Source organism: Myripristis murdjan, chromosome 24 (assembly GCF_902150065.1).
Source record: "Myripristis murdjan chromosome 24, fMyrMur1.1, whole genome shotgun sequence".
NCBI lineage: Eukaryota > Metazoa > Chordata > Actinopteri > Holocentriformes > Holocentridae > Myripristis > Myripristis murdjan.
Genome location: NC_044003.1, coordinates 17982372 through 18044655, shown reverse-complemented (window position 1 = coordinate 18044655; position 62284 = coordinate 17982372). Strand labels below are relative to the sequence as shown.

Below are 62284 nucleotides of genomic sequence, written 5' to 3'. Positions count from 1 at the left end.
GCTGTACAGTCATGAGGGGGCATCACTGCTGTTTGTTGCATGCTCCACAGTATTCACCTGTGGATAACTGCAAAGGGGTCGATGATGAGGATGATGATGCAGAGGAGGATTTGGAGGAGGAGGAAGATGGACCTCATCTGTCCAGGAGTGGCAGGTGCATGAGAGAGATAGGAGATTTTCTTTCTCCTGACTTTTTCATGGATGGCCTATTCACCATAAGGATGATTTCAAATCAAATCTACTGTAGGAAATCCTTGTTATCAGAGTATCTTTGAACAGTCCTCCAGGTTAAATTGCCACTCTATTCCTTTCTGCCTTCCTTAGTAAACCAGGGGGTTAGTGTTATTTTTGGATGGGTACCTCTACCCTTGGGAACTGATGGGGTTGGAGGTGGGGGGGTCTGTCCCACCTTGACAACGAGGCACCAGCTGCCACTTCTATATTCTATGCAAAACAGACCCATAACTCAATTTTCAATTCTAATCACCCAGACAGTTCTGACTGCAGTTTGGATTTTACATGGCTTATTCAAATCCACCTTCCTGAAAATCACAGTAATGAGGGTCCTGGCTTGTTCCCTCGCTCCAACAGCCGGGGGTCAGAACCTGCCACCGGAAAATTTTTGTCTGATTGGTCACTGGCCAGTAAGCGCTGAGATTCACGAGGGTGTATTGACGATTACACGGTGGGAGATGTGCAGAGGAGAGCGCTGTGTGGCCTGCAGCTGCCAGCCTCAGGGCTGCAGGCCTCTCACTCACACTAGTGTTGAGACTGATTTACAATTGATACACATAGAAAGGCAGAAAAATATACATAGCAGGGTACAAACCCCTTGCCCACTCACAGATTTCCATCCAAGCTGCCTATTTTAAGATGGTGAACCACATATTAAAATCTGTGTCTATTTCTTTTGGTCTGCCATAATGCCAGCCTTGTCAACTTACAATTATTTTCTTAGCACCACTGTGACCACCAACCCTAATGCCAATGATCATGTTGTAGGTTTAAAACAAAACTATGTGATACTTGATATTTACTTTGTCATGCATGAAAAAACCTTGTACCATCTCTGCCACAAATGCAACCTAATATTTCTGTGCAGTGCATTGGTTTAGCCAATACATGATCACGTTTTTGTATTCATGTCTCACATGATTTTTAATTTGACATCCTGTTCATACCTCTGCAGACCTGTGAAGAGAGACTCATACCATTGTGCTTGTCCTCTGTTTTGATTTATTGTAACTGACAGGGCATTAGGTGTTTTTTTTTTTTTTTTTAAGGGCATCTTTTTGATCAAAGTCTCGTGGATTAATTGACATATTGATCAGTATGAAGCTTGTGTCGCTTCAGTGTGTGAAGGGAGGATTTAGGCAGGCTTAGTCATGGTTCACTTGAATGACCTGGTTATTGAAGCTCGAGCTATTTTTGGCATGGCCCTCAGTGTGGAACTTAAGATTGTACAGGACCTATGATAGAACCAGTGAAGTGTAATGCCGATGTCATCATCTGTCACGCATATTGGAAAGGTTTCAGTTAGAGCTACATCTCAGACGTGATGCGTGTTGCAATTTTTATGTATTGAGTGGAGACCAAGAATGTGATGGAGGTACAATCCACCCAAACTGTCACAAGGCTTCCAGTCCTTTACCTACTATGCACATTTTATGTACCTGTCTTTTTGTTTGCGCAATATAGACCACTGTGACAAATAAACCAAAGTACATAGTAAGTATGATCACCACCTGGAAGTCATTATTTACATAGGGAAATATGAAGTCAGTGATGGCACATTACGGAAATGAAGACTACAGTAGATGCAAGGGAAGTTCATCTTCATGCCGAATAAAATTAAACACAACTAAAGCTCATGATATGATACAGATATTGTGTAACAGCTGATTGGGATCGGCTCAAGCTCTTCACAGTGGCCTCCCTCCTGGGGAACATCAGGGAACCACCATTTGGAAACCAGTGACACCAAAGGTCATTAAGTTTAGGCCCAGTTCAGCTGTCCCTTGTCACTTTGGCTCTCTGTGCAAAATTGTGATTGTCATGTGAAAATGAAGGGAATGTACAAAGCATTCCCCTGATATCGACTTGCAGCCCATTTTGCACAATGCACATCTCAGTTGTCTCAAAGGTTGGATATTTCGCTAAATTGCCTGTTAATCAAGAACGGAAGCTTATGCTGTATATGAGGTTTAATTTGTCATAAGTTTAAAAATGTTCTTCTAGAATGTATTTGGCATTGCTCAGGTCAAAAAGAGGACATTTGAGTTTTCAGAGGAGGAGGAGGAGCCAGAGGAACAGCTGGTCTGTGTAGAAAGTCTATGTTGAGTCTTAAGTCTCATGTCGAGCATCACTCATATATGAAGAAGTTTCCTTCCGGCTGGGAAGCTCTGAGAGGGGAATGTGAGTGACTAACTTCTTCCCTTGTCTAAACAACAGTCTCCATGGGGCCAGTGAGCACAGCACTTGACCCCCAACTCCTCTGATACAGCAGCTGAAGGGTCGACAGTAGAGGACCGCAGCAGCACTGGGCATCATCCAGCTGTGAATGTGTGTTTGTTTAAAATGTGCAGAATTGTTGGGTAAAAGCAGGTAACACTTCTTGTTCTAGTTTTGATCACTATTAAATGGTGGATTAATCATTTTTTATACCTCATATTTGAATAACTGAATCCTAAGTAACAGCAAATTGATGATAAGTTAATTTCCTACACAGTTTACCAAATTACCACACCACTATTGTGTTTCTGATGTTTCGGTCTTCTCCCATTTTTCAGGATGTTAAACAATTATGTAAACTCAATCATTAAACAATCTGCTTAGTCCAGATTTTTCTAAACATCTAAACAGTGTTCACCTCAACTGACCTTTGGTAATTTTGCATATAAGGAACCTGTAATCAATGGCCTGTGGCACTGTAAGTCAATTATCATTGATATATTGCTCTAAACTAATAAGATATTCAGTTATTGATTTTTGAGTGCCTAGCTTGACAACTCGGCCATTTGTTATTATCCCAGCAAATATTTAGCATTTAGTTTGGTTTGTAAGTGGTTAATAAAATATAAATAAGCATTTGCTTGCTGTTACTACACCATTATAACAATTTTTACAGTGGTTACTACAGCATATCAATGCTCAGCAAAACCATTCGCTTGGCATATATATTTATATATTTTATATATTATATATATATATATATATTTTTTTTAGACGACCCATTGGTTCTATTTCCTGGCATCTACTGTGGGGTGTAAATGTGTCACTGCCTTTTCCAGTATTTTGCTGTTTATTCTGACTCTACACCACTGTCATCGTAACAGTTTTGAGCCTCAAACGCCTGCTCATCTTCAGTGCCATAAAAGCCTCAAACTATCACATTCGGCTTGATGATTTCAGTGAGATAAAATCTGGTTGCAGACTCTGAGGCAATGTTCATGTAAATAGAGCTTTTTTTCCCCCCTGATGATAGGACATAATGTACTGTTGTGGCTGCCTCAACAGGATCTAAGAGACTGTGACACATGCACCCGAGTAAAATACACAAGTAAGTGTGCGTGGCATTTTGCATTGAGGCTTAGAGTGGTTCCTGGACATTTTCTTTGAGATGCCTTCAGACCTCATCAGTGTGCACGCCACTTTCTGTGATGCAGGGGGAAACATCATTATTAGCCTCTATTGTAGAGAGAGAGAGAGAGAGAGAGAGAGAGAGAGTGGGTCTAGTTAATCAAGGGTCTTAACTGCAGTGTATTCATCCACCCAGACCCCTCATTGCACAATGACTCATTTCTCATCACTTAGTGTAGCATCTCTGTCTTTCTCTCTGAACACGCACACACGCGCGCACACACACAGCCACACGGGCACGATATTCTATTTTTTTATGTTACATTTAGGTGCTTTGAAAATAATCCCTGACACCAACATGCCAGTGAGGCACACTGGAGAGAGAGAGAGAGAGAGAGAAAGAGAGAGAGAGAGAGAGAGAGAGAGAGAGAGAGAGAGAGAGAGAGAGAGGAGGGGGGATTCCTGCTGTCAGAGGGAGGGGAGGGGGTGGTGCTGAATGAACAGCTCCTCGGCTCATAAAGTAATCAGAGAGCTTCCCCCGGTCCGTAGAGCAGCACAGCCATGAGCCAGCCGAGCTCCCCGTCCTCCAGATCCGCGCTCAAACTTCGGGAGTCCCCCAGCGAGTCACCCTGACACCCACGATGAAGAGGCAAAACGTGCGGACCCTTGCCCTCATCATCTGCACCTTCACGTACCTGATCGTCGGCGCTGCTATTTTCGACGTGCTGGAATCCCAGAAGGAGACGACCCAGAGGAAGGAGCTGGACAAGAGGAAAGGGGAGCTGCTGAAAACGTACAACTTGTCCGCGGACAACTTCAACGAACTGGAAAAGGTGGTGCTGCAGCTGAAGCCGCACAAAGGCGGAGTGCAGTGGAAATTCGCCGGGTCGTTTTACTTCGCCATCACTGTGATCACCACCATAGGTAAGAAGAGCGTCACTGAGATAATCTGTGCATGGGAACTTTGAAATCTATTCATTCATTTGAAAAGAAAAAAAAAGTTATATGATGCGTCATAGCATGTCGGTTTGTATTAAATCTGAGCCGAGATCAAAGCTTTATTACAAAACTACTACTGTATTGTAATTGTATAGTGCCCTATGAAGGGTTACCGCAAATATCATAGCAAAACTATGGGAATATGATAGCGATACCATAGGCATGGGAGATAGACAATTGTATTAAGTATCATAAAGTCCTCACAAGTTCACCACTGACTAACTACAAAACCATACAACACTATTTTTGGACTATTATATAAATGGAATAGGAGGTTAAAAATGCCAGAAAATGAGATAATGTTACAATAAACTCACCGAGTAAGTTATAATAGAAGTTATAACTCCCTATAGGAATTATACAGGAATATAACTGAGATACCATAGGCATAGCAGATAAATGATTATAAGATACAGTGTTAATGTCTCCATGAACTCAATATGGAGAACCACAGATCAAGCAGAAGTGATAGTTTTAGGAGTGCTGTTGTTTATAACTAGGTAAATAAATAAATAAATAACTAATACCATAAGTCACTGTGTCACTGTTGAGTACCGCAGACACATTATTAGTCCTTAAAGTGATTTTTCATTAGATCATGCATAATTTGTCAGATAGGCCTTGTATTAATGAGCACTCACTCGAGGAATGGGACTGAAAGAAACAGTCTCTCTCTAAAACTCATTAATGCTACTCATCTTTAGTTTGGCTTTTGGGGGGCATTCAGCAGTCATCTTAATGCTGTATTTGTATGGAATCTTTGTATGGTTTTACAGTATAATGTCCCCTTGATTTAAGACAACAAAAATACTTCATAAGCACTTCATAAAAAGCAGTGCTGATGGCAGCTGGAAGCCTCAGCGCTGCAATATAAACTTTGGGTGTATTGCTTTAAACAGATTGGGCAGAAGAGCGCTTTTCAAATTCAACACAGTGAATATTGTATCACAAACAGGTTGTCATCATAATCCTCTTTATTGGAGCTTTTCTTTAAGAGCAGCATTGAAAAAAGGCTATCTCAGAGTTAGATCTCAGCTGCGAAGAGACACTTAGGCTGCCAAGCCTCTTGTCCGTAACTCTTCTGCTTATAACTAAAGAATGACATTAGAGAGGATGCTCCAGGAAACTAAAGCCGAGACTGGCATTTATCATCTATTTCCCCCTCTTATTTAACAAGGCTCTCAGCCCTTTACCCACTTTGCTCACTTCATTATGCAGCCTTAAAATTGAAACTATTTGTTCTGGTGATTTAATTCCAACATAATTTCACCCTGTGGTTTGCATATAACTCTGCATGCAACTACAATTATGTCAATTATAGATCTAATTTCGGCTTACATTTGAAAAACCAAAAAGGATGCAATGAATATTTCGTTCAATATAGTTAAGACTGTTGTTTATCTGCTGCCTGGCAAATTCAAGCACAAGCTGTTCAAATGAATAAAACAAGCTTAAATTTGATCTATGGTAAGGTTCACATGCTCCCTGTTCTATCGTCAACATCTCCCCTTCAGCCATGTCCTTATCACATCTTTCTACCTGAGCCTCCTCCTGTATTTTGTGACCGGGCCAGTTGTCAATAGCGACCTGATGTGTAACCTTATCTATCATATGCAGACGACTAATTGCACACCAACCCAACACGGGTGTCTGTAACCACATTCTGTAACTGTGAGTCCAGGGGCTCTTAGCATCCACAGTGATTGGTGGTTCTCGCTGCCATTAAGTATTAATGGCAACACCAGACCCTTGCTGTTCCATTGGCCTCCTGGCTCACACTGTTAACACTCTATATACAGAGCTGTATACACAATATCACACAGCCATGACCTGCTGTAGACTCTGTGCAGCAAGACACAAGACCAAGGCAAGATGTTTACAAAAATTTCTTACATGCAATGTTTGTGTTCAAAACTGGCCAATTTGAACCAATACTGCGGATCAAAAAAGTTTCTCAGATGTCAGTCAGTGGCTTGCATGTGTCCTCTCCAGCATTTGGTGTATATTAGAAGCTAAAACTAATATAATCAAGAACCAGGATGCTTGCAGCAAAAGAAAGAGAGGAATTAATAAATCTGGAGGTGCCCTGTTAGTTTATATAGAATACATATTCAGTTCAAGTCTACGACAGCAAGTCTTTGAAGCCTAATTCCTCTAATTTAAAACATCTTTGAAAATGCTTTTGATCTGTTACTTAAGTGCATAATCTAAACCAGTCATCCAGTGGAAACAGCCTGGACATAACAAGATCTGGCCCCAGCTTGCTCTGATAATTGACCATGGTGAAGAGGGAAGGAGAAGCTGCAGTCTCTTATCAGTCATCACTTTCCTGCACTAAGATGGCAGGGATGCATTTACTGACCAACTCTGTGGAAAGACTACTGTGATGCATTTAACGTCACGAATGGAAAACAAATGCGCTTTGAGTGAGAAAAGCACTCGCAGAGAGGCTGGACATCAGGGGGGCTCTTCGCACGGACACTTTAGATAAAGGCTGGGTGGACTTGAACATTGTACCAATCACAGTCACCCCTGAGTCATCCCCTCCACCGCCCCCATGTCCCCAAAAACCCCCAGGGAGTGACCAGCTTGTCATTGCCACATCAGTGTGCACTGCCTCTGCACTGCCTGTGCAGTGCAGAGGTTGAGGTTGAGGGTCATCCAGGCTGTGTAAGGAACAAACACACAGTACAGATGACATCAAAACACTACCTTCAAAATAAGACATAGCTCATAACCTCTGTTGGTGATATGCTGCGGTGTGTGACATGTGATGAGAGAAGACACAGGCTGCTTTCAGGACATATGAACCATTTTTGCTTGACTTGTTCTTTGAGGGCATCTGTCTTTGTTTACCCATTTGACACAGTGTCTCTGTAACATTCCATATTACAGTTCATTTGACTATTGATGGAGTGTTAACAGTCTCTTTTTCCCTTCGCAGCATGTTAATGTCTTAAAGTACACAGAATGAATCTTGTGAAAAAGGAAAAGAAATGCATTTTGACTTTCAACCTTTTATCAAATGTCTAATCTCTAAAGCCATTAACTTACAGAGCAAGTTCATTTTTAATGCCAAAAAACCCCAAAACAAAACAATCCTCTGCAGTTCTTTGCTGCGCAAACACCACCATATTAATTTGTCCTCATTATGATCCATTTAGACTTAAAAGCCAAACTTTTTTCTGAGGAAGACCCATTAAATTAAACATATATCAAAATAGAAAAACATGGTGACAGTGACATGATTTGCCTGAATTTCTGTTATTGGAATCACCTCCTATTATAGTGATTCATAGTAGTGGTTCAGAACTGCACACATACAGTGTTGTTGGTCCATGCAAGTGTAATACATCCACCAAGTTTGGATCATTAAGCCCTTTCCTAATGCTGGAATGAAAGAGTTTCTGTGAGTCTGCTGCTCCAATATGAATATAACAAACAAATCTATGAACAAGTAGACTTAAAAAATGGCTGAACTATTTTAAAGCAGAAACTAGTTCCGCCGTTTTGGGCACCAGGGTGCTGAAAGAGCACCAGAAGTGAAACCAAAACAAATATGTATTGTTGTGCATCCCTCAAAACATTTTTTTTTTCAATTCATGTCACCTCTCAAAATCGTGTTGTTTTCCAGTCTCTATCTACTCCATTCATTTTGGAGCAACACACTTGCAGTGAAGCTCTCATACTTGTGACAGGGAAGGAGTTACTGAGCCAAACTTGGTGGATGTATTACACTTATTATACATGTGAAATATGTGCAAAATTTTTAACTATCACCTTAAATTCGTTCAAAGATCATTTATTTGTCTGTTCTTAATTCAGTAAATTCCCAACTCCACCACTTACACCTTGCATTTGGCATTTTCTATGTGTGTGTTCCAATCAGAAAAGTTGAAAATATCTTAATTTGTGCTCAATCACCATGAAAATCAGTATATCATACTATAACAGTATTACTTTACCTCTACTTTCAACTAACAATGACACTTGCTTGTGTTATGACAGTTAAGCAACAAAATCTCTAATGTAGTTCATATAATATGAAAGACAGCACATGCAGCCAAAAGATAGATGAAGTTAGGGGCGCTAGGAATGCTAACATGAAATGACAGTGAAATATTAGCTCATGCATGTTATGTATGCATGAATTCCCCCCTCCCTGCTTGTTAGATAATATATCCTCATTTAAAAGCAAGGCAAGTGCCAGTAGCCTCTGTTGTTGTCCATCCCTCTTGACAGTTGACAGTGCTAATTGCATTGTGATCAGACAGTCTCTGGTCCTGCCTCTAAAAACACATGCCAGAAATCTGGACATGCCCTGCTGTTTTTAACATGCACACAAAATCTTCTGTCTGAATGCAGACTTAAACTGCCTGAGAAAATCCGAATAACCTCTCAGTGAGCAGAGTTGTAGTGCTCAGTCTTGTCTTGCCAGTCTCTTGGATGTATTTTTACTCGGTCTTGACTCAGTCTCCAACATTGAGGTCTCTACATTTCTTCCCAAAGACAAGACCAAACAAAATTTTGCTGTAAGTCAACTTCAAGTTCCCAGGCGTAACCATGGACAGAACTTTAGTTAGCAGAAATTGCCTGATTGATGCTGCACCCCCGTAAAGTTCACACTCATCATTCAGGATACAAGCATACACTCATATTCAGAACGTTCTCCAAGTCAGCTACAGTGGCTGGCACCACTTCCACTTTTGGCCAGCATGTTGTATTGAAATGATTAAATGATGCAATGTTTTTTTTTTTTGTTTGTTTTTTTTTCTTGTCTGTTTGATAGAATCATTTAAATAATTTATCTCACAGTTGCAAAAGTTAAAGCAAATCATTTTGAGTATTTGCTTTGTATTTTAAGCCTAATTCAAATTAAAGATGCCATTTATAAATGATTCACAGACAAGGTTACATTTGTTTCTTCAATATGACTTTTGTGATCAGATGCACCACATTGGAACTCAGTTGTGTCCACATATGTGTGTCCAGACATGACAATTCACTGTGACCTTCCTGATGGGATAGTGATACCTGTGCAGACATATTCCACTATATATAGTGATAAATTGTCTGGATTGTGTCCACATGCCGTCCACACCTCACTGAGATCTGAACTCAATGCCCGCCAGGCCACCTCCGCGTGTGGTCAGTCTCATCTCAATCTCGCTCAACTTTTGAACTCAGTTTTGACTCAGACTGAATTTGCTACGGTCTCGGTCTTGACTCAGTCTTGCCGTTGGTGGTCTCAAACACAACATTATTAGTGTGAGTGATGGTCTCCCAGCGCTCAGCTGCCATAAAAGTGGCTTCAAGCAAGTACTGGGCAGCTACCAAGTGTTTAAGTACATAACTGTATGAATGTGAAGCAGACTGTGAATGAAAAGAGTGCATACGCTCATTTAAAACCCCCAGGTAGCTCGATGTAATTTTTATTGATGTCAGCTGACAATGTGTAAAGCAATTGATCATTCTCTACATTCACAATTGGAAGTAATCATTGATTTGACTAACACTGTACGCACAAATCTATTTCTACCAGCGGCACAAGAAGAGAGTACATTCTGAATTATTAATGGTAATTACTTACATTAGTATCATCATTATTATTCAGTTCAGCTTAAGAGGTTAGTGCAGTAAGTGGTTGAGTGCACAGAGAATGTAACTCTCACCAGATGATGTATTTAACATGGGCAACAACACCTCACCTCATATATGGGAGCTTTTATCATCAGGCAGAGAAATGGATACTTTATCTATTCTCGCTGGGCTGTTTTTAGTGCTGAACTGATAAAAAGATGGCAAACAAAGCAAAAAAAAAAAAAAAAAAAAAGAAGCAATAAAAAAATCTGTATGAATGGGAATTTTGGCATAATGACAAATCTGTATTGTTTCAGTGGATAGATGATAGAGAATGTGTTTCTTATCAGGTTTTGGTGGGAAGGAGTGTGTTGAAGGTGCTCTTTGGTTTGGGGTTATGGACAAACAGAGTTTCATAGCACTCCTCAAAACTTTAAAAAAACCTTTATTTCACAGCTACTTCAAAAGAAGCTGTTAAAAACAACTCCAACACATTTTGTCATGCCGTGGCCTTTATCGGGAAGTAGCACACCAGCCTGCATGAAGAAACAAAGAGACGTAGGATGTCTAAGAGTGTTTTTTATGCAGTTTGGTTTGCTGAGTTGTTCCTAATGTGTTCTTTCGAACTAGTCATGAAAAAAAGCCTTTTAATCTTTTTTGCCTGAAGAGAGCCTTGGAACTCTGTCCATTTTTGTTTCAGTGGTGTGCCCTCAGCAAGGGTCCCCTTGCACACTGCCACTTCCCAAACCGGATCACACACACAGGCAAGGCAAAATCCAAAAAGTACAGTGTTGAATAAAATGTTAAATTCCAACCTCTTCAAGATGAGGATTGTCTTATTATGGCCCAAAAACTGAAAAGCGTCGTGACTGAGTCAGTTGAGAATGAATCATTAACTGCTGAAGAGCAGTTTCACTTTACAGTTTAATTAAATTAGATGTAAATTGATCTGAGGCATGCTGATGAGTTAGTGCTGCATTATAAGAGAATGTAGGGAACAATGTAGCTGTAGCTTTGCCTGGCTCTTACATAAAAGGACCCAAAAACACGGCAAATTACCTTGCATAACCCAGTGTTGGGCTCTGTGCTGAGAGGAGCTGCCCTCCCCACTCATCATGGAGACACACTTAGATGAAATGTGACATTGTGCTGTCTGCTAAAAGTCAGTTTTCCATCAAAGAATAATAGAATGCTTCTTTTTTCATAATTGACATGCAATAACTCAGTGGACTACAATGGGTTCCAAGATCCCACAGGTCACAAAACATAATCTTCACAGACAATGGACATGTAAACTTTAATTCATTTAAATTCAGCTGTGATGTTTGGTGTGTTTTCGTATGACAAGAGCAGTGGAATCAGCATGTGTGAGTCAGTGCTGCCACAGGGCTCCGAGTCTCTGACAGAGCTGAAGGGATGAGAAAGCCCTCTTTATGCTGTGGCAGTAACTTTAATCACTTTATTTGTATAGCTCTATGGCAGTAAGGTTACAAGAAGGTTAAAAGCAGCCAAAACAAAGACATAGCCATAAGTGTAGGGGTGAGATACAAGCCTCAGTTAGAGTACGGGGGTGGGGGAGGGGTACAGCTGTAAGGCTGTACCACCAGTCCAACATAGCACAACAACGATGGAAAGAGAAACATCATTACATAAAGTTCGTCTGTGCAAAATAGCTTCAGAGGTTATTTAAAGCTTCACTAGGCAACTTTGTGTGCTGGTGGCTCTAAATGGCAGTGAGAAGTAACTGTGTGAGAAGTGTCTGAACTTTAGTAACCAGAAATCCTTAACATGATATCAGTAAACAACACACAACATGCTTATATTCCCCTTATCTGATCAATATATGATGCTTTATACCAAAGGAAAACCAAGGAAACGAGAAGGCAAAGATTGAACACTGATGCAGCTGGTCACACCAGTGTTGGTCGCAATGGTTTGGTACTGGTTTATCTTCATACTTTGGAAAATACTAATTACTTAAGATTACTTTATACACTGTATGATAAAACATTAGCATGCACAATGAGCCAAACCATACTGTGGACATAGGGGTGATCTTGGTATTAAATCTCTCATCACATACATTCAGGTGACCCGCAGGCCTTATTGCCAACACTATAGCATCATTTGGACAAATGGGTCAAAACCTACAGGGTCTCAATTAGAGTGATTAGAGACAATTAGAGATGGCACGCTCTCCTCTGCTGCACCCCCACTTTGTGATTTAAATGGATAAAACTGGTGTATTTTTTTAACGTAAATCTTATCTAATACAGCTTTAAAGGACAACACTAATTTTGGTAATGTGAGCTGCTCAGAGAGGGCATTCCAACAGAAGTAGTCACATCGATTTGTATGTCAGAAGTCCAATATGTTTTCTGTATTTGGTGAGTGAGACCAAGCTAGAACACGAAGATGAACACGACAGCAGAAGTCTTCAAATTATTAGTGCAGCTTTGAATAACTTTTGTTTTGTTTCTGTTATTGTGGACGACTTAATGTCTTTAGAAGGAAATGTGCATTTCAGATATAGTTATTATAAAGCCAAAGAATCCTTGTCTTCGACGTGTGTAGGAGACTACACGTGATGAGTGTTTTATAGGCAACTGCTTTTCAGGAATGGAGCTCACAAAAAATGCTATTCCGTGACTTTTATTATTAGAAGCATCTTCCAGTAATGCACTCATTTGTAGTGTCAGTAGCTCCTACAGGAAGCAGTGCTGGGCCACCGCAGCTATTACTGTCTGAGACAGCTTGTTGGTGTACAGGATTTGACGAAGTAATGTCTGAGAATGTTGACAGAAGTGACTCTCATTCCTGGTAATGTTCAGTTCACATGCAAAGGGAATGTTTACCTATTGTACGTCTGCTGTACGCTCTGCTGCCTCAATGGAAAGTTGAGCGATTGCCTGACTCACTAAACAAAACATGGCTTTGTATTTATTACTGTAGGCATCATAATCCAGTGGGATCTGACTGGATTTAAACCAAATAAAATAGTACACAGTAGTGGGCTCTCTGAATCTCTTTCACTTGGTGATGCATACTCCAGTCTAGTTCCAAGGAATAAATAGACTCTGCGTGATTTGTACAGTATAAGCTATATAGTCTGGCAAACCAACTCCTAGTTTTCTACTCTGTTAGTTGTTTTTTTTTTTGTTTTTTTTTCCACACTGAGTGAAAGAATGTGCATAATCTGGCCTGGAATACTGAATTATGTGCCTCTCCATGATCCAGAGCTTTTAGTGAGTGCTGGACAGGTAGAGCTGTTTGATTAATGTCCTAATCCTGCCAGTGGAAATTTGAGATTAACTCAGTCATGTCCCTGCCTTCTAGAAACTAGATAAGTCTACAATTCCAACAGCACTACAACTGTAAAGAAGCTGAATACAAGTGTAAAATTTGCAAAAAGTAAGCTCAGATCAAAAGCTTTTCCCCCTGTGGACTGTAATCAGTAAAATAAAACATCAGATCTCATTGATTGAGACACAGGAAAATAAGACGTAATGTGAACCAGCCCTGGACTGACTGGTTGTAAAATTGTCACGGGGCCGTCTCGTGAACAAGGCTGGGTCACTGGATGGAGTTTCTCCTCTCGTGACCTGAAAAGGAAAGGTATTGGAAACTTGTACAGTGCAGGCAGTTGGAGTATGATTCCAGGAACCTGGTAATGAGGCTGAGGCTACTGTGGCTCAGTGCTGTTGCAATCGAGTGCGCAATGGAGAGGCTTTACAGGAAAAGGTCAACATTTGTGGAAACCTTCCCCACTGGTCACTAATCAAACCCGCAATTTGCCTTTCAACAAAATTTCTTTTTGGTGAATTTGTCTCTTAGAAATTAACATGAACCCTGGCATTTGTTGGCCATTGTGTTCAGCTTATTGTGTAGAGCTGTGGCTCAAGCTGGTGAAAAAACACAGTATTAGCATTTAGACATTTTCATCAGCGATGCATTAGAGACAATATAACACCCACATTGAGTTGCAAATTGTCTCAGATTGTTTCTTCAAGGCATATTTGACAGTTAAAGGGGAAATTTGCTGTAAGAGACTCACTGTGAATATATGTGTGTTTGTGCATATGTTATGTATGTCTGTGTGTGTGCGTGTGCATGTCTGTGTGTGTGTGTGTGTGTGTGTGTGTGTGTGTGCAACCTGGAGCTAGAGCCACAGAGCAACAATAATGTGACGTCGCATAATCCCATAGCACAACTCCCTTCCCCCTTACGCCTCAGTGCACCACAGTCAGTTAATGCCAACACTAGAGAGCCACACAGAAAATGTAATATGAAAAATAAAATCCAGTCTACTTAAACCAAGTTTCATCCAAAACACAATTTATGACCAAATACACTGAATTAGGACTTTAATCATACTCTAATAACAACAATGTGTCCTATAGCTTGAATGCTATTGCTATCCAAAACTGGTACCCAGACCCAAAATTTCAGCCAGCCTCCACTTCTATAATAATGCTACACACAGACAGACACACAGTACCACATCTTTTTTTGAGTCAGACAGGAGAGTTTTATGCCAACATGCTCCATGCTGATTATGTGCCCGAAGCGCTGAGCTGTCTCAGTGTTTTGGCCACTGAGACACATCAGACCCCTGCCTCTGTATGAGACTCAGCTTTGCTGCTGTCTCAGTAAACACAAGCACTGAGGGAAGCGGGCTGATTCCTCTCAATTAAAAAATAAAATTTAAAAACCCTTTGACACCTTATTTCTACCACATCAGGCTTCTCAGCAGTGCAGATGGTTTCTAAATACTGACACAAGAGGAAGCTAATACTGTATGGTTAAAAAAATGGATAGGCTTTGTTGCTACACTCATCATAACAACCTAAAATAATTCCCCCCACAACTCACTGGCTTTTGACGGCTCCAAAGTTCTCCAAGTCCAGAATGGGAGATGTTGCTGAGGGCTTTGGTAACCGGGCCGCTGTATTAGTTTCTCGCTTCTCCAACTGGCTACACACGCTGGGATGATTTGCTCTGACAGCGCCAAGACTGTAGCTTGCCTGCCTCCTGTATTGTCTCCCAGGGGAATTTGTTTTCCAATTTGTTTTCAGCATCTACTTAATCTCTCAACAAGCCAACCTGGATGAAGTGGGCTGTCACACACTGGGGCCTAATGATAATAACAATAACAGCAATAGGTGAACCATGTTTACCCCTGAGGCCCGAGATAGGAGCATGAGTTTTTGAGTGTGCTTTCAAAATTCAAAGGGGGTCCTGTGACAACCCTGGCCTTGAGCAACGGGCCGTGCACCCCATTGCTCTTGTGCACTCCTGACATCACAGCTGTCAGAGGTGGTGTGTCTTTTTCCCAGTCGCACTCTCAATTGCGATGGTGAAAAATGGTGCCAAGGTATTTATTGTTCATGGCAATTTGCATAACAGCATGTTGCAGCTATATTTTTAAAGCTGATAATGAAAGTGGCCGCTGTTCCAACTATAGTGATAACTAAGGAGCTGTTTGGCAATGCTTCTTGCTCTCTTTTTTTTTGATGTAAAATACTTTGAATTAAACCTTTCAGACAATATACAGGCAATGAATAAAAGTCATGCTGCCTGAGCCACCAGTCTTGCCTGTGATGGCGGGTACCATGTTAATTTCTTAGCTCATTTCATTTCTTTTCATCCATATAGTACATAAAGTACCTTTTATTGGGATCTGGTTGAAATTGCATCTGAAAATACTAATGATTTGTATACTGTGCTGACATAATAGGTCATCAATGATAGCAGGAGAGATACTTTGATGAGACTTTCAAATGGCAAAGTCTTTTTTAAAAAAAAATTACCTACTAGATCAATAAAAGATAAATTAAAAAAATCTAAATCTGGACTGTGCTAATGCGGTGCACCCAACCCATCTACTTCTGTAAGTAGGTTAAAACAAACACTATAAAGGTGTGTTTGGAAACAGTGTTTGACTCAGGTCTGGTAAGGTGAAACTTCAGATTGAGCGGAGGTGGAGTTGATGCTGTGTCCATCTCCTTTGCTCTCTGTCTGCCTCCTCCTGCCATATGGGCAGCCTGAGGCGGTGGCTACCTCATCAAGGTGACAGGGAGACTTCACGCACAGTGAAAACTGCATGGCCGTACAGTCATAGTTTGAACCAACTTAGGACACTCCAGACAGCTAGAGCAGCTAGATGATGCTCCGGCCGCCACTGTCTCAACATTTGGGTGCTTTGACACTGATCCATAGTAAGGAGGAGGTGCAAGCACACCCAAAGTTTCTTTTTCCAAAACCTAGAAATATTTCAGGTTTTCCAAAATCTTAATGGACCTTTTGCACAGCAGCCTTTTTGACATGAAAGCAGGGTAAACACAGTTTTTACGAGTGACATTAATAAAGGTTATGTTCAGATCATAGAGCCAGCACAAACAGCACCAGGTCCCCAGCTCTTTTCGACCAAAATGGAGCAGAACCTTCATTAATGTCATTAGTAACACCGTGTTTACCCTGCTATTTCATGTCAAAATGGCTGCTGTGAAAAAGGTCTAGTTTGACTTCTTGTCCGAATTGCTACTGTCCGTCACAAATATTGGGTGCATAAGTGTGTACAGAATATGCTTTAGTATCTTAGATATCAAGGCTAACTTACCCCAATTCACAACCGTTGTGTTTAAAAAAATTAAATGCTGCTTTGAGAGACTTAAAAGTTGCTATGTACAGCTAATTCCAACTTGTCCATACTTGGCTAAGACGTGGTTTTGCAAAAATTACTGCACATTAATACCACTTGTGCTCCACATTCAAAGCTTGAAGACTTTTTTTTGTGTCCGTAGGTCCATAGCTTTGAAACACAAAGAATGCCAAGTGCTTCCTTTGTTTCTAGTTTACGTGGAGAAATGTGTGTCTTTGTTCTGTGGTGCAACTTTAATCCAATCACCGATCCCCATTATATTTGTGTTTTGCCCTCTTAACTGTCAGCCACAACCACTCACAACAAAACTATAGAGAGCCACTGAGCAGAGTGCACCTGGGGAAAAAATCCTTTCAAGTGCACAGAATTTTGATGGACATGCTTTATGGTGTTTGCAATTTTCATATTTGGAGAGGAATGAAAATGAATTGGGGTCATTTAGCCTTGTGCAAGATTTTTTGGTCAACTTTGAATGAGGCAACTGAAAACAAATATTGACAAACGATAGCAAACAAGACCTTGAAGAGTTAGCAGGGCGAACAAGGCAAGCATTGCAGTCTGGGTTTATATAACACCTTAGTAAGATCCATTACCTGATTTAATTGCGTTTGAAGCCACTTGCATCATGTCGGCTGCTGGCATCAGTCCTGTGCATCACATGATAAGACATGTGATAGCTATACAATGTGGCATCCTGCCCAGTCAGTGTGCTGATGAGTATCCATGCCCCCAGTATAAAATCACTTTCCAAACACCTCCACACACTCTCATGTGCCACGTGCCAGTGTGTGTTTGAGAACACCTACACTCTAGATCTTGTGGGTTTGTATGCGTACGTGTCAGATCTTGTTCAAAGTGTGTTTTAATGTGTTTGTTTTAGACCAGCCCTGAGTGCCAGATAGGTGGATTTTACCACACAGGGCAGCTGAATGAAGGCCAAGTTTAGACTGTCAATTGTCCAAACTGTCCTGATGCTGTAAACCTCAGCCATCGGGAGCTTCATGCAGGTTTAAACAAAAGCTAAAAATATTCTGCCAATATCATCTGACCCAGGTGCATGCATGTATTTGTGTGGGGTGGCATAGAGGTTCCTTTTCCACCTGTCATTCACAAAACATCCACGTGTTTCTGATGAGAATTTAAGGTATAATTTTAGAAAATTAAAGTTGCCACAATCATTGCAGCAAAATGAGTGCTTTAATAAGAAAACATAGACTACGATGCTAGTCCAAGTTAAACATGCTATGTATATTGGCAGGCTAAACTAAGAGAGCTTTCTGCAGCCAAAGCTAACACAAAGCTAACACTTACTTGTTTAGCTGGCTAAACAAGTATGTCTTGTGCAAATGTGTTACCCACTAATACACTGACAAGTGGTCAAATCTCTAATTTTATCTAGCTTGACTTTAACAACCATCCTGCAAAATTGGTGGGTTTGTTGTTATATATCCCAGAAATTTTATTTCATATTGTAGTGGAGATCCAAAGGTGTCCGAAACATATCCTGCTGATTTACAGGGAAATGTATATTGAATTATGTACAAGACATATAGGATTTGATGTACAAAAATGGCATCTTAGGTTTGAGTATTTAATTCAATATTAGTAGCTTTAGGGAAATGCTGCAACCAGTAGTATGGATGTGCAATTGTTATACAATATGGGGTGTGGAGTGTTGTTTTTGCTGTTGTTGTTTAATGCTGAAGCTACTTAAAGGGAAATTTAAGTGAAAAACAGAGTTCAGTGGTTTGAGGGGAAATCAGAGTTCAGGGGGTTTATGTTCTTTTCTAATTTTGAAGCAACTGAAGGGGAAATTTAAGGAAAGTCAGGGTTAGAGTTATGTTGTTGTTTATGGGTTCTTAGTTTTTTTTTTTTCCCCTTGTTGTTATTGTTGTGAATTAGGATTAAATTAAAAGAAAAAAACAGCATAAGGATGTGGGAGATATTTTCTAAGAATGGAAAGTAAGGAAAAACTCATTTTTCATGAAACTGGGCACTGATATGTATCTTTTCACCTCCATGTCTTCTCCTCTCCCTCCATCTAATCCAGGGCTGCTGCCTCCATATTGCTTTCCTTTTGGGTGTGTAAACCGATCTGTGAGGATCTGCCATGCAGGCTGCGGTGCCTCTCCTCAGCGAGCAGATGTCAATTTAAGGCAGCATCTGCTTCCTGAAAGCCTCTCACGAGCTGAACCAGGGCCAGAGCGTGTACGCATGTATCAGTGGATTCAGGTGGCAGAGACAGATGACTGGGGTACACAGGCTGCAATGAAGCAAGGGGGGATACATCTCTTTGAATTAGAGAACGGGGGACAGGCCGAGAAAGTGACACACGGAGAAGAGCGAGGAGAGGTTCAGGACTGGAAAGAGGGGAATGTGAGAGCGAGGGTTTGGGAAATAGTCAGAGGGACATGAGGGGAGATAACAAGACAAGCAGCAGCTATTTTTAAAAACAGCATTCAGCTGAATAAAACATTAATCTGGAGCCGCACAAATTATTAGAAATCATATGACAGGCACAAAATAACCATGTCAAATTGCAGCAGGCTTTTCACCAACCACCCTTACATGTTTCTTTTTTTGTTTTGTTTTGTTGTGTTGTGTTGTGTTTTGTTTTTCACCGACAGCACACTGAATTATTTTCACACACACATTCTCTCCTATGCTGGGCTTAAGACCCAACTGGTCCAATGTGTCAGAAATCAGGATTAATCATCATAAAACATGTTGTTTAGGGTATTAGCTGGTCTTTCACCATCACCTGTGGCAAAAACAAAAAAGCGCTTTGAGACTAAATGGATCAAAGGCAGTTAATAGTGTGTGAATTTTAGCAATCTTCTCCTGACTCACAGTTGCCCCAGTTCCTAGCCTAGATGTAAGTGTGTCTCTGCTCTTTATATATTCCACAGTGATGCACAGAATTTTGCAGCCACATGCAAGACTCAAATTATTCATAGTGTAGTCCAGGCTCATCAGGAATGCAGTGGCCAGATAATGTTGCACGCTGACTGATCAGTCATGTCATCAGATATCCGTGCTTTTCTTCTTGATTGAATATAATATTGATCTTGGCAGTGATCAGTGGGTATGTTTACATGGTGTGCTTCTGCCAGTGCCTCACCGCAGGGAAGAAACATTTGATCCCCAGAGAAAACAGAAAAATACTTCAGATTTCACTATCCCAGTTCAGATACATATTCTCTCTTTCTCATCACTTTCTCTTGATCTTACCCACGCAGGCATACTTTTAAAGCAGATAGCCCAAATGGAGCACTTGAAACAGATACGTCTGTTATTTGAGTTGACCTCCTAAAAGCCTGGAACGAAATCCCACCTCAGAGTTCCTACATTAGCAATGACTACAAATTAAAGACTTCCTACTCTCCAGATTAAGCTTTAAATCTTTAAATATCCCTTGCTTTTCAGGTCTATGGGAAGAAATTGTTCTCATCATTAAATTCAGTCTAAGGAAACCACAGTGTAGGGCACGAGTTATGCATTTCACAGTTTCACAGTTGTTGCTTTTCCTCGTCTCCGCTGACTTCATGTCCCTTTATATTTCACCATCCCTCCTCTCCTCTCCTCTCCTCTCCTCTCCTCTCCTCTCCTCTCCTCTCCTCTCCTTTGCTGCCCTCGTTCCCCCTCATGTAGCCATGTGTCTAAACCCTGTTTCAGTCCAGCTGTGTTGTGAGTATTAAAACATGTCCCTATCAACTGTGTATCAGGTACATAAATCACGTGATTTATTTAATTAGCAAACCCTCCCAGGGATCTCACACTCTGTTTGGAATGCCTCGCTCACTGACCTCATGGAAAACTGCGTCCTGCCAAGGTTTCCTCTCATATCCCCTAAAAAGGAACCTAAGGAGTACGTTTGGAAATAGCCCCTGATAGTTAAGGGGGTTGGATTTTTCTTTCTTTTTGTTTTCACAGTGAAACCAAAACATCAGACTAGGAGGGATGGACACACACAGATAAGAGAACTTAGTAGTTTTTTTTTTTTTTTTAATTAATAAGTGTGGATTTGCTCACAGTATGTGTGCATGTGTGTGTGTGTGTGTGTGTGTGTGTGTGTGTGTGTGTTGCATGATGACGAGCGATGCCTACTGCAAGCCAAGTGAATTCAGGCTGGTTTTGGCTCAAGCGTGTGTGACAGCGTGTGTGCGTGTCTCTTTGTGTCTATGCGTTCTGTTCCGATAAAAGAGGTGTTGTGTAGAAGTGCAGGGGACTGTCAGCCAAGTCGCGTCTCTCTGATCTAACCCCTGGTTGCTTTGGTCTTTGGGCTTGTGATGCATTAGAGCTGGGGCCTCAGCTGTGAGCTGGATGAGAGCACATGCTCCCAGGCCCGATTTGGAGCCCGCTGAGGGGTAACCGAGTTAAACTGAACCCAGACAGACGCTTTGCCAATGTGCTGTCTCCTCCGGCATTACATCAGATTGCTTGTGATAAATGCATCCCGTTTCTCTCTCTTTCTCTCTCTCTCTCTCTCTCTCTCTCTCTCTCTCTCTCTCTCCCTCTCTCTCTCTCTCCCTCTCTCACTGGACAGGGTCATTGTTCACTGTCGGGCCATAATATTAGAGTTTGGTCACATGGGCAATCCAGGCACCAGTTCTACTAGTGGTGTGTCTTTTTGTTGGTTAACATTACCAAATGACTTATTCCAATATTTTACAATCAGCTGACAGCAAGCACAGACTACTATGGAAAAGCGATGCTGAATAGATTCTGGAAGGACAACCTACACCAGTGTTGAAAACCTGCGTAAATACAGCACTGAAATGAAAGTTGAGACGGTTTGTTGTAGCTGTCCCGAGATGCTTTCTGCATCAATTTGTGACCCAGATGTCTTTCTGATTTCAGTTTAAAACCTACAGAAACATGTTTTGGTCACATGTTTTGGTTTTGCTGGGCCATATTATTATATTGTGAAAATTTTGTGCTTTTTTGGGTTGAGGCTGAACCTTCACATCATGTCAAACCAAATGGGGTTGGACTTGGCCGCTGCCTACATGTTGCTGCTCGTTGAATGCTCGCCGGGTTTCATTTGGTTCATGACAATCTAAAAATACCTACTTTGGAATGTATGTCCATCTCTCTGTGTGTCTCCGTAGTTGAAGGAACTGTGCCTGATCTGAACGCATTTCATTTGTCTTTGTTCTATTTATATTTGTGATGATTTATTTATTTATTTTATTTATGGTATATCTATCAGGGACTGATATAATGCACATAGACAAACTGAAAACAGCTATCTAATGCAAGTATCATAGTGTTTGTAGCAAATTAACTAGAAGGGCTTTCATAAAAATAAGAGATTGATTAAAATATTTTACAAACAATAAAACACCCATTTAGCAGTAACAAATTAGAAAACATCGTTGTAAACAGGAAGAAAGGATGAAAAAAAACAAGAAACAAACAAAAGAAAAACAGTCACTTCTGTTATTGTCATACTGAATATGAAAAGAGGGAAGTGTTTTTTTGGTTTTTTTTTTTTTTTTCTTTCAAATTTTGCACCCATGAATAATGGCATCAACATTTTTGTCGTTACTCATGTGTACCTCTGCAGCAGCTGCAGCACTGGCCTAAATTGAGATTACATCATCAAAACAGCAGAAAAAGGGTTTGTTCCTGTTCAATAATGCATGAATAATGAATGAAGCAAACACCTTTTTTTTTCTAGACACAACATGAGCGCTTTTACTGACTTTAAGTAGTGATGTGTTGTTGCAATAAAAATGTACTTCTACAGGTTCTTCGCTCTCACACACATGGACTTTACCGAGGTTTGTAGCAGCTGTCAGTGAGGTCTTACGGGTCAAAAGCCGGACGGGCTAATGGAGTGAGGAGGGAGGGCTGGAGTCATGTTAGAGTGCCTGAATAAACAATCATGGGGTCATCTGGAGTTTGAGGTGTCTGTGAATAAAGAGGGATGAGGGTCTGCTGGGTCCCTCTTTAGTTGTAGATAGAACATTAGGCGTGGGAAACACCATAGTCGACTTTTAACATCTTTGGGTGTGATCCATGGAAACGCTTAAGGCGATGAAGTGGACGCTGACGACTTAAAATTTTTCTGGGTCATGTAGTGATCGCTTTGGCCAGACACAGCTGGAGATGAAAGAGGACTGCGCTGGGAAGAATGCATGCTGGGAAGGAGAAAGGGGGCTGCTGCTCGAAGACAGGCTGTACCAAAATGTATGACATGGGTGCTGTTTATTTGTACAGTCGAATCGAACATTCCCTGTTTCCGCGTTGAATTTTAGGAGAATGCGTAAAGAGCAGATGAGAGTGGCGTCACTGCCGGACGGCCACCTGTAAGCTGGAAAATAGGCCAGCCATATACGGTTGAATATCGTGATTCGGTAATGCTGCTTCCCTCATTAAAGATGGAATTTGTGTAACGACCGCTCTTACATAATGCCAGTCCTGTCCTCTTTGCAGGGTAGCCACTTACAACTACATTTTTTTAATGTGAGTCAGTATATTTTTTTTAGTAAACTGCTTTTTTGGTTCTTGCAAAAGTGTCTACCTCTAACAGAGTCATAGTTTTAAGTTTTTAGATACTCAAGTGCATTATTTACAATAAATGTCATTCTACTTTAAGTGATAGTAGCTTTATTGATATGATTAAGTATTAAGTAATCCATGACATTTGTATTCTCCTACACTAAGTCTCTAGGGGATTGAGAGTGTCTTGAAATGCAGAAAATACTGTTCAAAAACTTAAGTAGAGATTTAAAAGCTCAGCAAGGCCATTGATCTGTTTGATTGTGCCTTTTGATTTGTGTTACTTTTTGGAGGAGATGGTCTCATGGTATCTTTAATGTAAATTTATTGGCCATTTAGATTTTTCATTTCTGATGATGTCTTAAAAAAGCAACATTAAAAAGTCATGCACAAAAAAAAGCAAGACATCTTAGCACCTGGTGAAGTAATCAGTGAACTATCAGCCTATCACACAGATATATTATGGTATGTAATACAGCTGTAAAAATATGACTTACCGCCCTTTTAAAAAAGGACCATACCTAAAACATGCCAGTGACCGATCAACTTACATCAATCGTGATCTGCAGCCAATCAGGGGATTTTTGTGGGGTGCAGTTTCGGAACATGCACAAACACTTTCGAGCTTCAGTAACGAAGCACTCATTCCTTCTATAGGACGGCGAATCCTTTACATTTACTTAAGTGCTTATGGAGGAAAAAAGGCAACTTGAGTAAAACTGAACCAAACTAATATTATGTTTTGAGGTAACATTTCAAGTATTCTTTTCACCTTCGCCTGTCAGTCTTGAGTGGACTCTGTAAACACACACAGGCCAATACCTTGAAGCGTCTCCGCCTGCTCTGTATGGTAGATGAGTGCAGCATCCAGCCTGGTAGTGCCTGTTCTCTGGTGTGCCAGAAGACACGTCAGTCAACACTGAGCCCCAGAGTCCACAACCCCGCCACCAGCACTTCTCCTATCCAGGCCATCTCCTCTGCTGCCTCTCCAGAGACTCTGGTCAATTTTCCATGATGTTGCATCCATTCATTCAACATGTCATGTTTCATAACATGCTTTGTAATCCCACCAGTGTCCACGTGTGCTTTAGTCATTTGTTGTAGCATTTAAATCCAGCTCACATGCCCTCCAAAAACAGGCATTTCATGCTGTGTTGTGGACACGTGACCTTTTATATTTTTAGCTCTTGCCACATATGGCTTTGAACACCGTAGCCTTTTCACAAATTCCTACTAAATTAGCTTCTGATAGATTCACCACCCCTTTGAGAATCCTGCCCCATTATCTGAGGTGATTTGCTTCCCAGAGTTGATAAACGGGTTGTGCTCCTCATCTTGTTGGCGAGAACAAATTGTGCCTGCTAATCAATGAAAATTTAATAGAGAGACAGAGAAGTGGAGCCCTAACAGGCACATTATGCCATTCTTTGATGTATTTTCAAAGCCGCTTTTTTCTTTTTTTTTTTCTTTTTAATCCCTGCCTAATTAATCAGCATAATGAAGACTGTTAGATGCAGCAAGTGATGTTTCAGAGACAGACATCACAAGGAAGGAACCACACAATTAGCCCTCATCTTTAGCCAGAAACTAGCAATCACAGGACCAAAAGGTGAAAAGTCACACTATACAAATAAATAATAACTTGCATTGCAGCAGATTGAGTTGTAGTCAGAAATTGAATTTAGCAAATCGGAGTGGAGGTTAATATGGCACAGCACTGAATAAAGCTGTGTGCCCATCTGCTAAAGTGAACATGCGGTGGGATTAAAAATTATGAAATGAATTGGAGGAAACAAGGGGAAAAGGTGTTACTGGTTGAGAGTAAAGACTATAAAGGAAAGTACAAAATGTTGGCTTTTGGAATGGCAAAAACATGAAACTGATTTTTTGTTCTCTTGTTTTGATGGTTTGTCTTTAAGGGTTTAGGTTAGGGCTGGCCTGTTGTTACTTAGGTTTAAGCAATTAGCTCTACATTTTGATCCTTTAATGAGAGGCAGCAAGCAAGGAGGGAATGAGAGCTCAGCGGCTGTTGCACCTGTGTTCTGCTGACATTTATCTTGCTTTCTCCTCCCAGTTTTGCTTAACAAGTCTTACGAGGGCTCATTCAAATGTTATGTAATTTTCCTATTTTCTTTCAGATGATAATTGTGGAAATTAGGTTAGGAGAAAATCAGCCTTGTGTCGCTGTGAAGTCTTTGATTTTCCTTTCATATGCAGCTACAATCTTTATACAAATTGAGAAAGTGAGTTAATTTTAGAAGCATGTGTCATTTCTGTGGAAAAATCTGATAGTCAGTAATTTCCCAGAAGTCTCCCCCCTGTTTTTTCTTGTCTAGCTATGAAACATTCGCAAACAGTTGCAACCATTCCTTCAGAAAATATTCAGTATGATTGCAGTCACAACTGAGTTTCCAACAGCAAGTGCAGGAATCAGGAACCCTTCAGATGTCAATCAAACCTCTCACTGACCAGTTAACTTTTCACCATGCAGAATGGTGACTCAGCACTTCTACTCTGACAATGACTATAATACACACCAACACCGTGAGTGGCCCCGGTGGCTTTTCCCTGCTGTGGAAACGTCCTGTCTCATGATAACTTTGTCGTCAGTGGGAGAGCAATAAAGGAGGTGTGTGTGTGGTGAGTATGTGTGTGTGTGTGTGTGGGTGTGTTGGGGGGGTCGTGGGAGCGGAGAGGAGGAGAAGACGAGCTTGTCATACGGGCCTCTTCACTCTCACACACCAGGACCCCTTGGCCTTGTCTCCTCCAGCTCCTGCGACTGTTGTTGATGAGCACCGCTGTCACTCCGGTCGTCCCCGTGTCCTGGCTGAGCTGCTCCCTGCTGCTGACAGCTCCTGACAGCCCTGCAGCCCGGGCACAGCCTCCCTGCTCACCTGAACACCCTGTCTCTCTCGGGCCAAGGACACAGTTCCCTTACTTAGTCATCAATAGTTTGTCTGTTAACAGGGATGCACATAGTGATACCACAAATATCCTACTCAGTAGTGTGGCCATAATGTTTGCTTGTTGGCTCATGAAACACACACATGCCTGTGCAGGGCATAGTGCAGATGCAGTTTATGATTATGCCAGTTTCTACTGTTTAAAGGAGAGCCTATTGCATTTGTACTCTGTACCTGAATGCTATTTAAAACCCAGCAATGCACAAAACATGCTTACAATATTGTTGGCATATTCTGAACGCCCTTTACCACTTATGAAACACGAGTGGGCACACACTTTCTGCAGCCTTTAAGCACTTTTTTTAAAAAATGAGTTTCCTGATGAAATGCAGGTAACATTAAATTACACATACTTCAGAAGCTAAAACTTGAGTTTCATGTTTTTTCATATTCATTTGAACTTCATTAAGCATCAGAGCATGTTTGTCAGATGCCGAATGTGATCAGAATGGGTACATCAGTGCATTACCAAAAAAGCACTGTTACAGGGAGTTTAGATATACAATAAATTGTGCAATGATAATTAGAATGTCTAAAATAGGCAATGGCCGTGAGAGGGAAAATGTTTTTCACCTTTGCAAAGGAGCTCAGGGTGCGGGTCATTTTTTTCCGCCCAAATGGACATATATCAGTTGTAATGGCTCTCATTTTGGCAGCGCACTGGGTGAGCTTTAAACAGATTTGGCACCAGACAGACAGATGGCTTAACCACACAGGTTGGTGTGACAATAAAACCAGAGCCCAAGGAATTAAATCAACCCCCTGAGTAATTACATTCAAACTATGGGTCAGCCTTTTCCATTTGCTGATCCCACTGTTATCTAGGACCCATCTCTTGGCTCCTGCATGCAACACATCCACGTGTGGGAAATACATTTCAGTCACCAATGATCTTGCATGTGAGGTCCCAGTGTCACGTGGTGATAAAGGTGAGGAGATGATGTTATGAGCCAAAGGTTGACTCTTAACCTTAAATGTGACATAGGAATATCACATCTACTGTGAAGTTCATAAGCTCTGTCATCTGCAGCAGAGATGACAGAGTCAGCGAGTATCTGATAGACCGTATGAGTCACACCATATCTGAAATTGGCTGGTGGTAAACAATCTCTAATATATTCAGTGGCTATTTCAATAGCTGCACAGATCACTGATAATCTGTTCATTATCAGCCATTCTGAGTGAATGAGTGGAAATTTCCTCTGAAATTTGACATGGCATAGCCATGCCATAATCTTGGGCTTTTTGCATTATGAACACTTGTATTTTATGAGGAACCTTTGGTCTGTTTTGGGGTTGTGTCACTTTGTAGACGGCCTTAGGGAACCCACAAAAAACAATACTGCTGATTTTTTCATCATATCGTGAGGTGTCTAGAAAACACTACTATTCAAAACACTGCTGTAAAACTGATCCATGAAAACAGTAATTGTCTTAAATTAACAAAATAAGATCAGTATTTTCAGTAATCCACCCCATGGTGCCCTGTTTTTCTTCAATAAAGAAAATGTGGAGGACTAATTAGGTGCTAATGTCCTCACTAGCCCAAGCCACTCGACAAAGTCCAATTGTCAATGAATTATTCAAGCTCTCTCTCCCATACATGACATCAATACTCAGCCATCCCCGCCACACTACTGTGCATTCACATCTCTACTTCCATTCTGCCACTGTGAAATAAGAGTCTTTGAATACATCAGAAGTGCCACTTTAAGAATACAAATCATTTGTTTCCATCTTTTCCTGCCTTGACTATCTTTGCAGCCTCCAGCCATTTCTTTCTCAGACCCCTGTCCCCGGCACTGTAGATTTAATTAGTTCTGCCCCAGTAACCCTGTGCCTTTCTGTCTCTCTCCCTTAGGATATGGCCATGCAGCCCCCAGCACAGATGGAGGGAAGGTGTTCTGCATGCTCTACGCCCTCCTGGGCATCCCGCTCACTCTGGTCATGTTCCAGAGCCTGGGTGAGCGTATCAACACCTTCGTCAGGTACCTGCTCCACCGCCTGAAGAAGTGCCTTGGCATGCGGCGCACTGAGGTCTCCATGGTCAACATGGTGATCATTGGCTTAATATCCTGCATGACCACACTGTGCGTGGGGGCGCTGGCTTTTTCCCACTTCGAGGGCTGGAGCTTCTTTCATGCCTACTACTACTGCTTTATCACGCTCACCACCATCGGCTTTGGGGACTATGTGGCACTGCAGAAGGACGAGGCTTTGCAGAAGAAGCCTGAGTATGTGGCCTTCAGCTTCATCTACATCCTGACGGGCCTGACTGTGATCGGAGCCTTCCTCAACCTGGTGGTGCTGCGCTTCATGACGATGAACGCTGAAGATGAGAAGAGGGATGCGGAACAGCGGGCCCTCCTTGCGCGGAACGGTCAGGCTGGTGGGCACCACCACTGTGCCATCAACCCAGCCTCCTCCTCCTCCACACCTTCTGCGTGTGGCGGAGGGGGCGCGGTCGGAGTCAGCGGGGGAGGAGCGGCGAGTCGGGGGCTGCGTAATGTTTACGCTGAGGTGCTCCACTTCCAGTCTATGTGCTCCTGCCTGTGGTACAAGAGCAGGGAGAAGCTGCAATACTCCATACCCATGATTATCCCACGTGACCTCTCCACCTCGGACGCCTACATGGAGCAGGGAGAGGTGTTCACCAACCCCCTGCACTCCAATGGCTGCGTGTGCAGCGTGCAGCACCACTCGGGCATCAGCTCGGTGTCCACGGGGCTGCACAGCATCAACACCTACAGAGGACTCAATAAACGGCGCATCTCCATCTAGAGGCCAGGAGGACTCAATGCTTTTCATCAAGTCCCACCTCTTTCTACCATGTGGGGAGGGCCCTGCTACTGTGGCACTAGACCAGCTATGTCAGGGGAGCACAACTCCAGTCCTAAAGAGACACAGTACTCTTGGTGTTTGCTTCTCTCTGATGACTGAATAGTGGTGCCTGCCTCTATGTGCTGCACTCCACTGTAGCCTTCAAACTCTAGCCATATACATAACTTCCACTGGCTTGTAAGCACAACCCATTTAGGACCAAGGTAGTTACTGATGTCAATGGTAAAATAATGCTAATGGTTGTTTAATAAGTATGTGCATTCATTATTCAGAGCCTGATTCTGTTACTGTTAAAAGGCAGGGAACAAAAAAGCAACATGTGTGGCTCTCTTGGACCAAAGTTCTGCACCTCTGAATTCATAGTACAGAATTCAGCATTTTCTGCGTTCACTGACTCGTTTGCCGTGAGGTTGAATAAAATGACAATATGAAAAAGGACATTTTACACTGTGAGAGATATTTTTATGAGGGAGTGAGGGAGTATAAACTGTATATAATGATCCCCTGAAAAAAAAAAAAAAACCTTATTTTATTTGAGAGTTTGAAGTCCTCTTTTTCCACAAAGACTTAAAGGAATCCTCAAGTTGTAAGTATTATGCTCACTAGAATGAAATGAAAATGTGTATATATTTGGACACATCGTTACTGTAGTTGTGGGAAAGCCTATTTTTTCAGTGAAAGTTTTCAAAAGAAACTCTTGTCTGTCTGTTCTCCTGTGTGTCTCTAACTGAAGTTCAGGTTCAAGCCAAACTTTTGATCTACTTTGTCTATTTTCCTTTTTAAGAGAGAACTTACATTTCAGGCATTTCACTGACACTTTTATCTATAATGACATAGGATGAGGGAGCAGGTAGGGTTTGAGTGGCTTTCTGAAGGACATTTTGATGGGACACAGCTGCTGTGGGGGGGTCAAACTTATGACATTATGGACGCAGGACGGTCTATCTAACCACTAGGCAACCCTGCTGCCCATTTCAGACCTCACTGTTGTATTTTGTACAAATCACTATGAATTTCTTTTTAAGCATTTCTTTCGGTGTATCAAGCTGTTTTATGTACTTATTTGTCATATCTTTTCACATAGCACAACTACATTCTAATAGTTAAACTTAGAGCATGTAAGCTCACTTTGTGCTTAGTAGACAGTCTTACTCACTGCTGCACTTTAGACGTTTGATGTATATGCTTTAGCACACTGGAAATCAGTGTACAATATTTTTTTTTTTTTAATGGAATTGCATTATGTTTTGGTATCTAAATTATATGCCCTGATTAATTCTTTCTCCTGTCATCAGTCTGACATGTTTGACTAAATAGTCTCTGCATTAGCGATGGTTGCAAACAGTTATTGCAGTGCACCTCACAAATAAAGGGCCTCAAAGTTTGGACCTCATGCACTTAGGGGGTCATCTCTCCAGCCCTGCTGAACACACTTGATTCAGTCAATTAAGGTCTTTATGCAGTGTTTGTTTTTGTTTTTGTGCAAGTTTTTGGACTAAAGTGTTTATGAGTTCATTAGTTTTCAGTAACTATTAGTTACGCAATTCATTTTAGGTTTTTTCTTTTGTTTTCCTTTTAGTTTTTGTTCATTATATTTCATCAGTTTAATCTTGTCACATTCATTTCACATTCATCTGTTTTCATCCTATTTTTCTACTGGAACATTCATATTGGCTGCAGTGTGCCTGTTAACAGTCTTTGAGTGGCTCTGTACTCAATACTGGAGAATATACATTTAGGCATCACTTTATTTATATACTACACTGTTGACTATCAACAATGTATCAACAGATATTCAACATTTTTGGCTATCAATAAATGTTCAGCAAACTGAACTATCTTTAAGTTGTTTGTCAAATACCCCAACTCAAATTATTAGTAATCGGCTCATGGTAGACCATAACCAACTTTGTTAATCACATTAACAATATACATATATATATATATATATATATTGTTAAAGTTGTAGGACAGTATTTTAATTCGCTCATGATACAATTCCATGTGTAGGAGTGTGTTGATACTAAACACAGACCCAGCTGATGAAGTTTGCTGATCAGATGCTCCTTATAGTCTACCAGTGGTTACATGAAGTTAATTGCCTGTTGAGACAAATCTTTTGACATTTAACTGATGCTGTAGAGAAGCAACAGTGAGCCAAAATAAAATATCACCTGCCTTTATTCACCCCCGTTTTAAACATGATCATATTTAATTTAATGCTAAACAATACCTTATCAATTTGAATGTCCATCGGTTTTTGAATGATTTTGGTCCCGTCACATTTGTTCCTGTCACATGTCACAAAAATGCAAAACTATGTTACTGTGCCCACTGTTATTTGAAGCTAAGTGTTAACTTGTTGTCAAGTCTTAGATGTGTAAATTAAGGCTGTTGTAATCCCTCTAGTAACCATTTTTTGTCAACAGATTTAAGATTCTTTAGGAGAGCTCGATTGGAGCCACAGCCTGCAGCACCGGGACAACTAAACCTAAAATGTGGGGACACCAAAACAGTTCACTGGATTGACTGAGACTGTATTGGATTCTGAAATTTCAATCATTTAAAGACTGTAATACACTATTTCTATATGAGTTGAAATAATTTATCATTCTGTCATTTGTTAATCAGATTTTCTAAATAAAAACATAAATTCATTATTGGTTGCATAATGACTACGTGTTCTCTTATTTCAGGAACAACAGGGAAGTTAAGGACTCCCAAACTTTTGATTCATTTATCAAAATCTGCACAAAACGGCTATGTTTGAATAATAAGTTGTGCAATGTTCCTTGAACGTCTCAAGGGCAGTAGACTGTTTCAGCAAAGGTGCTCCATTTGAGAAAGTGTGCTTTCACTATGTTTAGCTCTCCTACGGCCTCAGCAGCTGCTGTAATACATTTTCCGTCTGTCTGCACTCACACACTGTGACATTGCACATAGGAAAGAAAGTTGGGATGACAACAACAAAATGGCCTCTGTCAGATAATGTAGTTATCTTTGCTTTACTGACCTTAGCCTTTGCTTTACTAGACTCAACATCACTTTAAAGTGCAAGAAAAGTACAGGATTTAGTCTTGTTGACACTGAAGGGACACACTGTTTGAGCTTCACAGGACACACCGACATATCTATAGTCAGTATTATGTAGCTTTGTGGCATCAGACAGTGTAATACGGAATGAATGTAGAAAAAGAAGGAATAGGTGAAGTGAGAGATCTTCAGTATTTTGGCCCTCTTTGCCATGTATTAACAGAATCAAACAATCATGAGCGTTGAAAATTATAGGTCCTGGAGAATTCACAGGCTGCTGAATAATAGGGAACGGCATTAGGAAAAAAAAAATGCCTCAATTTGTTGTTCCAGATTGTACAAACTGCAAGTGCATCGTGCATGGGGACAGAGTGACTGTATTAAAACCGTGCAAAGCAGAGTAACATCACATGCAAACCCCTCACAATATATAAAGAATTCACACACTTGCTTCAGCAACAGGAAGTGACAAGGTGTCATATGTCTCTAATGTCCACACTGGTTCAGACTTTGCTGTAAGTTCAGCAGGTAACTGAATTCATCAAAATTTATGTGTGACTGCCACTGTTGCTCTCATCACAGATATAGCACGAGATGCCTTGACGCAATGTTACCTAACCATAGCCAGAGTCAGAGTCAGCCGAAGTTTACTCACTTCTGTTATTACACTCATTACATAACTTGACATCACAGTCCCACCTTCAGTGCTGCAAGCCGCACATTCTCTCTTCCGCTCCACTTCCAAGATGTGGCTACCTTGCTGATGAGCCAGGCTTTTCAGGTGCCTCATGCAATTGCCTTGCATCACTCACCCTGCTTGACTCGATGTGTAACAACTCTCTCCAGTTGAACAGTTTTACATGTCTGGAGTCATTGTGGTTGTTCCAACTCACATTTCTCTTTACATCAATTATTGCTACAGAGCAGAGTCAACCAACTGTGTGCTGTGGAGGCCCAAAAACAGTCTGCATGTTCTTCCTCCAGCCAAAGACTACACCAGCTAAACTCACTCATTGGCACATATTCAAACAAAAGGGAGGGGAAGTGATTAGTGAAATCATGAAGTGTACTAATTGGCTGATATGACAACATGCATGACTGGATACCACATTATTGCCATGATATTTGCTGAGTGAGTTCATAAAAAATGGTGACCCTATAACCTTTCCTTTAGCACCATCCTCAGGCCATTTATTTTATTTGTACACAACAAACCCTTAAAAGACATGCACAGACTGCTAATTAATTTGCTTCTCAGGAAGAAAACCTTATCAATCCTCTTGTCACTGTTACCTTTCCTCTAGCACCACGCTGAGTCCAACATGTCAAATTTGATATCTTACAATCTATTGGGCTGATTGCCATGACAGTTTGAAAGCACATTCATGCTCCCCAGAGAATGACCCCTGTTGATTTTGGTGACCTCATCACCTTTCTTCTAGAAAGGTCCTCAATGACAAATTGGCACTCAAGATATCACTAAATTGGATAAGCAGATTGCTATGATATTTGCTAGTGCATTCATGCTCCCCAAAGGAAGATATCTCTTGATTTTAATGACCCCCATTACCTTTCTGCTAGTACTGCCTCAGAGCAAAATGTAAAAACTGACATCTCAAAATCTACAGGAAAGATTGACATGGAATTTGGAAAGCATATTCGTGCAACTCAGGGGATGGGGACCCTGTCAATAATTCAGATATGCAAACCTATGCTGCCACTATCAGTACTTCTATTCCCCAAACATGCACAGAGCCAACGACCAGTGGCAGAGAACCCACACTAGCTTGACTCTTCCTTCACATTAAAATATTTACAGTAGACGACATTTACACCATGTGTATTTGGAGCTGTTTATCAAAATTCTGGAGCTTCAGTTTTAGCGTCAAATAACCACTGAGATGCATGAAAATGAACATCTTGTCTATCTTTAAAGCAAACTTTGGTGCAGTTTCTAAGAGTTGAAAATGTAATTTGAACCAGCTACATGAAACAACTGCTAAACTCAAGGTTTTCTAAGTACATTGAGAGAGGAATATTGAAATCTGATCAGCAGCAGTTACTATGCTTGGAAAGCCTGGTATGATAAAATGAACTGAAGGGAGATTGCAGCCTGGACTGATGCTGATATTCTGCTGTTTCTTCATATGTTCTCACCTGGTACAAACAGCGGAGAAAAGTAAATTACAAGGCACAGACAAGTCCATCATGCCTACTTACAGTTACAGGGACAGGAATCAGATTTGTTTTGATTCCCTCTCCACGGGCACTTTCTCTAACCTGGCAGGATGGCAGGTTACCAAGACTGTTCTTTAAACAAGCCACTTATTATTGTGTTTGACTTTTGTTTTACAAGCCTTGCTTCACATGTTTGGGCAGTGTGAACAAAACATATATGAAAACGCTACATTAAGTAACCCTATGGTTTGCACCAAGGAAAACAAGCTGTAGGTGTGCCCTGTTGCACAGTTTGACAACTGGGAGCTGCCCAGTATAATCACAGCCTTCCTCTGTTTAAGCTCCTTGCTCCAAGCTGCTTGACAGTGGTTGCTGAAGAAGAGCAGAACATGATTCATTCATTTTCCACTCCCTGATTGTCCCGGCTATATAGCAAGCTTCCAGTCAGACCAAAGTGCATTGACAATACCATAAAATTATATAGTACAGTACACTGCCATACAGTATACTCCACTGCTAATTGTAAGGCACTGATCATTAGAGAAGCAAAGGTGTGCTGATTTCTTGTGTCAGTGGCTAATTTTCTGACCTCATTTCTAATTTTAGATTCCTCATCACCTCAGACAAAGTGAAAATTCCTCGAAGTGAAAGTGACATGTGAGAAATAATATTCTAGGCCATGTGTGGCACATAATCTACTTTTCCCCCATTTTCTGTGTTATTTATGGTTGTGTATTTTTAGCATTTCTTTTGCTCTTTTTCTTTTTAGTCTGCAAGTGACATTTGTTAACACGCAGCGCCTCGTGTTTTACCTCTTTCTACAGTGCCCTCACGCTTTCCCTCTCTGTCTTCTGTCCATGGGCAACTTTTAGAATACACTGCTATTATTCCACAGAATAATCCCCGGATGAGTCCTTTTGAGAGGCAGCAAAGCATATTCATCGGAATAAATGAAAGTGGAGAGGGTGACGGTGGTATAGCTTAGTGGGTGCAGGGCTATTATTGCGGCCTTGCTCCATTCTAATCTTTCCAGAGCTTCCACTAGTGACTGTCCAGCATTCAGCTCCTCTTACATCTCACTTCCATGCATTAAGCCAACTCATTTTCCACAGGAAACTGAAAAAATGTCTGCCTGCCAGGGACCTTTATCTCATGAGCAGGGCATGCCAGTAATGGCTTGCTCTGCTCGCTGCTGTTAATCATGGGTAGAGGAAATGTCCCTTCGTGCGCTGAAAACCATCTCTTGTGAAGAGCGGGACAGGATGTTGTGTATTAACCTGCCATGTGAAAATTACAAATTGCTCGCTTTCACTCTGTTCCCATGTTTTCCTGTCAGTCATCGTGTGGTACTTAATCTCTCAAGCACCAGCCACATTCTTTGCTTTCTTGACATGAGTAGCAAAGAAATACTTACAAATGTCACACTAATTCGTGCAGCATACAAAACACCCTGCACCATGTCAGCTTCCCTCTCAGTCCCTGAAATAATGATTTTAAGACATGAAGACGACATCCGTAGTCGCCCATATCTGCAACCTGCATCTTAATGTGAGATCAGGACTTAAATATCTCTCGTACATCAGCTTCTAAAACAGTTTCAAAGGCTGCTTTAATGTGATTTTATTCTCTCACTCTCCCTCCTCACAGCTAAGTGCCAGCAGGCATTATACAAGTACTGAATGTTTGCTTAACACAAAGAGATGAAGCTCAAAAGCTCCTTATTCAAGTCTCTGTCTGTTTGCTCTCTCTCTTTCTTGCCCCATCCCTGATTTCATGCTGGTGTCTCTCTGTGCCGACGATCAGCTGCCCAAATGTAGGAAGCAATCACAGGAGGAACCCATTTGGAAATGCAGATTCCTTGCGTGTCCTCTGGGACTGCGTGTTCGTGTGTCAGAGAGGGTTTGCCCATCAGAGATGCAGGTTAGTTTGAACAATGATAGATAGGATTTAATGGCATACCTTCACCATTTTCCCATGAAGTCGGAACACGTTGACCCTATTCCAACTTCTGTAGCACCACTGTTCACTTTAATTTCACACCTGAATCAACTGGACACGCCAGTTCAGAGCGGTTGGCTTCGATGTTTCAGATCAGCTGTAATGTGATTATTTTAACTGATGCAGAGAGAAAATGGCATCCAGCAACACGGATCCTGGGGAGGGTGTCATCTTATGTGATGGTCTGACATTAGTGGCGTTACATAACCATGACCTCCGGCTCTGCTGCTGCCTGACTCTGGTACACCACCACCACCCACACACACATTCACACACACACACACACACACCCACGCACATGTAACACCCCTCCATCCCTCCCACAATCATTCTGCTTGCGTGGCTTCAGACATGAGCCCAGCTCTGCAACCAAACAAGCTTTTGGCACTTGCTGAAATGTCCTCCTGATCAGCTGATGCACTCAGCTGAGATGGACAAGCAAGCACATGCAGCATCAGACAGAGGATGATGCTCGTGTTGTCATCATGACAACATAGTGGGATGACATTGTGGTAAATTAAGAAGTGGCTAAATATGACCTTCAGTGTGTGATCATCACACGGCAAGCCAAGAAATCAGTTGTGGTTTCTGAAAACCATCAATTAAATTTATTTTCCTAAAAATACCTTATTTCCATGTTCCTCATGTCAGTTTGATATTTTACTGTCTATTTACGGTTATATATTATAACAATCAGTATGATACACTAATATTATTTTTAACTCACTGTATTTATTCCCCAGCCACTTGCACTGATATGTGTTGCTGATGTTCTTCATTTTTCATATGACGTTATAACATTTTAGCACACTGTGTTAGTGCCAATTCTGTTGTGATAACCTGGAATTTCGGATTAAATTGTTTTAAATAAGTTTGCCACCTGACATATCATACAATATGCTGTATTTTTTTTTTTTTTTTTTAATATAAGTCTTCTCAACTGTTGTGAAGTTGTATTTTAACCTAGGTTTGTATTTTAAGCTCTGTTTATACAGTTAAGTCAGTTCTGTAGAGTACAGTACATATTGTATTTTGAGGTTCTTGCCAATACCCAGTCATATTTACAGTGATTTGTTATATAAATTCACTTTAGATAGATCAGCCTAAAAAAGGGGGGAAGTGCACTAACTAATCTTCTTGATGAGGTGCTATTTTCAATTACATCAGTCAGATACACCTGACTGTGATGTATACTAGAAATCCACTAGACAATTAAAATTAAACAGACTGAAATTGTGTACTCATCAGGGAACAACCAGTTACGCTGTCAAAGGAGTGTATGCACTGCTGTTCCACTTCTCTGTCATTTTCTCTCTCTTTCCTTCTTGTTGGATAATCTTTTATTTATTGTACAATGTGTTTGTTGGCTGTGTCTGTCCTCTGCGCCGTTGCTCTCACAGGCAGGTCAGCTTTGAATAAGAGATTCTTGATGTCATTAAAATTAACGTGGTGAAAGGAAATTAAACAAAAGCACGGGTAATGGGAAGGCTTGCCAGGTAGCATTGCGGAGTGACAGTCAAAAGAGATCCTGACAGCCATCAGACATCTGAAACCACTTAGCTCCTGCAATAAAAAAGACACCAACCCCAATTTTAGAATAGTTGGAGCTCTACTGCATATATTCATGTTGGGATCATAATCCTCACTAGAAGCTCATTTATTTTCACTCAGTATCTTGATTCATTATTCAGTATCGCAACAATAAAAGTACTGTCATTATGTTAATCAAGGACTCGAATGATTCACCATCCTTCAGAGCACGCCTAATTTCATTTTATTCTTGCGCTATCCTTTTAGGAATTGGCTGTTTTATATTTGTTGGATAACTCATCTTAGAATAAAACTGCAGATTTTATAAATATGACCCAGCAAAATGCATGCCTGTTCTTTTTCCTTTTATCTCGGAGTGTTCTCAGTGTTTATCACAGTACATTGAGTTCAAAAGCGAAAGCAGCAGCACCCTCTCTTACATGAGTAGACAGAGCTTCAGGGAGTTTCTGTCATATGTCAACCTTGGAGCTTCAACTGTGCTTTGATAGCTAAAAAAAAAAAAAAAAAAAAAAAGGTTCTTTGTTTTCTATGTCCTTGACATACGTCTAGCCAACTGATTGTACATTCAAGTCTCAGATGGGAGGAATAGGTTTACATCAGAATCACCATAAATGAGCATTTTTCTGGACACATAGTGACATTTTACATTATAATACAACAAATATTGTTGTATGGTACAAAGATAACTGTCAAAGACAACTGCTTCAGGTGTAGCCCAGAACAACAGAGAAGCCTACAGACACGCCGCCTCACTGCCGCGTTGCTGTCGACTTGTCAGATTACAAAACATGACAGGAAATTACTTGGATTCATATAATTCCATTTGCAAGCCTGTGGTGACTGTAAATGAGAGAAATAGCTATCGCAACCTTGATGTCACCATTACAATTGTGCCCTTTTTCTGGAAAGAACGGTGAGAGCCTCTGAAATGTTTCTGACTTCAGCATGGATTAGCGTCAAATCTGCAGTGCTGCTCCTGTGTCACTTATGATTAGGTGTCCTGCTAGAAGATCTGGAGGAAAATTCGCCAAGCCCTCTGCGCCCCGCACACCCCGGTCACGTCGCAGAGCTCCTTAGATAACCAGCCTAGATATGAGCTGAAATGATGGCTGTGAGATCCATACACAGCACTTGTGTAAGATCAGCATGCAGAAACAGGGAGTGTGGCATGGGGTTTGGATAATGAGATGACACATCAGAGAGGTAAAGATAATGTTAATTCCAACACTAAAAATCCTGTGTAGTCATATAATAAAGGGAAAATTTGCACTGTTGGCTCCATTAAGTAGCACTCAGTGATGGATGAACAGAAGCCTCAGCCCCTTTTTTGATATTGTGATACCCTTGATGAAGGTATCTGTGCTGAAACACGTAAAGAGGCCTTAGAACAATAAAGAAATTGACTTTCTCTTTTCTAACATCATTTTACATTAGCCTTGACTTCAATGAGCACCACTGGTTGCTAACAGAAGCATAAAGCAAGAACACACTCTAATATCCCCTCTAATCCCTCCAGACAGGACCTGTGGTGCTACAAAGCAGCGATTTTGTAATCATAAGATTTCCTCTAATTGGACACTAAATTTCATAAGCTAAAATTACAAAAATACATAACTAGTTAAATGAATGAATGAATAAATAAGTAAATAAAATTAAAATCAAAGTACAAACAAATACGGTGAGGTAGCCACATCTTCAGGATTATTTTACATCTCAGTTTTTCTTCACTGTAGTCTCTCCAGGGGATGAGCTGCTCAATGATTTCTCATTAGCCAAATGCGTTCAATGGCCTCTTCCGGCCACGCAGGGACTTACGAGAGTGCCGGTTCCGACGACTGGCACAGCGAGCACCGCTGGAGAGAGATTGCATAACCAATGATAGTCTACTGTGACAATAACTGGCTTGGTGTGTTGCTGAGACAGTTGTCCAAGGGAGGGGAGAGAGAGAGAGATAGATAGAGAGAGAGAGAGAGAGAGAGAGAGAGAGAGAGAGAGAGAGAGAGAGAGAGAGAGAGAGAGAGAGAGGATAAGAGTAGATCGGCAAGACAGCGGGTCACAGGTCAGGTGTTCTTGCCTCGAAGAGAGGTTGTCACTTTTTTTTTTTTTTTTTTTTTTTGAAGACGGAGCATATCAAAGGATCTTATAACAATGTTTCAAAGCCAAAAGTAGTGTTGTTTTATTAGATAAAAGCTCCTAGTCATATCACAGATGAAAGAATAAATGTTGTGGCTTGTAATTGTGGCCTGTATTATTTTTCTATTACTGTCAAAGAGACAAAATGTAATGTTAAAGCTGCTTGTAGGTGACTTGATGTGGAGGACCCTTAGTATACCATTTCTGATATAGGGAAATAATGTCATCAAATAGCATAAACTACCTCTGTAGTTTGAAAATATACTTCAAATACAGGCATTTACATACACTGTATATATATTTTTTTAATGGTAAAAAGGAAGGCTTTGGTATCTTTATGGTCCTAAGAAGCTGTGGCTGCACACACAGCCACGTGTCCATGAAACACCATTAAACTCTAACCACTTCTGAGCTTTAAAGCCACTAAGTATCTGCTGTGGCAGATTTACAGTCCAGCAAAATGAGGTGATCTCACCCTCAGACAAGACAAGAATCTGTCCCTGTATTATCATGACCAAATATGGGCTTGGGCTTCTGACCTCACTTGTGTGCCTGCGAGTCCAAAACAGTTAAATCACTCTGTGGAGATGATTGCTCTGTCATGAAAGAACGATGAATAATATCTCAGTGATTTCAATCTGAAACTCACTCAAAATTCGGTTTCCCACATATGTATATGTATATTTTAGCTGCATGTCTGCAGTTCTTATTTTATCATCATCCTCACTGCTTTGTTAATCATTCCTCCCTCCTCCCTTTCACTGTAAGATTTCCAAAATGCTTTTTACCTAAAGGCCTGCCAGGAAGTTTTTGTCAGGAGATAATATTTAGCTTTGATTACTCACAGGTCTTACATGAAAAAAGAAGCTCAGACTATAAATTTCAGTCCAGTAAATCAGTATGTAAACATTGCCACCAGTGGGATGACAATGTTTAAATAATACTGCAGTACCAAACTGGGCCTGGACAACTGATCTTGCTTTGTAAAACATGATAATACCACTAGTAGTACAACCAGCCCATTGCGACTTCCAAGTCAACTAATATGATGACTGTTACAGCTTGTGTTTAAATGGTGAAGACAAAAACAGTGACAATCTCTCGTCTAGTGTCTGCTGACAGTATTTTGCCTCTTTACATGTTTGGATTTTTGCATTTTAGTGCCATGTAGTGACCTTTTCATATGTTTACCGCAGAAAGTACCCGTTTAATTATACTGTGCTACTTTCACCACTCACTGTATGTCAACAGCCACCTGACACCGGGAACATCAGCCCTGACAGTCTCCAGCTCATGTTCCATCGAGTTGGAGCCCCTCTCCAATTTGAATGTATAAAGTCCAGTGAAAGGGCATCCAGGAATATGTTGGCCTGCCTGTGAGCTGGAAGAAACAGTTATTACAATGATTCAGAGTGATTGTTGACATATTCTCCAAAAGGTTAGGAAGGGCTGTCACTGCCATTATATTCTGCACTTTTCCACCCACCAGAAAAGAACTGTACTCACAACAGAGTGTGTGTGTGTGCGTGTGTGTGTTTGTGCATCTGGCCTTGGCTTGTTGGCAACAAGAAAGGACTTGCAGAACCCGCAGCGCTCTTGGTGATGTAGTGACCATTCATTTCATTCTCGAGAACACATTTTATTCTTCAGCAAAAAAAAAAAAAAAAAAAAGGCAAAATGACAAATCAGTATTATTATCACAGTTTTCGGCATGGTGATATTGATAAGATTTCAGTATAGATGAGAACAGGCAAGAGGCTGATAAACAGTGCAGTAGAGTTTTTGAACATGTGGGAAATTACTATTCACAGGAGACAGCAGTTCCGATATTACCGATTGAAAACAAAACACTAGAAAACCTATGACTTACTCATCACAAATTGCCATGATGGCTGACAGTGGAAAAACAACAAACAGAAAAAACAGTTTCTACCTTTAAACTGTCGGAAAGATTGAGAGTAAAGCAAAACAAAACAAAATCAACTAAACAATGATACCGCGGTGCCACACCACTGGTCCGACGGCCTATTATTATGAAACTCCAATACTCTGAAAAATGTACAATTGGACTGACAGCCCATTAGTCCAATGGCCTGTTATCCTGAAAACAAACACCCATTGCTCTGAAAACACACACTCTGGTGTTGCTGAAGCTCTGTGACTGCTGGTGTCATGTAAAATTTTGCACCCCTGCCAAGAAAAGCATCCACCCCTGTTGACCATAACTTTGACCTGAGGAAACCCCTGCTTAAGCTTAACCAAATATACCGAGTGGACATTTTTTGTATTATTGGGGTTTGGGAATATGGGCATAATGTGCCCAATTCCACCTGATCTAGATTTGATAACTCTCAAGATGAAGAACGTGGAGGGGAAAGCACAGTGAGTGGCGCTGTGTGACCGTGACACAGCGGGACTGAAATAACAAAGCCGACATTATAAAGAACAACAAGGGGAGCCAAGATTGGGATAAGTGAGAGATGAATTCGTGAAGTGACCTCATTTCTGACTTCAGCTCTGAGTTTTAAGTCTGTTCTCAATTCGCAAATGTCTTCAGTTCAGCTCAGTGAGGGCTGCTTCTGAATTCATAGCGCTGCAGTCTTTTGATCACAGTTTTCTAGAAGTTACTTCACTCATATGGTTTGGCTTTCTTTAGATTTACAAGGACATATCATCACCAAAAGGACTAATTAATCAAAAACACATCATATTGCTTGTTTGTTTGTTGCTGCAGAGGGCTTATCTTTTGTGCCCTGCCTTGCCACTTCCTGAAGCTTGGTCGGATCCATCTGGACCCCAGAGGGCAAGACAATGTAACCCAGAAAGGACACGGTCTCTTTGTGAAATTCACTGTTTTCTGGTTCAGCACCAAGGCCATTCTCTCAGCCAGATGACGACCCTCTGGACATGCCTGATTTGTTCTTGATGAGTGTGAAAAGAAGGATGTCGTCAAGATGAACTGTTTGAGTATTTCATGGAAGACGTCGTTGATGAGAGCCGGGAAAACTGCACGGTATTGGCCGAAAGGCATCACTAAGAAACTGTAGTGCCCGGTTAGTCGATGCAGGGAGGCAATTTGCCATTTCTCTTGCCTACAAGGAAGTCTTAGGACACTTCACATGACTGATTGAGGTCTCCTCCCACCTTGTCTGCCAATATTTGGTCACTTCAGGACCATGGACAGTGGTGTTATAACAGATATATGACCTCTTAGCAAGACATTTCTGTTGGATCTCTGCTCTAATTAGCTAGCTTGCTAATTAGACTCTAATGTGACTTTATTGTTCATGTCAATTACAGGCAACGCTAGCTTAAGGGGACAGAGGAGGCGGGAGGGTGGAGGGGCTGGGGTGCTTCAAGAGACCAATCAGAGTTGGTGAAATTCTTTTGGATCCCCACTAGATGTCAGTAAATCTAATTTCTTGCAAAATGCTGATTTTCTTTTCTTTTCTTTCTTTCGTTCTTTTTTTTTTTTTTTTACTTGTTTGTTTCTATTTTTCCTCAATGGCCTGTTAACCCAGGTCTGCCCTGACATTGTGAGGTCACCATGAACCACAAAATTTTGTCTGCAGGGTGCCATTTCCATAATTGCAATCTTTATAGGATTAGTGGTTTTACCCATAAGTGCAGGCCAACAAAAGAATAGAATAGAAAAGAGTCTTCACCCGGGTTAAAAAAATAAAATAAAATAAATAAAACCAAAACAGTAATTGGCACACACAGCAGTAAATAAGAAATTATAAGCTACACATTAAGACAAGTCTACCAGAGTACATTGTGCTGATTTATTTAAATCTTAACCTTTGTATATATTAGTGACAGTAATGAACATTTTCTGTACACCATGTTGCCATGGAAGTGTCTGCATTTCAGCGACCAACAGAGGGAGAAGACTACAAGTAAATATAAGGACGAAAGCAATTACACTGATTAGAGAGGCCGAGAAAGTAATCAAACCGTCTTAGAAGATGGAGCTTAGCAAGACACTTGATTAGGTTAAGGCCACTATTTCCTAACTGCCATGTGCCTTTAACCCTTATTTCAACAGGCATGCACACCAAGAAGACTATGTGTGTCAACAGTACAGGCCTGAGGCAACTGCGGCAGCCGCTTTTGAAGAGCTAAATAAGATTTGATGTCTGGACGCCTTTATGCATCATGGTGCTGAAACCATATTTGCTTTCAAAACTATAGCATATTCTTTACAAGCCTTTTAGGTCACTGCAACCCAGTTATGTCATGGCAGGGCTCATTTACAGAGTTGGTGCAATTAAGATAAGGCAAGGCTTTGGCATTTAGTTGAAATCAAAAGCAAACCTGGAGCCGTTTGACAGCTGTGATGGGCAAAAACAACAAGTTATTCATCTCAGAATCACATAAAAACAACAATATGTCTTCAAACACTGCTCTTCAAAAGCACTATTGATCTGTTTCACAAACAGCCTTTTTTAATTTTTTATTTTAAAGTGGTTAAATTTTTATTTTTAACTGGCTACATATAACAAGATTGCCAAAATATGATTTTAAATATGTAGGCCCTGTTGAAATATCAAAAAGGTGATTAGTCTCGCCTAAAGTATACAAAATGGGATTAATTAGAATGTCACATTACAAGTATAAGTATTTGTTTATACACTTAAGATGGTGAATATAAACAGTTATAAATGACAATAATTTTGCTCATCTCAGGGATAAACATCATTATGAATCATCAGACTGTCATAATTGTCTGGTTATTTCTGTTAGATAGTCCAGCTGCTGTGCAGAAAAGCCAACAGTTTACCCAGTGACCTTTGAACAACCCTTGACCCCTGATCGGGCTGCTCTGCTCTCTTTCCCAAGTGACCTTTTAAACACCTAAGCGCCGTACATGAGCTGTCGCCTCTGTTCTTGAACCGTTTCCTCCCTCAGGTCCTCCTTCACACCGCTGGAGCTTGGCTGTCAATCAAATATTTCCAGGCCATTCAGTGTGAAATGATAATGTTGCTCATTGCCCATATTTTTTTTTCATGCTGCCACAGATGTGGCGGCTCTTCAGCGGCACAGCAGGTTCACTGCAGCTGATGTTTTCAAATAACCTGCAACTGTTTCATTAAAACGGACAGGGTAACTCTGTCTAAGTGGTGATTATAACCTTTATTTTTAGCCATAAATATGTTGAAGCCATGCTGCTGACAGCGGATGTCTTTGCAAATGTGTTTCTGCTCCTTAACCTATTTGATGCAGTGCAACATAATCAAAGAGATAAAATGCCTCACATCTCAATCTTCTTTGAACATGTTTGATTTCAGAGAGATTTTGCTTCTAAATGTTACTATTTTGAGTAAGTGAGGCCACTCTGAGGGGAGAAATAATTGTGGTTCAGCTTTCAAATCCTACATGATCTGTGCAAACACTCCCTCTACTGTTCATTCAAGTCTGCAGCTGCCAGTGTGGTCTATGGTGCTGCCTTCAGGAGCCCTTCTAAAACTCCAAACTTAGATTTAGTCATACATTCGGTATTCAAATGTTAGTCCGAAATAACTGCAAAACAGGAAATAACTACTTTCTTTGCTTTTTATTTATTTTATTTTTTTTTTGTTGTTGGCCGTCAGCTGTGTGAATCTGCACAGAGCTGAGGCAGCATAATGAAGAGGAGAAGATGCACATCAGACATTCAGTCCATGGTTCACCTCAGGAGGCATACACATACCGCCCTCTGTCGGGGACCACTGGGAATAGACACATAAAATGGGTGACACCCGAAAGCTGAAGTAGGCATATCAAGCACTCTCCAGTAACTGGAGAGTTCTTACTTGAGAAATCGGTATATATATATATATATATATATATATATATATATATATATATATATATATATATATAACATTACAAGGCTTAATTGTCTTTTCTGTAATAAAAAAAAAAAAAAAAGCTCTCAAATACAAGAAGACCACACTGTCCAAATTAGATGCAAATTAAAAAGGCAAATAAAAGGCACATAAAAAAAACTCCCGATGAGAGTTCCGCATTATTTTGTATTTAACTTGTATATTTACTGCTATTCCACATGGCCTTTAAAATGATTTTACATCACATTTTCACTTTAAGTTGCTCAGTGAAAAATGCGTGCGACCAAACTGGAGCTATTAGTTTCTCGTGTGTGTGTGTGTGTGTGTGTGTGTGTGTAATCACTTCCTTGTGTACATACCGTACATTGCAGTGTTTTGTTTTGTTTTTTTGGATGCATGTCAGGTGAAGAGGCCAAGGCAAAACCTGTTTGACCTCGGCTATGGACTGATTGATTTTTGGCCTGCGTTAAAACAATCGTACAGTGTGATCAGTCCTACTGAACGATTCAACAGATTTACCTTGGCCTATACATTGTTAACTAATATGTAGAAGTTTCACAGTTATTGAATTAAATGTTTAGAAAAGTTATAACCAAAATGTGATAAAAACGTCCATAGGTGTTAATAATTCTATAATAATTTAATTCAAGTGTGAAATGTCTTTCGCCTGTCGTCACTCTTCAACTAAGTGCGCCCAGCTGCTGATAATCATAATCATATTTATTTATAGAGCACTTTTCAAAATCCATGTCACAAATCAATTAAATTAAATAAATAAAACAAGTCATAAGTCATCTGGTATAACAAAAAACTAACAATTTGGAGTATAAAACCCAGTAAAGGTCAATAAAAGGCAGTGGTGTGAGGAGCGGCGCCATGTCCCGCGGGCCCTGAAGGCAGCGCAGCGGCCGCGGTGAGGTCAGCTGACGCGGCGCTGCTGTCACATGGTGTTTGCAGGCAGAGCGAAGCCCAGCCGGGGCGAATAACAAGCTGGGGCTCTCTACAAATACACAGCTGGCCAGCGTCTGCCCCTGCTTCTTCGCACTCACACGTCCAGCATGGCGTGGACAAAGTACCAGCTCTTCCTTGCGGGACTTATGCTCACCACCGGCTCTATCAACACCTTATCAGCAAAGTAAGTAGATAGGTGCTGCGGGCCAGGTCTTTGTGTTGTGTGTTGCTAAACTCATTTTCACTTATTGCTGTGGGAGCAAGACGCTAACACAGAGTTGGGCTTTGCGCATTACATTTATACTACTAAGTTACCTTGTCGACTAAATAACGTATTTTTTTTTTTTTTTTAAGTTTATTACACTTTAATAAGGTCTTATTAACCGAAAGTACATGTCTGGGTCAGTTAATTTTAGCTAGCTCGCAGCAGTATCGTTAGCTAGCGAGTGAACAATAAACCAACTTCACACAGCTTGTGCAGACCATCGTTAGCTAGCTGGCTTTATTTGTGATAAATCGTATGATAACAGGCTATAGTGCTAGAAGGTAGACATCAAACTAACAGGGGATTGATCATCTTTATCTTCTTATACGTGATTAGAGGCTAGTCTGTGAGTAACAAGAGGCATTTCAGCTCTATTTACAGCCCTGCTGAGATTGCTGCCTGGAAGCTGTTGTTGGATTGATTAACTTTTAATACTCTGCTGTTAAATGTCAAAGGGTTATATCACCTATATGAGATGGGTAAAAGTAGCCCATGTTAGTTCTGTAAATGTTTAATGCATGTTAGAAAATTGCTTAAACAAGCCATGACTCAGGCACAGATAAGTAATAGCATAGTAACAGGTTTCTTTTAAGGTGAAAGGCAGCTGGCGTGACAAGTATGTCCTGTGTGTTTTAACTTTAATGTCACATGTGAAGAGGTAGGAGCACGATTTTGCCATTTCAGCTAAACTTCTGTAAAGTTCAGCTGTTTTTACTTCTCTAATATCCTGTGACCTCAGCTCTCTGCTGCTCCTAACACAATTGCTCAGTCCAGTTGCACTTCTGCTACTGTCTGCCTGTCTCGGTACAGGTCATGTCAGTAGAACAGTAGCCAAGCGTAAAAATGTTGCCTTGAAGTTAAGTGCCTTAAATCTGTGCAGTGTTTGTGTGTTAAAGAAGCTGTGTCATGTTGCTCTCAGCAGAATAGGCACTGTAGCAATAGTCAGGTCAGGTTTCACTGCAGTCACCTAACACTAACCCCTTCACTGTGCTGCTTCACTGACTATGACGTCCTAAAACTGAGATCTGTTACATTATACATTATACCTGACAGGTTTCGTAGCAGTTCCCTCTTTCCCTGGGGCCGAACGCTGTATAAACTTAATCTAATCCAACGTCACAAATACTACAAATAGCTTGGTTGTTATAGGTGACTCAGATCAATGGACCGTCACACTCTAGTCTGCCACGAGTATTGATGAGCCACAAAAAACTTGTGCGTCTAAGGGAAGAGCTGTGTCATCACTTTTAAAAGAGCACATTCCCTTGCCTTGCTTATTGAAGCCGACAAAACACTCACATGCCAGTCATGCTTCCTCTGATTGTCAGGCTATAAAGGTCAATGGGTTATGCAGGCTAAGTAAAGCACTTATTAACTTAGGCTACCTGTTAGACTGTACAGTATTTTACATGAATCCATAATGAGTGTCTTTTATGGATGTTCGGTTATATAAAATGTCTTAACAAATGAATGTTCTCTTGTGTGGCAGATGGGCTGATATGTTCTCGGCTCAGGGTTGCCATAATGAGCCCAGTCACGAGTTCTCTCACCCGTTTGTACAGGTACATTAATGTTCTCTCCAAAAAATAATGCAATTTGCTGTGTTGCTGTCATTATTACACATGTACATTATTTATTTTACATGTAAGACTAAAAAGAGACCAATGTAAAACAATGCTACAGAAAGAACAAGTGTAGTAGAGGTGAAAAACCAAAGGTTTATAATGGGGTCTCTCTTAGAACTTATTTATATGTAAAACAAGATAAACAGATAAAAGAAACAGAAACAGAAATGAAAAAAAAATAGATATGCATTAAAAATATGACAAAAAGGTGGGAATACATCAGTATTGCATCAGAAAATTGGAAAACAGAATATGTTCAGTTTTGAAACTGAAAATTTATTAGGATTTGTTAGAGATTTTTGTTGTTGTTTTTTTGTAGATGGCCATGAAGAAATGGTCTCTCTATTCAAGTTTTGACTGCCTAAAGTAATTTGGGTAATTCAGGCATTTATAGTTAGCTACTTACCTTGTGGGATATGAATGAAAATTTGAGTTACTTTGAAAACAAAGTTGTTTGTATAAATTATTATAGGCTTCTTCCTATTTGTGCCCAAAGTGTTTCAAACAGAAGTTTTAATCTGCTCTCGTTCTCTGTGTTTCCATCCCTGTGTATTTCTCCCTCGCTCCCGGCCCAGGCAGTGGGTATGTTCCTGGGCGAGTTCAGTTGTCTTGCCGTCTTCTACATCTTGCTTTGCCATGACAGACGTAGCCCAGAGCCCAAGATGAACCCAGGCCAGAGCTTCAACCCGTTCCTCTTCCTCCCTCCTGCCCTGTGTGACATGACTGGGACCTCCCTCATGTATGTTGGTAAGTGGCCACCTCCTCCTCCACCACCAGTTCTTTATCACTCAGCTGCCAAGATTTAGTGTTTTCAGTTATAAGCTAAACTCTTGAAAATTCACCGGACCTTTTCAGGGGCCCAGCTATTACTGTGGGCCGGCCTGGCTACTCCTAGTGCAGTCTATCCACCCAGATGGTTTTTGTGTGATTTGGTGAGTTTCCAGTCTACTGCAATCTTCCCCATTGCCCTTCACCCCAGTACGATGGGGCTGCATGGGTACTGTTTTCTAGGGCTCAAAAATCAACATGTGAAAGAAAACAATAACAAGAGCTCTCTCCTGAAACAATGACAAAGATACTCAGCATAATCACAGTCCTCAGGGGGAGGTCGTTTCAGTGGGAACTATTTGCGGTCAAAGAACACCAGCAACCTGCATCTATACCCCTCCAGAAAGTATAAATTAGAGGCAGATAGATATAGTCTGCCAGTGTTCTTCGGCAGAAAATAATTCCCAATTAAATTCTTTGTTGCACTGGGTTACTGGAAGACAGGGAACATCAAACCAGACTGGAAACATCACCAAATCACGGGATGGATGGAAGATTGCTTTACATGTGAGTGAGTAAATATATGGGTTTTTGTATTTTGGGTGAACTGTTCCTTTAAATTGGCCAGAGAAATTGTCCACAAGCCTTGATTTTAGTAGTAAAATTTTAATGCCAGGTGTGAACGGACGGACTGAGAGGTGACCACTTGTGATCAGATCACCAAAGATTTTAAAACCAGGTGGAGACCGGGTCTGTGCTGTGTGGTTTTATGGCATGGAGAGGTAGAAAAAGAAGAAAGATATGATAGTGGGTTTCCATATGTTTCTAGGCCATCAGGTAACCAAAGCCTCTGTTTTGTATTTCTGTTACCCAGCCATGATGTTAGCGAGGCTCACTTTTACATATTTACATTGTCTCCTCTGTCAACAGACTGAGGAGAGCCTTTAACACTGTAATACTAACATACAATAAGAGACGCTGGTAGAGATACTAGTGAATTAGCTAAAACCCCTCAAGTTTCTAGGTGTTAAACTCAAATTAAACTCCTTTTTATTTCTAGCTCTGAGCATGACAAGTGCCTCCAGCTTCCAGATGCTGCGAGGAGCTGTCATCGTCTTCACCGGTCTGCTATCAGTGGCGTTTCTGGGCCGCCGCCTGGTGGCCAGCCAGTGGCTTGGCATCCTTATCACCATCCTGGGTTTGGTGATTGTGGGCCTTGCCGACTTCCTCAGCAAGGGCCAGGGTGACCAGCACAAACTCAGCGACGTCATTACTGGTAAAGGAGCAAATTTCCTATTCATTCCTGTTGTAAATTTTGTGCCAAATAATCTCACGGTGGATAGGAATAACTAAAAAAAGACAAAGCAACCATGTTTCCTCTGTATAGTCAGTGGTGTTGCAACAAGATAGCAGCAAACAAAATAAAGTATGCTTCTAATTTTGGTTTGTTTTTATTATGACAAAGTAACTGTGGAAAACCTTCCCTACAACCATCACGAGAACCAAAACAGCTTGAAAATTGAAATCGGAACTAAAACATTTCCCAAGCACCACAGCAACATTTAACAACTGAGGAAATACTGCATGACAAAGTCAAATTTCTTCTGTTTCCTTAAAGATGCAGTAATTTATTAGCAGCTCATTATGTACCGCTGCTCTCTTTTGTCTTGCAGGAGATCTTCTGATCATTATGGCTCAGGTCATCGTTTCTGTGCAGATGGTCCTAGAGGAAAAGTTTGTCTACAAGCATGATGTCCATCCTCTGCGGGCTGTGGGAACTGAGGGTACAGCAAACGTTCATCTGCATTTAGTACTGCAAACCTTAACCAGAGAAACCCACACTAAAGGAAAATCTAAACAAAATACTCAAACTACTTTAAAGCTACATAAAGCAATTTTAAAATGAACCATAGTGATGTGGGAGTCCTCATTGTAGGTGTCTTTCCAGCATATAATTTTACAGCCGGCCTGTTGTTATTTCCTGGTTTTAGCTCTCAAAATGTCTTTATCGGCCCGACAATATGTTCCCCTAGCTACTTCAGCTTCATCTCAAGCACCTCTGAAACCACAGATTCTGCAGATAAATGTTTCCAAGTTCAGATCAGTCATGTGGGTGCCTCTGTTGGTACAATTAGCACTGTGTCAACAGAGAAAAGTTTATTTAAACAGCTTATCTTGTAGCTGAAAATGTGCAGCGTCACCACATTTTTAAATTGGAGGTCAAAGACAAAATAATCCAATTAAGCCAACAGGATGCCCATGTATTTGGCATTATGTGTTTACAAACCGAATTTGTGCTCGTAACACCCTCTATTGGTCAGAAATCAATTAGTGCGGCTTTCAAAAACAGCTGTTGATGATTCCTAATTTTCCATCGACATCCTACAATGGATTTCACTGCAGGGAACAATCCATCACTGAAGAGGGAGAGATGACGCTTTTTTTCAATTTTGGCTTTGATAGGTCAGAAGGCAATGCATCTACAAGACAAGTTGTGTTTTGAAAAGGGGGCATGACTCATCAACACGGAAAACTCTCGCTGTTGCAACAGATTTTATCACGATCACACAAGAAGTTCCTGCTTGTTCTCTGAAACAAGTTCTCTTGATCCTGGAAATGTAAAAAAATCGCTTCCTCAGGTAGAAATTAATGAGACAGGTTGAGGGAAAGTGGTTGTACCAAAAAAGTAAATACCAACACTTTACACTTCTTAATGTCTTAACAACACTTAATGAATTCCTACCTCCTGGAGCGCACTGAGCTCTCGACCGACGATACAGAACAGTTTCAGTAGCACAGGCTGCGAAAGTAGAAGAAGCTAAACTTCTGATCTGCCAATGTTACAGTCAATAATGAGCAGTGCAAAGGTCCAAGGTCAAAACAGCGCAACACAATGGAGGTCAAAATATTTAAGTGTCCCTTGAAGTTTCATGTATGATTTAGAAGAACTAAAAATATAACAAAGAGCCAAAAGGTTCTCCTGTGTCATTTGTGCTGTTGATGACACATCCTGTAAATTATCTGTGGTAAAAGAGCAATGGTGATTGTACAGTTGCACACCGAAGCATAAGTGCTTAACCAGAGCCTGAAAGGGAGACGTTTGAGGAAAATTTCCCTGACGTTTGTAATACTCTTTTAACATTTTTTTTTTTCCAGTGCAGTGTAGAATTGCAAAAATGGCATGTGGCAACAATAGAGCAAAGTTTGGTTGTTCTGGTGTACTGTAAGAAACACTATGCCAAACACTGTTTCACACACAGCTGTTCATTCATCTAGTTCTTTAAGAGAGAAATTAAATGCAGCAAACATGTGTTTCTCATGTATTATTTAGGTATTATTGTTTAGAGAGGGTGTGCACATTTACTGAATTAGTTCCATCGTCACTGTTTTTGCCCATTTAATTTTATTATAACTGTGGTATTCATTTGCATCTGCTCTTTGTTGGTCTTTATCATTGCTTTATCATGTGTAAAGCCCTGTTTTGGAAACTGCTGTTAATTCCATTCTTCATTCCCAGGGTTCTTTGGTTTCTTCATCCTGTCGCTGCTGCTCATCCCCATGTATTTCATCCCCGTGGGCAGCTTCGCCAGCAACCCTCGCCACGTGCTCGAGGATGCACTGGACGCTTTCTGCCAGATCGGCCACCAGCCCCTCATCCTGCTGGCGCTGCTGGGCAACACCGTCAGCATCGCTTTCTTCAACTTCGCCGGCATCAGCGTCACCAAGGAGATCAGCGCCACCACCCGCATGGTGCTGGACAGCCTGCGCACGCTCGTCATCTGGGTGGTGAGCCTGGCGCTGGGCTGGGAGTCGTTCCACGGCTTGCAGGTGCTGGGCTTCATCGTCCTCCTCGTGGGCACGGCGCTTTACAACGGACTGCACCGCCCCCTGCTGGCCAGGATGCCTTGCTGTGCAGGATTAGTGGACACAGAGGAAGACAGCAGCCTGGCAGAAAGAGAGAGGCTGCTGGATGAGGGAAGGGTCCAGGCCAATGAGGAAAGCTAAACTTTTCAGGTCGACCCTGCACAGACAGCATGACAGCATAATGTCTGTCATGGACATTACACATCTCCCACAATGCTGTCAGTGACAATCGTTTTTTACGTTTTGTTCACACCTCAGATTTTAACTGACTTCTTCTTATCTTTGCACTGCATTCACACCTTGATATGGTGAGTGGGAGTGTGCTAGCTCTTGTAAAGAGACAGATGGCATGGAGAGTGGTGGGAGGGAGTTGTTGCATTGCATACGGGTTTCCATTGGCTTGACTAATTTTACAGATGAAGTTTTTTGTTATATCCTCCTGAAACAAAGGAAAAATAGGTTTTTAGCCAGTGTCAACTGACGTTTTGAGCTGTTTTTTTTATTGGAAAAAAAGGCTTAGAATAAGTTTTTAGTGTTATATAGAGCTTACGAACCAGCACGGCTTTGTGAAAATAGCTGCCACAGAAGTTAAAAATCAATATTAAAATCACTGTAATGTTTCATATAAATTGACTTACATGTGAAATATTTGGGTAATTCTCATGTTTTAGATAATAATTTTGATATTTTTAATGGGACCTTTTCAGATGGTACTGTATGCAATTTTTATGTATTTTAGGTATGTTTTTATTTAATGTTGATTTTGCCAAAATGGCTGACAGTGTGGACATCATACATTGAATACCAATTCTCAGCCTTGAGAAGGCCCCACATTGATGTTTCCTTGTAGATATTTTTTTCAAGATCCCCTTTGTAATCTTCATTTAGAAGAAGCACAAAGGTATTTTCTTATTTCAGTTTGTTTGACTGCATGATCAGATATATGCTGGAAAGCAGCTTGTAAGAATACTTATGTATAACTGTGCTCAGGTCCACTGATAAATTTTTTTGTTTATGTGTCCATGTACCAAGAGGTCTGAGCTCACAAGTATTGATAATACACTAAGTGATTTGCACTTGACATTGTAAACCTTACTTCTCCCACAACACTCAGTTGTCTAGCTAAGATTTTTGTTGTAACAAAAAGGAAAAAGGGAACTGTCATTAAATCACATGTGCTGTAAACGATATTGAATGGATGTAATGAACAAAGGAATGGGGAAGCTCTCAAAAATATATTTCTAAAACAATCCAAAAAGTCTCAAAACATTTTTTGTGTTAGATCATTAAATAGAACAAAGCAGACATTTATGAAGTCATGGCTGCTTTTCTCACCACTTTTCCTCGTCAGTAAAGCTGCATTTGACCAACTTCTGTATGCAGTTGTCCTGCCGCTCCTCATCTCTGTTCCACTGCTCACCTCCACGGTCCCACTTCCTGCTTCAGACAGAGAACCACAAATTACTGTATCTTTATTAATCCCTAAGGCTTGGTGTCAGCATGCAAACTCTAATGAGCTTAACATTAGTGCAGACAGCTTTCAGCTCTTGCATCTTCTCTGCCTCTTTTCAAAGTGAACTGTCTAATAACGCAGAAATGCTGTCACAAATAATGTTTAAAACAAGTGCCAGAGGGTTGCAAGGGGATGATGCTCCTCTGTGGGGAACTTTTGGAAAATGTGTTTTGAAAAACTAATTTCTCCCTTAGATAAACTAGCAATCATATCTAAAAATAACAGGAATAAAAGGGCATGCAATATAAAATTGATTAACTTTGAAATATAATGTAAGATCCTTTCAAGTTAATTTCTTTGTATAGTAAGATAGTCCAGTTTTCATTTAAGGAAAATTGTTATTACATCTACATGAATGTCACTTGGTCTAAATGAAAAGCTTTGGCAACATTTCCACTTTGCTCCACAAGCTGTCCTGTCCCATCAGTAAGAGTGAGGCCCAGGCGAAACTGCACGAGGTTGATTGGCTTACTACGTGAAAAATATGGCCAAAATTATGACCAAAAGTTATGATACAGTTAATGGTATGAAACCTAAATGAGTGAAACAGATGTTGGCTGAGGTTCATAGTTTTGGCTCCTTTTTTCCCAAAGAGTCAACAGATATTTTCCTGCACGTACAGGATGAGAAAAGGAGTGTGTCATGTTTTAACGGGGAGGAAAACATTCATGCAGCCTGAAGTGCTTAGCGCTGACCAGTGTTCGCTGTCAAAGAGACGTAATTCATGTGCACCAGGCTTGAATAGCCCCACACAGAGTGGAAAAACTGCTCTGTACCTGGATACCCCACAAACTGCACAGCAAAAAGACTGGGGGAAAGAGAGAGCAGCAAACGGGTCATGACTTGTGAATCTTCATCGGCTCCGAAAAGGTGAAAATCATGACAAAACTGTAATGAAATCATGACACATTCTGGCTTTTGCAGCTGGGCCAGAAAAGAGCAACACCCAGTGCAAATGTCCATTGTCGCCAGTCCCAAGGCAGCCAGCTGACACCTGCTGCACTTCCTGCCCCCAGCCCCACATCCTCCCTAATGACTGGGCTAATGCTTTAATGGAGGTCAAAGGTTAAGTCCAAGCATTTTTACCCATCCTCTGGGATCTATGCTACACATTAGTGTACAGAAAACAGTCAAACAACCAGCTACTCAAATCATGTTGTCATTAGAATCAAGTTGTCATCATTGGCTTTAATTGTCAGCTAAACTGTCTGGACTGGCTACCTCCTATTTGGACAAATGTGACACCTTGGCAACATTCATACATAGCATCCCCCTTTTTTTCTTACATTTATATTTTAGGACATTCTTCTTGCAGGAGTATTTGCATATCACACTCCTTTATAGCCATTATTATACCACAGAGCAGGGAAATTATTTAAAATGACACATGGATGCTGTCAAATCTATGCATTGTTTATATTTCACATAGATTATTTTGCTCAAATTATTTAATTATTGAAAAATTAGCATTTTGCTTTTACATTAACTTTTTTGTATTCGCTCCATGTTTCAGTCCTTTGCTCTACCACCGTATGTCCAGCTTTGAGTTCAAGCCAGACTTTTTCTCTCTGTATGGTGTGTATGGGAATGAGCCACTAGGTGGCAGCGTTTTGCTAAAAGTGGAAGAAAAGAAGGTCGTTTTTTATGTGTGGCTTTGATTATAGGCTGCTACCTCGTTGATGTACTGAGGAAAAAAATATTAAATTATATTGTCCGCAGTAACATTTAGGTAAAATAATAAGCTGAATTCACTAATAGCAAGTTCAAATAATTTAGAACTTGTGGAATGAAAAGTGATATGCAGCCCCTTACTAAAAAAAAAATAAATCTTAATAATTTCAACCATCCTAAATACTTTTTAGACAGGAACGCAAATATCACAACAAACGTACATACTAGGCCTATGGGGATATGATATATAATTAATTGATAATATAGGTTTATTATAGACATATTAAAGTGATGTCATTACCTTAAAATAAAATAAGTTCTCGATAAATTCACTGTAAGCACCACAGACACAAATCCACACAGAACTATTCTAATGATTTTTCGTTTTTCGTTGACTAGATGTAAGAGAGTCTGATTTAAAAACAACAACAACAAAAAGTTAATGCTACTCATTGCGGTAATAAATTTCAAAAAAACAAACAAACAAAAAACATTTATGATAGATGGACCTTCCTCCACAAAGACTGATGCTGTTCACGATGATAGTCCAGCTGTCAGGTTTGCCTGAGAGGATCTACGGTAGCTGACGTGAAAAAAAATGTTTTGAAATTCAGTGTACATTAAAACGAATAAGAAATACAAGGCGCTCCTGGGACGGGCTGGAAAAACTATTTCGGTAGCGTGTTTTCCTAGACGAAGCTGTCCCGAGAGCTGCGGCCTGCCGTCCCAGGAGAGAAAGAAAAAAAAACTCTTGAGTGAAAGTGAGGGAAACTGCACTACTGTTTACTCATGAAAACAGACAGCAAAAACAGGCGTGCAGATAACTGAGATGACATGAACAAACCTTATTCGCTAGATATAATGTTGTAGAATATCAAATCTCCAAATTCTCTGCAGACTGACATTAAAATACACATTTAAATAGCAATATAAATAAAAAAAGAGAAACGTGGTTTGAAAAATTATAATGATATATCACCCCAAAATTTCTGTAATTGCTTGTTTGACAAATATCAGTCGATTTCGAAACACTTTGATATTCATTGTGTTCGTTAATAAGTCCAGCTTATTTTATTTTACTTTATTTAAGGCTCAAATATTAAACACACTCTACAGTTTGTGTGGAGAGAAATTTCATACATGCTGCTGCCATGTTAATGTTATTAAAGAGAAAGGGTGTCTTAGTACTGACTTAAAAAGGAAAAAGGTGACATAAGCTAACCAACTGAACTTGAGTAATTTTATGATCGATTATAATCCGTAGTTCATTTGTAAAACTTCAGTTTGTCTCATTAAATCTGCTTTGCGCCTGCAGACCCGCCGATGTTTGGAGTCCTCTGCTGACGAATTGCGCTCTCCTGCGCATTTTTCCACAGCTGTGTTACCGACTATACACTGACCTGTAGGCCTGTGTGTGTGTGTGTGTGTGTGTGTGTGTGTGTGTGTGTGTGTGTGTGTGTGTGTGTGTGTGTGTGTGTGTTAACTAAAGCTGCAACGTGAGACGCTCTGCTTTACCTCTGGCTGCTCTAAACACACACACACACACACACACACACACACACACACACACACCACCCTCTCTGCAGCCGTATATTACCCACACAACAGTTTATTCCTCGGCGTGCAGCTCCTCGGACTGTCATCTTCTGAAAAATACAGGTTACTGTGGACACTAAGTGGATTTTCCCAGATGAGGATAATTTAAATAGGACATGAGGCAGAGAAAAAATGAATAACTACTATTATTTAATGTAATTGTTGTAATATCTGATTTCCAGTGCAAAGCAGCTTGTTTAAACATTTTTTTCTCGAATCATTTTCTTGATGCATGCAAGTACCGTCAAGTACAAGTAGCCTACCGTAATCCAACTGTTTGTTGTTGCAGACGTTTAAATTATTTGAAACTAACTACATAAGACACATTTGGAATTATCTCAGGCAACGGGCAGATTTTTGAGAACTTGTAAAATTTCACTTTAATACTGTAGTAAATGCCTTTTTGATTTTTTTTTTCTTTCTTTTTTTTTTTTTTTCTTTCCAGTGTGGTTGCCTTTACGCACATCGCTACTCCTCCTGGGAGCTTGCTACCATGCCGCCGCGGCATTTGTTCTAATGGTTTGTTATTATGACCTTTTGTGTTTCCATTAGTCTCGTCTCCTATTTAGCACAGCGAGCCCCGCACTGCTTATGTGATTTAACCATGTGTACATTTGCGCATCGGCGCTGTGGAGAGCCTTAAACCACCTCACAAGAGGCGCGGGAGGGCGACTTTAATCTGTTTCAGTGTAAACAGATGGATTTGCTCATAGGCACCGAGTCACCATCATATTTAAAAGCTTCCATTAAAGCAACCCTTACGTTGTTTAAAGCGGGGGGCAGGCTGGGGTGAGTGTGATTAGTCTAGCACTCCAATGTCCAGCTAATGACCACTTAATGTCTTTCCCCCTGCCTGCGCGAAGCAAAAACCCTGTGACCACAAAAGGACAAAGCACATATATGTGATGTATTCTGCTGTCCTGGATATTCATAGTTTAGGCAGTTGTAACCTCTGTCTGGTGGATCACATCAAATATCACCGCAGACACAAAATCGTCACAAAAGTTGGAACGTACTTTAACCACCAAAGTGATAGAGAATAAAAGAAAAAGATAATGGTTTCTAAAATAATAATAATAATATTGATAATCAAACAATAATAATAATAATAAGTAGTAGAAGTAGTAGTAGTATGATCATCATCATTATTGTTGTTTTTGTTGTTGCTGTTTTGGATTATCAGCAAATTATTTATCAATCATCCCACAAATTAAAAAACATAGGCTATAGGTTTAATGTAAAAAAAAAAAAAAAAAAAAAAAAAAATCATCACTATGCCAGTGTAAGTCACACCATCGGTGTTCATTTGACAGTTCAGATAATTTAAAAATAATTGTCACTGCAAATTCAACACTTTTTAACTGTCAGATTTACTGTGTAAACTACAAATCCTTTGGTAAACCTGTATTCAGAGAGAGCTGAGAAGGTATTATTGAGAGCATGAGATGACATGTCATATGTGTAGCTATAGAGGAGTGAAAGTGAAACTCCATATTTTCTCATTATAATGATTATCAAATTTGATACTCATTAGCAGTCCTTGTTGCCAAATTTGACAACAGGGACTGCTTACAGAAACAAAAACAAACAACTCCAGAGATTCAGTGAATCCACCATCACAATAAATAAATTGATAAATAAAGATTTTAAAATTCTTAAATTGGAGTTGTGAAGCATGTAATGCTTTTTTAATGCAATTTATTACTGCCTGGCAGAGATATTAAATTGGTTGTGTGTGTCCATGTGTATATCTGTCTGCAGCTAATCAACTGGGTCTAATGTTTTATTTTTTGTGCACAGTTATGAGTGCATGTTCAGGGACTTCTCATGGTTGTGGTCCTTCAAAACCTTTGAATAACGAGCACCGAGGAAGAGGAGATACACAGGCACTGCCTCTGCATGCTCCCTTCTCCCAGTAAGCAAACATCTGAGCACCAGAGAAGAAGAGGAGATGCATCTGGTGGAGGTCTGCACTCTGAGTGCACTCCTCTCCTTTATTCATTCATTTGGTTCTTCAGGAATTTGTTCTAAACAAATCAGAATGGGAATCAAATTGAAATTTTATAAAATGAGAACAGAGAAAAAAGGATTCGTCACTGGGGGGAGCTGCTTGAACATTTAGTGCTTTCACATGCTGATTAGGGATACTCTGATGTGACTTGGAACAATCAAGTAATCCATTATAGATTTGTGTATAGTTACATCCTGTAGAAGTTTATATCCCAACCATGAAAAACATGAAAAACAAATACCTGGGCCTGTAGGAATAGAAAGTGATGCCCTTTAGGCCCTTTTAAGACATCTAGGCCTGTAAACATGCACTTTACCTCATGAAGTGTATGCTTTATATGCTATATGTCAGTTTTTACAGTGATACCCAGGACACTCTGACAGATGGTTGATTATTCAGGAACACGGGGATTTTCATTACTGGAATATGAACATGCACAAATAGCTTATACAGAATTAAACCTTGGCCAAGATATGAGCTAAGATAAGAGTATCTAACAAAGAAGTTTGCCAGGACCTCTTGGCGTAAATTCTCATATGTTTTTTTGGGTGGACTAAGCAAATTGTTCTCTACATAAAATGACAAGCAAAAACATACAAAGCCAGAAAAATACCACTAAGATCAGGCTTTGTCATTTAATCTCATATCTCTGATTTTAGAGAAAAATCATGTGAGTCCATCTCAACCATGCAGAAAGAGCACGGTGTTTAAAATGCACTGGATGGATTTGGGGTCACATAAACGGGACAGTGTTGTTTTGAACTGACTTTAGACACATCCCTTAGCTCTCTCTTTTTCTGTCTCTCCCTCGCTCTCTGTGGAAATGATGGCAGTGTGCCATACAGAAGGCTGTGTACAATGGCCCAGGTCCCATTAAATCTGCGAAAGTTCCTTCCTGAGGCAAACATTGCCAGAAATAGTAATCTTGGCTTGAGCATGAGTTTTACAGAGGGGAGCAATAATTCTCAGTTTAATAATGGAAATCATTTAATTCTGTCCAACCTCTGATCCAAGAGAGCTACAGGCAGAGGTGCTCATTCAGTTTTCCTCCGCCTGATAAGGCTTCCTGGAAAACATAAGGCAAGCAATCAAGCGGCAACAATAGGCTCCACCAAACGCTGAACTTCAGGTAGTCAACAATGTGTCAAGCTACTTTGTTTTCAGTCCACAGAGTACTTGTGACTCTGATATTGGTTTGACATTTCATTTTCAGCTTGTTTGTTCTACCTCTGATTTATATTACTGAAAAAATACAGGCAGGTTCCATCACTGGAACATGTAAAAGACAAAACTCTGTTGTTGATCCTGTGAAGCAGCTGGACCACAAGTGAGATACACTTAATTCAGAATTGATAAATATACTGTACTTTTTAAAATTATAATTATTATAATTATTATTTGTCCCACCTCAAGGAGGCTAGAGAATGATTTGGGAAAAGTGAAATCAAGTGACTCTAAAAGCACCCCAGGGGGATTTCCTCTCTTTCAGTGTCTCTGAAGTTGCAATCATCAGTGGACTACCTGAAACAAAAATGTCCTGCAATGATATTTGACAAACCAGAACAGGTCTTTTATGGTTCCTCTATTCTCAAGTTTCAAGTGTGCATTAAAAATATGCATTTCAGCACAGTAGAAAGTGTTTTCCATCGCTCTCCCCCCTCAAGCAAATAGTGTAAATATACATGAAAAAAAAGTGCATAGGGCGTTACACAACATGCATCTTAAAGACAGTAAAAAAAACAGGGCAACAAGGTCATAAAAGGGCTTAATTACAATAACAGGAAAAGAACACTATAGGACAGTTCTGCTGCATACGGCTGTCAGACCGCAGGGACGCCGGTCAGAATCCTGACATGTAGCTGAGGGTAAAACTTTCTCTGAAGCCTGTGCTGTGGGTTCAGACGGCATGTGGTGACTGTCTATAATATTTTCTGTGGTTCTGAGGTCAGTCAGTGCTATCTAACAGATCCTATACCATGAACAGTGAGGAGAGCAGAGTGTATAGCCTACTACATTATACAACACACCTCTACATGTAACAGTTCACTGCACGTGGCAATGCAGAAATTACAGCCTGTAGAGTGCTAAAAATCACCTTTTTGTTTTTGAAAATGTGAAATAGAGATTGGCTCATCCCAAGAGCAGCATGTGAAATGTAAAATTTAC

General features: G+C 40.6%; 2 protein-coding genes across 2 annotated transcripts; both read left to right on the top strand.

Annotated features, from left to right (window-relative positions):
• The first annotated feature begins 4143 nt into the window (after positions 1-4143).
• On the top strand, positions 4144-31799 carry kcnk3a (potassium channel, subfamily K, member 3a). Its single transcript, XM_030047866.1, has 2 exons — positions 4144-4503; positions 28151-31799. The coding sequence occupies exons 1-2, from the start codon at positions 4221-4223 to the stop codon at positions 29068-29070; spliced, it is 1203 nt and encodes a 400-aa protein (XP_029903726.1). The 5' UTR covers positions 4144-4220; the 3' UTR covers positions 29071-31799.
• Positions 31800-46816: 15017 nt separating this feature from the next.
• On the top strand, positions 46817-54577 carry slc35f6 (solute carrier family 35 member F6). The gene is made up of 6 exons (XM_030047781.1): positions 46817-46989; positions 48560-48632; positions 49271-49442; positions 50524-50739; positions 51137-51247; positions 52981-54577. Exons 1-6 carry the CDS (start codon positions 46913-46915, stop codon positions 53466-53468), a joined length of 1137 nt encoding a protein of 378 aa, XP_029903641.1. The 5' UTR covers positions 46817-46912; the 3' UTR covers positions 53469-54577.
• The last annotated feature ends 7707 nt before the right edge of the window (positions 54578-62284 follow it).

Excerpts from the sequence above, each read along its gene's own strand:
- kcnk3a (XM_030047866.1), top strand. The coding sequence starts at position 4,221 with ATGAAGAGGCAAAACGTGCGGACCCTTGCCCTCATCATCTGCACCTTC. Across the intron at positions 4,504-28,150 it reads CACTGTGATCACCACCATAG|GATATGGCCATGCAGCCCCC; the intron begins GTAAGAAGAGCG and ends TCTCTCCCTTAG.
- slc35f6 (XM_030047781.1), top strand. The coding sequence starts at position 46,913 with ATGGCGTGGACAAAGTACCAGCTCTTCCTTGCGGGACTTATGCTCACC. Across the intron at positions 46,990-48,559 it reads ATCAACACCTTATCAGCAAA|ATGGGCTGATATGTTCTCGG; the intron begins GTAAGTAGATAG and ends CTTGTGTGGCAG. Across the intron at positions 49,443-50,523 it reads GACCTCCCTCATGTATGTTG|CTCTGAGCATGACAAGTGCC; the intron begins GTAAGTGGCCAC and ends TTTTATTTCTAG.